The sequence below is a fragment of the Brassica rapa genome, chromosome A01, assembly GCF_000309985.2.
Source record: "Brassica rapa cultivar Chiifu-401-42 chromosome A01, CAAS_Brap_v3.01, whole genome shotgun sequence".
In the NCBI taxonomy this organism is placed as follows: domain Eukaryota; kingdom Viridiplantae; phylum Streptophyta; class Magnoliopsida; order Brassicales; family Brassicaceae; genus Brassica; species Brassica rapa.
The window spans coordinates 21,578,697-21,630,218 of NC_024795.2; the positions used below are offsets into that span (position 1 = coordinate 21,578,697).

The 51,522-nt window shown below is 34.7% G+C and overlaps 7 protein-coding genes, 2 long non-coding RNA genes and 1 other non-coding gene across 30 annotated transcripts; 5 read left to right on the top strand and 5 right to left on the bottom strand.

The window, feature by feature from the left end:
• Positions 1–217: 217 nt before the first annotated feature.
• LOC103834681 (OVARIAN TUMOR DOMAIN-containing deubiquitinating enzyme 11) lies at positions 218–2,547 on the bottom strand. 4 transcript variants are annotated; one of them, XM_033287012.1, is made up of 10 exons: positions 2,334–2,547; positions 1,782–2,015; positions 1,604–1,677; positions 1,458–1,512; positions 1,287–1,361; positions 1,100–1,173; positions 975–1,023; positions 728–823; positions 582–638; positions 218–446 (listed from the first exon to the last, which is right to left on the bottom strand). In XM_033287012.1, exons 2-10 carry the CDS (start codon positions 1,980–1,982, stop codon positions 381–383), a joined length of 747 nt encoding a protein of 248 aa, XP_033142903.1. In that variant the 5' UTR covers positions 1,983–2,015; positions 2,334–2,547; the 3' UTR covers positions 218–380. The 4 variants fall into 4 exon arrangements, with proteins under 4 accessions (XP_033142903.1, XP_009108998.1, XP_033142913.1 ...); XM_009110750.3 differs by having other exon boundaries at positions 728–812; positions 2,334–2,543; XM_033287022.1 differs by having other exon boundaries at positions 1,782–1,947; positions 2,334–2,531.
• LOC103836380 (UDP-glycosyltransferase 82A1) lies at positions 2,120–14,767 on the bottom strand. The gene is made up of 3 exons (XM_009112634.3): positions 5,634–14,767; positions 3,398–4,014; positions 2,120–3,058 (listed from the first exon to the last, which is right to left on the bottom strand). Exons 1-3 carry the CDS (start codon positions 6,097–6,099, stop codon positions 2,795–2,797), a joined length of 1,347 nt encoding a protein of 448 aa, XP_009110882.1. The 5' UTR covers positions 6,100–14,767; the 3' UTR covers positions 2,120–2,794.
• Positions 14,768–15,099: 332 nt separating this feature from the next.
• LOC117132532 lies at positions 15,100–16,362 on the top strand. The gene is made up of 2 exons (XR_004456149.1): positions 15,100–15,359; positions 15,443–16,362. It is a non-coding gene; the product is annotated as an uncharacterized LOC117132532 (long non-coding RNA).
• Positions 16,363–17,532: 1,170 nt separating this feature from the next.
• Positions 17,533–20,074, top strand: LOC103834697. 9 transcript variants are annotated; one of them, XR_004456135.1, is made up of 5 exons: positions 17,533–17,989; positions 18,105–18,168; positions 18,584–19,380; positions 19,501–19,642; positions 19,876–20,074. It is a non-coding gene; the product is annotated as an uncharacterized LOC103834697 (transcript). The 9 variants fall into 9 exon arrangements; XR_004456141.1 differs by having other exon boundaries at positions 17,533–18,851; positions 19,333–19,380; XR_004456142.1 differs by having other exon boundaries at positions 17,533–18,851; positions 19,333–19,380; positions 19,510–19,642.
• A 5,399-nt stretch (positions 20,075–25,473) lies between these two features.
• On the top strand, positions 25,474–26,057 carry LOC103834749 (60S ribosomal protein L27-3). The gene has a single exon (XM_009110833.3). The coding sequence runs from the start codon at positions 25,525–25,527 to the stop codon at positions 25,930–25,932; it is 408 nt and encodes a 135-aa protein (XP_009109081.1). The 5' UTR covers positions 25,474–25,524; the 3' UTR covers positions 25,933–26,057.
• A 371-nt stretch (positions 26,058–26,428) lies between these two features.
• On the bottom strand, positions 26,429–33,684 carry LOC103834757 (cysteine-rich receptor-like protein kinase 10). Of its 4 annotated transcripts, none has more exons than XM_009110859.3 (7): positions 31,688–33,684; positions 28,097–28,237; positions 27,891–28,006; positions 27,582–27,792; positions 27,254–27,491; positions 27,027–27,177; positions 26,429–26,944 (listed from the first exon to the last, which is right to left on the bottom strand). In XM_009110859.3, exons 1-7 carry the CDS (start codon positions 32,517–32,519, stop codon positions 26,657–26,659), a joined length of 1,977 nt encoding a protein of 658 aa, XP_009109107.2. In that variant the 5' UTR covers positions 32,520–33,684; the 3' UTR covers positions 26,429–26,656. The 4 variants fall into 4 exon arrangements, with proteins under 4 accessions (XP_009109107.2, XP_033142772.1, XP_009109092.2 ...); XM_033286881.1 differs by having other exon boundaries at positions 28,097–28,234; positions 31,688–33,559; XM_009110844.3 differs by having other exon boundaries at positions 27,891–28,009; positions 31,688–33,547.
• A 1,101-nt stretch (positions 33,685–34,785) lies between these two features.
• LOC103834779 (gamma-aminobutyrate transaminase POP2, mitochondrial) lies at positions 34,786–38,731 on the bottom strand. The gene is made up of 19 exons (XM_009110870.2): positions 38,488–38,731; positions 37,879–37,970; positions 37,713–37,797; positions 37,544–37,616; positions 37,364–37,461; positions 37,138–37,230; positions 36,964–37,037; positions 36,835–36,873; positions 36,662–36,750; positions 36,512–36,588; positions 36,354–36,428; positions 36,205–36,252; positions 36,033–36,116; positions 35,858–35,945; positions 35,695–35,773; positions 35,461–35,554; positions 35,296–35,374; positions 35,094–35,209; positions 34,786–34,990 (listed from the first exon to the last, which is right to left on the bottom strand). The coding sequence occupies exons 1-19, from the start codon at positions 38,530–38,532 to the stop codon at positions 34,913–34,915; spliced, it is 1,506 nt and encodes a 501-aa protein (XP_009109118.1). The 5' UTR covers positions 38,533–38,731; the 3' UTR covers positions 34,786–34,912.
• A 203-nt stretch (positions 38,732–38,934) lies between these two features.
• Positions 38,935–41,840, top strand: LOC103834789. Its single transcript, XR_626561.3, has 7 exons — positions 38,935–39,306; positions 39,545–39,629; positions 39,705–40,047; positions 40,155–40,245; positions 40,332–40,948; positions 41,197–41,441; positions 41,523–41,840. It is a non-coding gene; the product is annotated as an uncharacterized LOC103834789 (long non-coding RNA).
• Positions 41,841–43,274: 1,434 nt separating this feature from the next.
• On the top strand, positions 43,275–45,843 carry LOC103834815 (protein IQ-DOMAIN 1). 6 transcript variants are annotated; one of them, XM_009110901.3, is made up of 7 exons: positions 43,275–43,716; positions 43,851–43,934; positions 44,038–44,247; positions 44,317–44,541; positions 44,620–44,733; positions 44,831–45,248; positions 45,328–45,843. In XM_009110901.3, exons 2-7 carry the CDS (start codon positions 43,902–43,904, stop codon positions 45,456–45,458), a joined length of 1,131 nt encoding a protein of 376 aa, XP_009109149.1. In that variant the 5' UTR covers positions 43,275–43,716; positions 43,851–43,901; the 3' UTR covers positions 45,459–45,843. The 6 variants fall into 6 exon arrangements, with proteins under 6 accessions (XP_009109149.1, XP_033142825.1, XP_033142836.1 ...); XM_033286934.1 differs by having other exon boundaries at positions 43,276–43,716; positions 43,851–43,981; positions 44,038–44,194; XM_033286945.1 differs by having other exon boundaries at positions 43,276–43,716; positions 43,851–43,954; positions 44,038–44,194.
• LOC103834803 (probable protein S-acyltransferase 20) lies at positions 45,823–49,277 on the bottom strand. 2 transcript variants are annotated; one of them, XM_009110891.3, is made up of 9 exons: positions 48,643–49,277; positions 48,436–48,549; positions 47,971–48,327; positions 47,714–47,782; positions 47,569–47,640; positions 47,352–47,480; positions 47,186–47,266; positions 46,883–47,074; positions 45,823–46,788 (listed from the first exon to the last, which is right to left on the bottom strand). In XM_009110891.3, exons 1-9 carry the CDS (start codon positions 48,685–48,687, stop codon positions 45,955–45,957), a joined length of 1,893 nt encoding a protein of 630 aa, XP_009109139.1. In that variant the 5' UTR covers positions 48,688–49,277; the 3' UTR covers positions 45,823–45,954. The 2 variants fall into 2 exon arrangements, with proteins under 2 accessions (XP_009109139.1, XP_033142761.1); XM_033286870.1 differs by having other exon boundaries at positions 47,971–48,549; positions 48,643–48,808.
• Positions 49,278–51,522: the final 2,245 nt, after the last annotated feature.

Sequence of the window (51,522 nt, forward strand, 5' to 3'; positions counted from 1 at the left end):
CTTTAATTACTTGTTTGAAACTCAACCAAATATAAAAATTTTAAAAATCAAGAATATACATCACACGTTATTTGGTCCATGACTCCATGTGAATGCACTTCATCCGGTCCGTTCAAATTGATCTCATCGTGGTCCCCCTTCTTTAATCTTATTTGCTGTTACTTAGTTGTCTTTCGTTAAATGATCAAGAATTTTCAATTTAACTTAGGGAAAAAAATATGTCAAAGATTAAATAAATAACAAACACACTACCTTTACTTGTTCTTTTTACAATGAAAGTGATGAGTGGGAACCAATGATAAAACATGTTAACATAGAGTGATGTAAATACAAAGTTTACACAACAATCTGAAGAAAGAATACATACATGCATGTATGGATTATACGAATCTGGATCCAGTCCTAGAAGAGCCAGTGCTTCCTCCTAGGTTTTCTTGTGGGAACATCTGCAACACCAAGAGCTACTAGTTTAGGAAAATATGAGATTGAGATTCTGGGAAGCTGTTTGGAGATAAATTACTTTAAAAAAAAAAAAGCAGATGCTATCTATGGAAGAGACTTGAGTCTTTTGTTTTGTTTACCTCCACTAGAGTATAGAGAATTGTAATGCACTTCGCTCCAGAAGCTAAGCCAAGCCTCTGCAGAAGAGGAAAAAGATTCATTTAAGAAGGACCGAGTAAGGCAAACGAAGAGAGCTTCAAGGCAGACACAAAGAGAGAGTTTGTACCACGAAGAGGGTTCTTGTTATGAGGAAGTATCTCGATGTAGGATTGTTCCCGAAATGATGTGAGTAAGCAGATCTTGGCTTCGAACTACAGTAATGCTCGAGTCAGTCATTCAAGTAAAAAGGTGTGAAATTTGCAAGATGCAAGTTGCTCAAGAGAAGACATAAAGTCTGGTATGTATTTATAAAAGTGATCTAGTCTTGCAGTAAACTCAAAACATGATATTTTTTTTTTAAGAAAAAAACTTACACGATCAGCAGCAGCTTGAAGAGTGACGTGATCTCCCCATTCACCCGGTCTATTCCCATTCCAAAATTCATTGGCAACAAAAAAAATAAAAGAATGAATCAAAAGCAAAGACAAAGATGACTCACTTTTTCATCTTCCTGGTGTAGTGTCTGTATTTCATCGGCACATATCCTTCGTATAACTTTCGTTGCTGTTTCAACTGTAAGAGTGCACATGCCAAGTCAGAATAATGGAAGTATTAACAACTAAGTAGTAGTATGTGGCCAATTAAGTTAGAGAGAAATCAAGTTCAGAGGAGTTCTCGGACAGTACCTGCTTTACAATATGCTTCCTTACATGCTTATGGTAATCTGGATTGCCAAAAAGCTGGTCTGCCAGAGCTCGGAACTGGCAATCAAGAATATAACACAACACATATGATGAATATTCTTTTGAAGAGTCCAAACAAGTTCTATATAGATGTTCATTCAGAATCAGGCGTACCTGGCAATTTCCATCCCCCTCCATCTGTAGTTCAGCTAACCCATATGTGGCCAACCTGATGAAAACAAAAGGAGAGATGCCTAATGAATAATCTAAGAAAGTAAAAGACATAAAAGCAAGCAAATGTTGATAAGAAGAACAAGAACCTCACAGAGAGGAGGTCATGGTCTAATGTTGCATCATTTATATCTGGTATTTTAGTGTTAATCCGAGGAGTGTGCTGCCAAATACAAAGTAAAAGCTCATCAACAGATTCATTCAAGCTTATTTTTATGAAGTATTATTAGTGGATAAAAAAAAAGAAGAAGCTTTTTATTATCATACAGGGATAGAATCTAAATGAGAGAGTCTCTTCCCAAGCATGCCCTCTCTTCTTAAGCTCTCGTCTTCAGCTAACATACGCGCAATGGTTTGGTCATCATCTGTATCCGCCACGCCGCTACTAAAACTGGAGCTGGAACTCGCACTTGCACTTCCACTTCCACTTGCCCTCGCAAATGGATTCGTATTGTGTTCATAATCCATGGTAGATTGGATTCTACACTAAAACACACAAACCTAGGAAAGCAAGACACAGAGAGAGTATATATGCTTAAGAGCTTTCTTGAGGAGTGTAACAAAAAAACTATATCTTTAAGAGCTCAAAAGCTTGCGAATGGATCTAAACCCAAAACCCACCAACCAAATCATGTTAAGATTCAACCTTAAATGTTTACAATCCGTAACAAAGGATGATACTTTCCCACTCAATCGCACGTAATTAGATGAACCCAAAGCGAAGATCACACTCATTCAACTACCCAAATCCAAATTAGCACCAAAGCAGCGATCTTGATTGAAACCCCTAAAACAGTGAACGAAAATTCAGATAGTTACCAAAAAAAGAGAAACCTAGGCGGACAGATATATACTCAGCTCAATTTCACCCAAATCAAGAGGGAAGAGAAAGAGAGAGAAGCAGAGGAAGAAGCTAAAATGAAGATTCTGTGCAGAAGAAACAAAAAAGGATTCGTTTTTCTTCGTGATTTTGTCAATTCGTCTTCTTTGGCGGTCAAAGAAAATGTCAAAACTTTTGTTTATACTAGAGTTTGTGAGGTGGCAGCTGGTTAAATAAAATAAAAACTAATGATATTTACAAAACGAAATGAACTGTTTAATTAAATACCAAATAAGAAGACCAATTATATAAGCTAAGAACTGGATGTTAAGATTAGTATAGGACAAATACTATATAATATCATTAATGAAGTTTTTTATGCTTAGTTTAAATTTTGAGTGACAATTTTTATAACATTTCATATAATGGCAAAAAAGACATTAGATTAAATTGAAACATGTCACTTTATCTCATCCTTAAATAGAGTAAACATTTTGTCCGAATATAAACGTGCTTCATTCCCCATTGCTTTATCTCTCAGCTTCTTCAATCTGTCACCTATCTCTTCATCCTCCATAACTTTCCTCAGTCCATCTCCAACCTCCCTCTCTCCGAAACCACTCATTCTCACCCCGATCTTCCACACATCCACGATGTATTTACAGTTCACAAACTGGTCTCCCGCTACTGGATAACACACTAGCCTCCGATAACTAGCCACCGCCTATTATATTTTTTCAAGCAATGGCGCACAAAGAAACACAATGTTATAATTAATATACGCATTAATCATTAATGTCGAGTTTATGGAGATAATTAATGTAACGTGGTATATGTCTATAACTATATGTAAGGTAGTATATGTCTATAATGAAACACAATATCACTATATGTCTCGGAGATAAACTATACGCAAGACGTAGTATATGTGATCTATAAAACACAATTTAACTATGTCTCAGCTCGAAAAAAAAAACTATAATGTCTCGGAGATAACTATACATGTAATGTAGTAGTAGTATATGGGACATTCATGGACATTTAATTAGGTTTTCTTATGTACCTCCATGGTCGAGTTCCAGCCACAATGAGTTACGAAACAACCCACTGAGTCGTTTTTAAGAACTTCGGTCTGCGGGGCCCACGGCACAATCCTTCCTTGGTTCTTCGCTATGGTAACTCTGTGCACGAACCCTGGTGGCAGTCCCTCCTGCCACACCCGGTTTAGTGCCCAAAGAAAAGGTCTTCCTGACGCTTCCAATGCCAATGCCAACGTACGAATCTTTGATTCTCCTATTGGAGAAACCCAGCTTCCAAATGAGATATAGATTACTGAGTTTGGCCTCTGTTCTTGGAGCCAACCAAGGCAAGATCTGTCTTCTTCCCAGAAAGTAGGGCTTTTGGTTAAAGTTTTAACACTCGTTGCTGCTTGGTCATGCAATGGACCAACGTAAAGGATTTGAGGGTTTCGATCTTGATTAAAGATTTCACTTTCATATTCGTTTTTGAAGGAGTTTACCAAGATCCACCGGAGACTTTTTGCTCGTTCTAGCGTTCTTTGCCAGAACTTGAATCGTCCTTTTTGAGCTGTGGGAGTTCCGATCAGCCATAATAGGTCTCCGGCGGATAGGAGCGGTTGTTCAGGTAGGAGTAATGGTTTTCCTGGCTGCCGAGGAAACCCTGCATAAAATGTTACAGCAATAAATCATATACCATCATTTAGTAACCAAGAACAAATGAAACAAAAGGTACAAATTGTATTCACGTATGCGTGATTCAATATACACTAATAATTAATTAAAATAATCTTTCTCGTATATATAAAGTTACATACTCGCATGTAATGTACGTAGTTACCGTCATTATTTATTTGATATTGCCTAATCTAGATTAAAAAAAAAAGATCGACATAAGTTTCGGGGAACCACCAATATATTAACAGAACACGTAGGATTATATATTGATATCTTTGTTTTGAAAGAACATCTACAATTTAGCGCTTAAACTGAAATTTCTAAAAACATACTATATATTAATTTTTTTTGTCATCAACATACAAACTCAACTAAGACTATGTCAATCAACTTGGTAATTCTGCATCTATGTGATTTTTTTTTAATATTTAACAATATATATTAATGAAGTCCTATATTAATATATTGGTGGAGTTCTTAAATAGAATTGCAATATACATAATATTAATATGTTATTATATTTTAGTTATTTATTTAAATTTAATATTTAACTAAAATAAAAATATTATCGCTAACCATGCATGTGTCAAGAAAATATAATCTGTCTCCATCTTTCCTACATCTTCTAATTAAAATACTTATAGAATGTTTAGCAGTGGAAATGTTGTTTCTTCTTAAAATATATTTTGAAACACGTTATATCCAACAAGATATAATAACGTCCATCTGCATATACAAGGATTAATAACGTCCATCTGCAGATTGTGATTCAATCAACATGGCAATGCCACATGAAAACATTAATTGATTGGTGCACTGGTGGGAATATTTAATTCGAAATATTAGGAATATAATATATTACATCAACTATAGATACTATATATATTTATAAGAAAATAAGAAACTATATGCATGTTTTACGTAGTTGATTTGTATGCGGAAAATTCAATTCAAAATATTAGGAATATAATATAGTATTGTTTATGCGATACGTACATTCTTCATTTTTTTTTTTTTTAAACTGATACATTCTTCATCTTCACTGGAACGTACCTATGCATAACCTACAACATGTGCTATTACTTAAACGCATTTATATATTCAGGTTGTGTTTGTGTATGTTTCCTTTTGGTAAAAAGACGTTACCTAACGTGTTCTACAAATTCATTTGGCTCCTGAATCCTTATATATGCAGAAGGACGTTATTACTCGACAACGATGCGTCTTGGGCGCTTATAAATATCATGTGATTTTGTGGAGTAATAATTATAAAAAAAAAACAAATTCGTATGACTTTCACTTTACTTTGTTGGGTTTTTCGCATTAATGATTGCATTTCTAGGTAATCATATATATATAAGCAAACCTATATTGAACGTCAACAATAGTGGACAACCAATGACCATGATATCATTCTTTATAACGAGTTCATAATAAAATTTGGTTTACTATACCATATGGTCCCAATATCGAAACACATATAAAATAGTATATGTATATCAGTGTATATATATAAGTGATTAACTATCATTTATTTGGCATGTCTCAAAAAGGAATATATGTGAGTTAGCTGTTGTATTAAGAAAATATAACAATTCAAATTACCTTTTCGGGAAACTATGCCTGTCCGTACGAGCTCCGGTATGGCTTCAATCATACGGTAAGCAGCGAACATCACCGGCCAGAACCCGGCGACAGGAACACCACACCGATCAGCCACTCTTATAGCCCACGAAGCCAATAAATCGACTACAACACAAGCAACACCCACGTCTTCTTGTAGTAGGATCCGTTCGAGTTGAGACGGCATGATGTTCTCCATAGACCTCTCTATGGAGAAGAAGTCCGAGGGAGGTGCATCCGGACGTTCTTGACCGTCAGATATGGCCAGGAACGTGATTCCAAGATCATCGTTAGTCGTCGAGATCCGACGGTGAATAGACTCGGGAGTCATAACCACAGGGGAGAAGCCACGGCTGAGGAAGGCCGATGCGAGGTGGAGCATCGGGGTGACATGGCCTTGCGCCGGGTAAGGGATGAATATTATCTTTGGCTTTTGTGTTTCTTTCATATCTTTTTCTTTCTTTCTTTCCTTCGAATTTTGATCTTTTCTTCATATATTTTTGGAGTTTTGATAATTGATATATAGTGCCTAAGTTATTTGAATTCGGGTTATTATAAAAAGGAAGATGAAATGCGATTTAGAAGATTATTAATTTAGTTTTATTGCACACCATGCATGTGTTAGTTGACTGGACCAATCTGTACATTTGCATGCAAAACATATCAGTCGACTTCCCATAAAATGAGGTGTGTTCTCATAGTTTTAGTATAATATATATGTAATTATTTAGAAAGGAAGACTCGTAAACAATAGTTTCTAAAGCTTTTGCAGTCCACTTATTCAAGAAAAATGTTTCTTTTTTTTTTAAAGAGTTTTTTTTTAAAGTTAGTATTCCAGTTGTTGGGCCTTCACTTGTACAGTGGTCATATTAGTTGAGCATATTATTAATAAATCTTTGTATCGACATGTTTCCCGTTTCCGGTTTGGACCACCGTTTATCTTTGTGTACGATATATACATATTCAAGAAAAATGTTTCTTTTCTTTTAAAAGAGTTATTTTTTTTTTTAAAGTTAGCATTGCAGTTGTTGGGCCTTCACTTGTACAGTGGTCATATTAGTTGAGCATATTATTAATAAATCTTTGTATCGACATGTTTCCCGTTTCCGGTGGCTGCATGCCGTAGCTGCCAATAGAAAAAAAAAGCGGTGCCTACATTGAAAATAAGTATTTGTATGAAATGGAATTCATGCACTAAATCGATATAAAACATTAAGTGAAATCAATATATCAGACGCATGAGGTCATCAATGCTCTATAAACATAGATCGTAGAAGGCATGTTGATACCAGCGATCCAAAAAGATCTCAAACTATATATCGAATCTTCCTAATTATTTTGATTTACAAAACTATTTAATCAAATATCAAAGAAAATATAAAGTTGTACTGTGCATGTATTTACATAATATGAAATGAAAGTTGAGGATTTAGTCTCACATTATTTGTATGCTCGAATTGTTTAACAAAAATATGTTTGATGTGTTAACAAATCTTTAAAAATAGCTAGTTAGATATGTTCAATTTAATATACGTATTTAAAATATCAAAGGATTAAGTTTTATCATTTATGACTTCAATTGTAAATTAATAATGAGTGGATGATGACTACACTAGCCATTTATGTTGACAAGATCTCACATTATAATCAATTCGAAATCTAATTTGCTGGATCAGTTTTAGATTATATTTTCTTGATAATCCTATCAACTATCCAGACGGTTAACAAAGAACACAAAGTGTTTTAAAGTGGATTAACCTGAAAATGTACCATCATGTCTGACTCAAGTTTGAGTATTTTCCGTTCAATATCAGAGGTAAACTGGCCGCATGTTACAAATATTAGCCATCTAAGCTGCAATGTCTAAATTCAGAATGACTAAGTAACCATAATTTAATTCTCAGAATCGAACTGAGGATTGATACGGATATACGCCGAGTCCCAAAAGATTTTCACCGAACTACCACTGGTTGGATTATATTGAATAACATGTGTTTTGATTCTGTTACTTTCTTAAATTTAGTAGATATCCGAGTTTTAAAACCAAATTTCTGGATCTCATTTCATTCCTGATTCCTGACATACATATTTTGAATGAAAATCGTGAATTCTTTAATTGCACATGATAAAAGACAGCCGTGCATGGGATGTGATTACGTACTCATGAATTATAACATGCCATGACTTAAAGGCAGATGTTAGGTCAATAACCAAAACTTGTGAGAACAACAAGCAAAACTAGTTAATGTTCTGCATATTAATTGATAGAATATAGCTTATATTAATAATTAAAAGTACGAAGATTAAGAGTTGATTAGCTGGATTAAGAGTTGGAAATCCGTTGAAGAAGGAGATTCATTTTTTTGAAACAAGAAGGAGATTCATATATAGTAGAAGATTGATCTGCTTGCCCCTGTTGATTCCCGATTTCTGAATTCTTTAAAGGACCGTTCCATCTCGATTTATATTCATATGAATCTGCTCGTATATTCGATGAGAAAAACATGAAGTATTATGTGCAAAGTAAATGTTGTACCCAAAATTAAGAAATGGTTTTCACTGTTAACATATATATATATATATATCGTGGTTGTATCTCTATATATAATTTCTTTTGCTTAAATCTATATATAATTTTTACATCTGAACGAATCAAAGTGTTAGGTACGTAGCGGTAGCACGAAACTAATATGTTTTGAAAGAGTCCGATATTGGAACAAACTCAATCCTATATCCTGGTGTTTCCTTACAAAGTCTATACCGATATCTAGTGTAAGAACCCGATCATGTATTCAATTTAAAAGATCGGAATTTCGTCCATCCAAACTGTCCGAACGCTATTGGTAGAGATTATCATATCTTCTTTTATAATCGTATTCACAAACACTACAACATGTATCCCAAAGTATTAGTATTGTGGTAAAGAAAATAGATAATTTATTCTATGCCTGGTTGACCACACTGTTACTTAATCTACTTTTGAAACTCTCGACTTTTTTTCTTTCACATATGCCATTAATTAGTTTTTTTTGTTCCATTTAGTTTTAAATTTTAACAGTCTAAAAGGGGTACATGCGTCGATCGAATTTCAAAAGTAAACATTTACATATGACTCATAATCATATATTAATGTGTAGCCACCAAAAAAGATAAAAGGGTTCTGTAGTTAGGAGCCATCGAATTTAGTTTTAAAATTTTGTTCCATTTAGTTTTAAATTTTAAGGACATTTTCACGAAAGAGATTCTCATTTGGATATTTCACATATATAAGAAAGTAAAATATAATATCTTATTAGATGGATATCTTAAATTGTTGAGGATTCTGAAATATGGAAAATAAAATAGTTTGATATAAAGCCTTTAAAAACAGTAAGAGATATATAATTAGGTGAAGTTCTCAATAATTTGAAATATCCCAGTGAAAACTCTTCCTTCTAACTCAAGTTCCACAAAGAATGTTATTATAGATTTCCAATACATTTTATACATATTTAAATTTAATATTTAATTACAAAATGGTTTGATCTTAAATTAATTTTATTTATCTAAAAGAAACATTAGTTAAATAAATGTATTTATTACTAACATAAATATATTTTAATTAATTTTTTAATCAGTGTGAAAATAGTTAATGAAACGAAGGGACATATTTAAAAAAAGCAAGAAAGTCATCGATTAGTGTCTCAACTTTCGACGAATCCATCAGAAATAGATGATGCGTCTGTTTGTTGTTTTCTCTACAAATTTCTTATCCCTATAGATTAAAAGAGAAGTCATTTTAGTAATTTCTGATAACGTGACAATCATATAAAGTTTTTCAAAAAAAAATTTATAATTCTATTGGTCAATTTTTTAAAATTTTATTTTTTATTTTTTTATTCAATTGCGTACGAAAATTGGAAAACGCTGCCGTATTTTTTAGAATTTTCTTTTTCTTTTTTCTTTTTTAATCGCGTATCAATTAAAGGGGGATATGGTTTGAAACCGATAAAGATGATCCGAGCAGATGAGTTTACTTCTTGACACTCTGAAGACTCAATCAGATCCATGGCGGCAAGAAGCGACGAGCAGATGAGTTTCCTTCTCTCCACCATCGATCAAATCGACGAGGTAAAATTTGTCGATACTCTCGGAATATACAAAGTTTTTGGTTTCTCTGATTGTATTCGATAGCGATTATCGTCAGCTGAGATTGAATCGAGATTTACTCTCGAACCAATTTAAATTGTGAGCTAGAAACTACGATCTGCTTATTAACATTTTGATTCTTTGTATCTAATTGAGTGATTAACCTGCAGAGATCGAAAGGTTGAAGAAGCTACATACATAATCGTTAAACAACTTCGTTGACCAGGTATTATTAACTTTTGAAGTTTTTTTAGCTATCTGTTTCTTGCTGTTGAGTTATTGATTCTCTTAAATTGGTTTAACATTCAGCTTGAGCATCGAACTAATTGCCACGTGAAGAGAAGTATTTCGCGGACTGTCTCTTGATGGAACAAGAAGAGAAAACTGATATTTACAACAAACTTGGATTCGACTTCAGTCTCTGAAGAAGGAATGTAAGATTCTCTTCTCCTTACTAACTCAACAAGCATTTAGACAGTGATAGATTGGTTTGTGATTCAGTCTGTGGAAAATTACTGAGACTTTCAAGTTTGGTTTTCGGTTTCATTAGCAAGATTAAGAGCTTCACATTACTTATTTAGTCAGTCTGTTGCAAACCTAATTGTAGGTCCCTTTATATTCTTTGCACTGGTTATAAATAGCCAGGCGCTTGAAGATTCTGTATGTAACTTCGGTTCCCACATTTTCACTAGCTGAGATAAAGCTAAGCATGAGTTAATATTTCGGTTATATCTTCTTAATTAGCTTTAATTATCTTAGGAGAGAAAATATGTCTTTAGCCTATTTAGAAAAGCCCAAAACTATTGTCGATTTAGTTAAGCCCATATATATAAGTAGGGAGATAATAATTAGATATTTAGTTTAGACTTGTGCAAGATTGTTAACTAATACAAATATTAATAACTTTTTTTATTATTCAAACTGTAAACTTGCAACGGTTGATATCATATTTATTACATTACTTGCGCAAGTTAAAATCATATCATATGCAAATCACTTTTTGACAATACATATTTAATATCTTTCTTTAAACGATTTCATTATTTATTAGGGATCATTAATATGAGAAATAAATCGCCTTTATATATATAGGAGACACCCAAGGTCTTAAAATGCAAACATTCTGCTCTTACAAGAACAATAGCAATGGTGCGAGCCTCCAAAAACATTGTTTCTTATGTTAGAGAATTAAAACCCCATAAAGATACATCGCGTATTGAAGTTAGGATTGTTCGCTTGTGGAGAAACTATAACAAAGAATCAGAAAACACCATTGAAATGGTTTTTGTTGATAAAGAAGTAAGTATAAATCACACAAATGCATTTTTTTGGAGGCATGGTTTATTATTCATTTCGAGATATATACTTATTCTACGTTTATAAAACTCTTATCATTTATAGAGTACTGTCGCATAAATTTTATATGAACAATCAGGGGACAAGAATTCATGCTTCAGTTGGTGAACAACTCATCAAAAAATTTGATGACAAGCTACGTGAGGAAGATGCGATTGTCGTCCAGTTGTTCAAAGTGTATGATGCTATTGACATCCGTACAAAATTGGCTTCTTTCAAACAATATTTGTTGGAAAAGCTGATAATTTTCCAAGTGCATGGTTCCCGAATAGTATTTTGCGGACTTCTCCGATATTCTTGGTGGAAATCTTGATCATAGCTTTTTGGTTGGTGAGTCAGTTTCTTACACAGTTAAAAAGTCTGTCACTTTTGTTATACTTGTTCCTGATTTGACGCTTGTTTTTGTTATGTAGATGTGGTTGGCCAAATAGTTAACTTCGGGTCTCTGAAAAATAGAATAATAAAAGGAAAAGATAACATGAGGCTCTTGATTGAGTTGCGTGACCCAAAATAAGATTAAGTTCTTTATCTTTTCCTTAATTTGCTAGCTAAACATCTATAATCTATATTTTAACTTAAGTTTATATTATACAGTAATGTGAAGATGATGTGTACTCTGTGGGATTGTTATGCTAAACAAGTATACGATTACAGTATGAGTAACATGTCCACGATGATTATTTGTGTTATCAGGTTCTGTTCTGTTAAAGAATGGAAAGGTATATAATGTTGTTTCTATTTGTGTAAAATTATTACTCGCATAACATATTAATAAGATCAAAATAATTTGTAGGTGCTTACTCCATATCTAGCAGGTATAATTCAACCCATATTTTGCTCGACCCAACACTTGAATTTACTGAGGAGTTCAAAGCAAGGTACGTCTCCAGCTTCTTACGTTCCACAACTAGATCTTTTTTTTTTTGTGAACGTCATTTTTAACTGAAACGTTTTTAAATTATGTGTGATTATTTGATTTGGCAGTCTCCCTAATGATTCACTTGCTCTTACAAACAACGATAGTAGCCAATGGTCTGTTGGTACTGCTACATCTATTTATGCCAGGTTTTTTGTTCTTAATGAGAGGCTAACCATAAGTAATCCTAATAACTGGTAAAGAAGGGAAAACACAGACAATATCTGCCTCTTCATACTGAAGTTACGATAGTAGTCAATGGTTTGTTGGTACTGCTACATCTAGTCGATATCATGATTAAAAATCCTAATAACTGGTAAAGAAGGGAAAACGTAGACAAAAACATTGAATGTTGTCTACAAACAAGTTTTTCAGAATATTCCGTAGTCACGGTACGTAATTTTAATCTACTTTCTTTTCAAATACAATTTTTTTAGTATATAAACTATTACAATTATTTATTTTTTGTATTTGCCAGATGGGTAGTGATGAGTTAGGGGACCGATTCTATTCAGGAGCATCCATTTTTCTGACTATTTTGATGACTGTATGTCAATTTAATATTATTTCATGTTAACTTATATTTAGAAACTTAAAAATCTATCAAATAATATTAACCCGTCAAATTGCTTACAAAATTTATTTAATTTTTAACAGGTTTATAATTGATTTTGCTTTATTTTTCGAGAATTGTACTTCATAATTTATATTGTTTATGGATAATATTTTGATTTTGATTTTTATTATTAATGGAAAAATAATATTATTCACCTAAAATAAAGAATTACGATACATTATCAATACAATTCTAATTAATGATAATATAAAATCTGTTACTTCTAAAACTATACACTATTTATTCCATATTTTGAATGAAAGTATCTTCGTAAACACACAAATTATTTTGGGACATTGCAATTATACATACACACAATATCTGCCTCTTCATACTGAAGTTACTTTGTTCCCTCTCGTCCATCTCAAATATTGAGTACCAACTTTTTTCCATGGCTGATGAATTCTCATAAAGACGGTGGTATTATGTTATAAAATCCATTACTTCTAAAACTATATAAGATTTATTTCATATTTTGAATTTTCTTATGCCCGCGCAGGGTGCAGACCGGTCACCTAGTCAATACCATAAAATAAAATGTGAACTAAATTCAGGAACAGTTTGTCAGTTTTTAAAAGAACACAAAGAAAATAGGGGACAATATGAAGCAGTGGTACTGTTACATGTAGACTGTGCCGATCCTGATAATATATAGGCCACAAGCTATAAAAAATTGGGCCTATTAAATTTATAAAATTAAAAAAAAAAACAAGCAAATAAAGTAAAAGTGGAGAGGAGACTTCGAACCTCGTACCTCTTCCATATTAGAAAGCATGCAGAACCAAACTCGCTTAAGGATAACATGATACTAATTTAGCCGAAATTTTAGTTATAATATTGAAGTCGAAAACACCTGCTTGGTCTGCTTCTCCTCAGGACCGGCTCTGCATGTAGATCAATAATTACAGCACCAAAAATGTCAAGAAAAGCGCGAATCTTCAAGATAAGTGCCCTAGTGGTCCAATACTATATACACTTCTACACGTTCTCTTCAAAATGATATCACATCGTCTCCTTATTTTGAAATTGCGTCATTATCCTTTAAGCCTACGCCACCTTAGATTCTTAACTAATACGCACTTATTTAGAGGGCTTTCAAATAAATAAAAAATTTATTGAAAAAAGTTAAGTATACCTAACAGTGATATCTCAACCATCTCAATGAATGATAACCTATATATATTTTTCATAGTTTTCTGTCGCGAAATTAAAATTGAGCTCTAGTACGTAGCATTAAAGATTATAATGTTTTTTTCTTTTTGAGAAAATTAAAGATTATAATGTTTTAGAGAATATTCTTTCGTTTGACAAAAAAAAAAGAGAATATTCTTTCATTTTCAAAGACCTAATGCTCTAGTTAACGTATAACTTCAAATTTACAAGTGAAAACCGAATCTTTAATACTTTAGAAATTTCAAACAGTTTACGCGTAATTTTAAGGACCATAACAAAATTTGGTAAATTAATGAGTTAGGTGTTTATTGTTCAAACACGGCGTCGTTAGTACATAAATGTCAATATATACTAAGAGAATTATTCACATTTGATGAAAATATCAAATACAAGTATTAAAACACCATACTATTTCATAATTTGTGTAGAATAGTTTCGACGAAAGTATGTATAGTTATGAAATAATAACCACAAATCAAATAATCATAAACACAAACACATTAAATTTCATAACACATTAGTTTTCAAACATAGCATCATTTTCAGTCAAAAAAAAACATAGCATCATGTCTCCCGTTGGATCATATAATATAATACTAGAGTTTAATCCGCACCAAGCACACATATTTTTAATTTTATATATAACTTACCTTTTGTATTTTTATTATCAAAAACATTAAGTTTTGTTTCATTTTAACAAATTATGCACATTTTGTTTAAATTGATATTTTGTTAATGTATATGATAAGTAAATTACATACACACTGCTTTATTTTGCTAAACATTTTTATTTGTATATGAAAATTTAAATTTATTATTATTTAACACATTATGTAATTATATAGGCACAACTTCAGCAAATATAGGATTATCAAATAAATATATAAAAAAATAAATTAATTGTTAACAATAAATTTTGTAGATATTTATTTCTAATGAAATGTCAATAAGTCTAAAATTTAAATGACAACTTAAGTAGATAAAAAATAGGACTCTAATTTAATAGATTAGATTCATTAATTAAGAAACTATATTTGGATTAAAAAAAACTTGGAAGAACCTTCATAATATATATATAAATATATATATATATATACGTTGACAATTTTTTTTGTTTAAAAAAAAGTTTGCTCTCTCCTTAGAGAGACACCTTGAATGCCATGTCAGAAAGTCGAGCATCGACAGCACGACACGTGTTTGATGGGTTGCTAACGCCGCATTTCATTAAACGTTACCTTTGTGGGCTTTGTCTTCTGAGTTGAGCGTTGGGCTGTGAAGTTCGTTGTTCTGTCGAACCTGATTGAGTGATGTTCTCGCTAACCCTAATACGGCGGAGAAAAAACCAAGGTCCTCTTCCCCCTTCGAAGGGCGGTGACCTGATGCGTTTGCACTTCTTCACATCAGTCGAAACGGTATGAATGAAGGCTTCGTGATTAATCTCATTGATTCACTCCCCCCACTGCGTCGTCTTCAATGCTTCTTCGATCTAAAAGGCTGTGATTTCTTAGTATAAATATGTGTGAGTGCTGCTCTCCTTGATCTCATCTTATCTTTGTATCTCTTCTATTTCATACTAATAGATCGTGTTATGGCTAATTTCAGGGAGGCTAGCAAGCAATGGGGCAAGCGGCGGAGCAAGCACGGAGCAAGCGGCAGAGAGCTAATGGACCAAGTGACGGGCAGATCAAGATGGATAGCCATGGAACAAGTTACGGAGAGTGTGAAGAGAGAGATAGCATCGATTGCTGCAGTTCAAGCTCTCACATGGGAGCCGATAGGCTATCGGACATGGTGAGTTTATAAGAGCTGGAATTTTTTTTATTTTTTTGTACGATAAAGGGAATGAAGGATTAGTTTAAGGGAAATTAGGTGAGATGACGCTACAAAAAAGCATAATTGATTGAGTAGCCAATTACCCTAACTTTTCACTGTTTCACATGTCTTTTATATAATATTGCTGTATTACCCCTGCTTGAAACCGGAGAAACCTGCTAGAAAAAAATAAAATTAAAAATTACTATTTTGCAAAAATATGTCGTGTCTCTTCCAGATTCACACCCCTTTGAATAGTTTCACTCCAGATTCTCTCCACCGCGTTTTCTCTGATTACAATCCCTTGCTGATTCGCATTCACATTCCAATTTGTGTTGATCCTTGCCGAAAAGACCTGTGTAGTGGCGATCACCTCCATCTATGCAAACGGCACCATCTTCCGTCACCACCGTATGTTCTTCTCTTCTATTTACTGTATCAACAACAAAATCTGTCTCTCTGATACGGTTATATGTATTATCTCCATTGATGTTGCGAGATACAGTTACATTTTTTGGCAGTGGATGAAGTTGATCGGAGAAGATAAACAGTGTCTGTTTATTTTGTTCTATTCTATTCGCATATGGAATAGAAATGTAAAACAATATGTGTTATGTTTGTTCTATTCTATTCGCATATGGAATAGAAATGTAAAACAATATGTGTTATGTTTGTTCTATTCCTGTTATGAAATGCGATATATTCTGCTACTCTTCTATTTTATCATGTTCCATTCCATTTGATGATTACTAAAGAGTGTTTTATTTTGTTAAGAAATATAGTTTTTGAACAAGTAAATATCGTGCTATGATCTAGATTGTGTAGTTTAATATTACATAATATAATTTAATTTTACATAATATATGTAATTTTTAGACTTTGATATTTGGGTTTAGGATTTATATTTGGGTTTAGGGTTTATATTTTGGTTTAGGGTTTAGTGAATATAATTTAGGGTTTAGTATTTAGAAGGTGAGGGGATATGGTTGGGGGATCAGTATTAACTTCTTCCATGAAATCATAGATATTTCATCATTTTGTTCCATTCGGGTTTAGTTTATGAAAGATTGGGGCTGACATTGGATTAGGGTTTATATTTCCGTGTAGGGTTTATATTTAGGGTTTAGGGATTAAAGTTTAGGGTATAGTTGGGTACAGTTGGGTCACATTGACCTTTTCCATGAAATCATAGATATTTCATAATTTCACCAATATATACCATGCTATTTATTTTGTTACATTCTATTTGGGTTTATGGTTTATATTTGAGTTTAGTGATTAGTGAATATAGTTTAGGGTTTAGTATTTAGAAGATGAGGATGTATAGTTGGGATCAACATCAACTTCTTCTACGAAATTATAGACATTTCATAATTTTACCAATATATACCATATTATTTATTTTGTTTCATTCTATTTGGGTTTAGAATTTATATTTGGGTTTAGAGTTATGTATTTGAGTTTAGGGTTTATTGATTAAGGTTTAGGGTTCAGTATTAAGGGGTTGGGGTGGGATTTGGATAATGTTTAGTATATATGGGTTAGATTTGGGATAATGTTTAGTATTAGAGTATGTGAGTGAGGTTAGAAATCTGTTTTATTTCGATGATGTGGAATAGAACACTGAAACATATGTATGTGGTCATAAATATGTGACGTGGTTCCTTATATTCACTCAGATGTGATTTAAATATTAGCTATACCTCAATTTGTTTACGTCATCTAACTTTCTATCTTTTACCGGTTACTTGCACCAACCAAGGGTATTACCGGATCAAATGGGCCTTAAATGTTAGTTACCCAATTACGTCAAAATCAATGACATTCTCTTAATTTCACTTCAAATTTTGGCTATTTGGCTAATTGACCCTTAGTTTAAGGTGATTTATTTTTGCCAAAAATAGGTTTGTTCTTTTGTCTCCTTCACACTTTCCCCTTTCTCATATTTTCGTCTCTTTCTCAGTAAATTCCAAGTTGTTTCTTCTTCTTTTTTAATTGCGTCAATCAAACAGTTTGAACGTCACGCTCTCTCCAGTCTTCTTCTTTATTCATTTTATAAATATCAAGTGATGATCCAAATCGATTCTCAACTTTCCTCTCCCTTATAATTCTGATTTATGGAGCCTTCTGGTTTGATTGTTTTTGTTGGCTTATCCGAACCAATCGTCTCTCACTTCTGAGAAATCGACAAGGAGAGCGATGTAGTAAGAAACGGAGAGAACGAGATGGAGAGCAACATAGTAAGTGACAGAGGTATTGAGATGAAGAGCGTAACGGAGAAGTCGAGTATAGACACGAAGCAAGTGAATAAGATGGAGCACTTTTATATATCTTCTGGTCAGATCTGCTTAAATAAGTTTAGCTATGACCAAAACTAAGAAACAATACACATAAGTTTGATATTGTTTATGCTATTTTCCTAAATATTGTTTATCCTATTTTTCAATTTCAGACGAAGTGGTCTTGCTTGATGTTATTTGATCTCCAGATATTGACATCGTTCACGATTCTTAAAGGTAATCAAATATTTTCCATACATGGGTTTTTCACAAGGAAGAACCAAGAGAGACAATGAGATGTCAATGAACCGAATCTGGATGCTTTTGTCGTGAATTATGACTATACATTTCTTCTTCTTTTGAGCTTCTGAGCATCAAATATGTTTACACAAGAACGATATGAATCATGTGTTTATGACGAATGACTTCTGAGGCTTTCAGATGATTTGCAATGATATGCTCAATGACTTTGGTAGACATACATTGGGATTCCGTTAATAATTTGTTTGTATGAATTAGAGGATATAGTTATGCAACAATGGATCCAAATCAATCAGCTAAAAATTTGCATGTATTTCCTTCACTCTGTATATAGATATGAATTGTCAAAGATTAATCCCAACTTCAAGATTGTCCTTAATTTTTTTTAAAGTGACTGGAGAAGTACGAGGACTACTTGAAGCTCAAATCAAGAGTAGAGATCTTACAACATTCACAACAGTACATAGCGTTATTCATTACACATCTTGAAACGTGAATGCTTACTCCACGTCTCCAGCAACTTAACTCTTCTGACTTTAGGCATTTGCTAGGTGAAGAGATAGCCGGGATGGGAGTGGAAGAGCTTGAGCAGCTACAACGTCAAGTAGATACATATCACTAAGGCTCATATTAGACTTTTCTTCAATAGAATAATGCAGGTTACCGACTTTCATTTAATCCAAAAATATTTAATCAAAATAACAACATGATCTCCGAATTTTTTTTTTTTTTATAAATTGGCTAAATTCTATTTATTTTTTGTTTGTTTATATTATAATATCGTTTTCGATCTACAATTTTCTTAAAATGCTTCATAAATTATTATAAATTCATATAAAATAAATTTTTTAATAACTTTCCGCCCGTAGGGCGGGCCGACCATAGTATATATATATATATATATAACTACTATTAACACATATAAGATTCTAAAATATATAAATTGAATTCAACCACTCCAATAATGTTACCAAGTCCATACCTGCTTTTCTCGTCCGCGTCTTTATAACCTCTAGCTATTTTATATATACATCACCAACCCTTGATAACTATTTTCTTATAAGACTTCATAATATTCGTCTACTTTATATTAAGACCACAACACTCGATCTCCTCTTCATAATCTTCAGCTCCTGTCAGGTTATCATTAAGGTAGAATGATCCAAACCGATCACAACCAATCTTCTGGTAATCCTCTTCTTCAGTCAATTTTTTAACTGAAGATCGATATCGATATCCGTATTAATTTTGCAAGAGTTAGTCCATAAACATTAATTAGTTATGTAACTTAATTACTAATCTTTTTAGCTGCTGTAGTGGAAAAACCTCCACAGGGGCCGTACACAAGCCCCCCGCCGATAGGCTATCCGACAAGGGATGCGATGTTGAGTGATCCTCCTCCGCCCGCAGTGGAGACGAAGTCCAAGGGCGATGGGTTTTGGAAAGGATGGTATATACGTATTCTTTCAATTTACTTTTATAAGATTAATACGTTGATCAATTTACTGCTAAATACTCAAAATTAAACCATTGACTGTTACGTACATTGCTAAAAGAAATGTTGTGTGTTTTAGGTTTTCGAAAACTGTTGCTATTTTTAAATAAACTCATGCATCTCTACATAATAATTGTAAAGATAAAAAATGGACAACTAATCTAATAAGTGGTCTTGTCTTTTGGCAGTTGTGCTGCCATATGCTGCTGTTGTGTTCTGGACGCATGCTTCTGAGACTTCGGAGTTTACAATTTTACGAAAATTATTGCTGTAATAAAAATAAGTTTATGTTTGATGATAGTTGTTTTACTTAATTACTCTCTATGTGGAATATACTCTGAGGATTGTTATGTTTCGGGTTATTAAGTGAACGTATTATACACTAAAGTGAATTAGGGTTGCCGAACTGTATCCATAAAACAAGTCAATTAGTACCAAATGGATGTGATAGGGTTCATCACGCGCAGTTGTTAATGACCTAAACGAGAGGATTGGCTCTGGTTAACCCAAATTGAATAATTAAGTGAGAAAATGTTTGATTTTCTTTTTTTGTTTTTCCTTAAAAAAAAATTCAATCCAACACTTATCTAATCACACAAAGACCTCATAGAAAAAAGGGAAATTTGGCTGTATAACCTTCAAACAAATTATAATTCATTCTATGTCTAAATACCCTAATACACCAATACACCATGCATCTTTTATATAATAATACTACTATGCCCTCTTACACAACCGGTAAAACCTGTAAACTAAAAAAAACTAAATTAATAATACTTACCTTACACACATACAACGTGGCCTTTGGAGAATCACATACCTTGTAGAACGTGGGTTGTTTCTTCTCCATTTTTGATCCACTGTGTAACCACCAAAACCATTTCTGGAGTAGCTTTGCCTATGAGATGCCCATCTGCAATGACTCGCTTCGCTACTGACAAAAAGCTTTGCGCATCTAAAATCTATGGAGTCGCCGACAACGTAAACGGCACCGCCGCAAGGTTCGTCAACTCTTCCTTCAATCACCTTAATCTTTTTGGTTTACGAGGCGGTTACATGTACTATTCTCACGGATGTTGCCAGTTACACATATCTTTCTCGCTGTGAATATCCTTGAATTGATCGGAGAAGATGAACAGTTTTTGTAACATTGTGTTCTATTCTATTTTATGCGTATAGAATAGAAATGTAAAACAATATGTATTATGAATGTTTTATTCATGTTATGTAATGTAAAATAGTCTGTTACTATATGTATTTATCATGTATCGTTCCAGTTGATGATTAATAAAGAAGGTGTTATTTTCTTCACCAAGTACTATACTATGTATTTTTTTACATTCTATTTGGGTTTAGAGTTTATATTTGGGTTTAGGGTTTATTGATTAAGATTTAGGGTTTAGTATTTGGAAGGTGGGGTTGAGGTTTGATGGTGACCCTATCATGTATCGTTCCATTTGACGATTAATAAAGAGTGTTCTGTTTTGTTCACCAATATGTACTATACTATGTATTTTGTTTCATTCTATTTGGGTTTAGGGTTTATACTTGGGTTTAGGGTTTATACTTGGGTTTAGGGTTTAGTGATTTAAATTTAGGGTTTAGTATTTGGAAGGTAGGGGTTGAGGTTTGGGTTTAGTGATAGCCATAGTATTTAGGAGTTGGGATAGTGTTTAGTATTTAAAGATTATGGATGTGGTTTTAGTATTTCTATAATACTTAGTGATTAGGGTGATTAGTGACTAGAATTTAGGGTTTAGTATTTAGAAGGTGAGGGGGTATGGTTGGGGTCAGCGTTAACTTCTTTCATGCAATCATAGACATTTTATAGTTTCACCAATATGTACTATGTTATTTATTTTGTTCCATTCTATGGGTTTTGTGTTTATATTTGAATTTTGGTTTATAGGTTCTTGCCTAGGGTTTAGATTTACTAAGTAAATGTTTGGGTATAGTAAACCATATTATATACATTCTATTTGGGTTTATACTTCCTTGATTAGGGTTTAGCTTAATCTATTTATTTAGGTTTAGCGTTTAGGGTATATTTAGATTAAGGTTTAGTGACTGGAATTTAGGGATTAGTATTTAGAAGGTGAGGGGTATGGTTGGGTCAACACTAACTTCTTTCATGCAATCATAGACATTTTATAGTTTCACCAATATGTACTATGTTATTTATTTTGTTCCATTCTATTTGGGTTTTGTGTTTATATTTGGGTTTAGGGTTTATATTTGAGTTAGGGTTTAGTGATTAGAGTTTAGGATTTAATATTTGGAAATTTATGTTTTTTTGGGTTTAGGGTTTATACACTTTTTATTTTTTTAAAAAATTATGTTTCTATCTGCTCATTCTACTTCATATAGTAAATAAATATGTTATAAGTAAATTTGTGACATGAGTTCTGTTACCTGATGTGTTTGTAAATAATAGTGATTCATTATTGACCAGCAATAAGAAAATTTTGGGTGGATTAAATTGGTACGTGGCTGCATGTGTTTCTATCAAATAAAGTAGTATTTAATTTAATCTTTACCCTACGTTATTTTGACCAAGTCATATCTAGCAATACAATATTACCGGATGATTAATGGAAGAATGGGCAGAACCGGATAACAATTGGCATAAATGATAGATATTATATTACGTCAAAATCAATGCTACTCACTTAATTTTGATGCCAAAGTTGGTTATTCAGCAAATTGACCCAAGAAAAAAACATGCACAAACACATGTCACGTTCAAGTGCGGATCACCGTTGTGTATATATATATATAGGGATGTATCATAAGATATATAATTTGTTATTACTGTTAAAATTATAACAGTTACCGAGTTTATTCAACAAGACAAGTATAAGTAAAACTTAAAAATCACATGTTCAAACGAAATTTAAAATAAAAAAAATTAAAGATTACATTAATAAAATAATTTTTCTCGAAACTTTATCGAATCACAATTCATGTGGAGCTAGTATTTGCAAATTCATCAATCTTGAAAATCACTCGATCAACGTTAAAAAAAAATGTTTGAAACAGAATTAATTGAAAGCTTGTATTTACTCACTTGATTACAAACATACATGGAGGATCCTATATAAACTAATTACAGTTTGTAGATCCTCAAAGAGAGGAGGGAATATAGGAAACAGAGTATATACGATAAGCATAAACGTAACAAGAATATTTGACATATTCTTTCACCCTCCCGCAGTGAGATCGTTGGCGCAGCGAACGCTTAAGCTGGATCGGAAGTCTGTGAACAGCGACGTTGGAAGGCCCTTCGTGAAGATGTCTGCGTATTGGAGTGAGGATGGAACATGAATGACTTTGACTTGCCCAAGTGCAACCTTCTCCCGAACAAAGTGAAGGTCGATCTCTATATGTTTTGTTCGTTGATGCTTCACCGGATTAGAGGACAAGTAGACAGAGCTGATGTTGTCGCAGAAGACCAAGGTAGCTGTGCGTAGTGGGCAGTGTAGCTCCAGTAGAAGATTACGTAAGAAGCAAGTCTCAGCTACTGCGTTTGCTATGCCTTTGTACTCGGCCTCCGCACTCGATCTTGACACCGTTTGTTGTCTTTTTGAAGACCAAGAGATCAGGTTTTCTCCAAGATAGACAGCATAGCCAGATGTGGAGCGTCTTGTGTCAGGTCATCCAGCCCAATCGGCGTCTGAGTATGCTGTGAGTGTGGTAAGCTTGGACTTGTAAATTTGAAGGCCATGGGCGCTGGTTCCTTGAATGTACCTTATAATTCGTCGAAGCTCTGTTGCTCGCGAGGATCGTGCATGAACAGACAGATCTGTTGGACGGCGTAGGCGATGTCTGGCCTGGTGAAGGTGAGGTATTGCAGAGCCCCGGCGAGGCTGCGGTACTCAGTGGGATTTTTGATACGATCACCAATGTTAGCAGACAGCTTGGAGTTGACATCGACTGGGGTAGAGACTGGTTTGCACTCAGACATTCCAGCCCGCGAAATGATCTCTGTCGCATATTGTTTTTGAGTTAGGAGGACTCCCATCTTGTTGTACTCGACTTTGATCCCAAGAAAATAGTGTAGTTTTCCCATGTCTGTAATAGGAAACTCCTGTTTCAGCTTCAATATTATTCCTGAAATCAATTCTTGTGATGAACCTGTTATCACAATGTCATCTACATAAAGTAGGAGATAAGCAAGATGTTGTCCTTGACGTAGAACAAACAGGGAGTGGTCACTTTTGCTCGTAACAAAACCAAGGCGAGAGAGAGATGATGAGAACCGAGCATTCCAAGCACGCGGGGCTTGTTTAAGCCGTAAAGGGCTTTGTGCAGCTTGCATACATAATGCGGTTTTGTTTTATCAACAAATCCTGGAGGTTGGTGCATATAGATTGTCTCATTGATGGAGCCATGAAGGAAGGCGTTTTTGACGTCTAGTTGCCGCATTTCCCAACCATTGGAGACTGCTAGGTTCAGCACCATTCTTATCGTCGCAGGCTTTACAACAGGACTGAATGTCTCGTCGAAGTCAACTCCTTCTTGTTGTGATTTGCCATTTGCCACAAGGCGGGCTTTGTGTCGTTTAGGATTTCCATCTGCATCACATTTAAGCTTGTACAACCACAATGAGTTAATAATGTTAGCTCCATAAGGCCTAGGTACTAAGCTCCAAGTCTTATTTTTAATTTGAGCATCGTACTCATCCGTCATAGCTGGGTTCCAGTTCGGATCATCTAAAGCTTTTTGATGGCTTGTAGGAATCCTAGACACAGAAGAGGTATATAGAGAATAAACTTTCTTTGGCTTGTGAATTCCAGCCTGGCTTCTCGTCACCATACGCTGCACTGGAACTGTAGGAGGTTGAGCGCGAGTTGTATTCGACGTGGTGGTAGACGAGGCTGGCTGGAGAGGAGATGAAACTGACTGAGGTTGAGGAGCTTGAAGGATCTCTTTAAAGATAGGTGAAGGAGTTTCTGTTTCAAGGAAATCAAAAACTTGAGAATTTTGTGAGGCTTTTTCTGCTTTGGGAAAAGTATGTTCATCAAAAACGACATGTCTAGATATAATGATACGATTGGTTTTAAGATCTAGACATCTATATCCACGATGATGAAGTGGATATCCAAGAAACAAACACGGGGTTGACCGAGGAGAGAGTTTGTTTGTAGAGGCTGTATGTAAGTTTGGAAAACAAAGACAGCCGAATATACGAAGGTGATTATAACTTAGTTTTTGATTGAACAGTTTGAAGTGAGGTGTTAGATTACCATAAGCTCTCTCGGTCGAGGTGGTTGGAGCCGCCATCGAAGATGTAGAAGAACAGAGGAGAGATCACGAAACAAGAAAAAAATAATAAGAGAGGATCAGAGAGTAGACTCTGATACCATGAAAGCTTGTATTTACTCACTTGATTACAAATGTACATGGAAGATCCTATATAAACTAATTACAGTTTGTAGATCCTCAAAGAGAGGAGGGAATATAGGAAACAGAGTATATACGATAAGCATAAACGTAACAAGAATATTTGACATATTCTTTCATTAATATCTTAATATTACTTTTTTTTCTTGGGTTCAAATCTTAATATTAAACTCTGAAATGAAGTTTTGAACTTATTAGTTTTCGTAAACCAAAAAATAGGTCAAACGTAAAATTGCGTTAAGATTTTGACCTTAATTCTGTAAACCCAAACTTGTTAATAGTGATATCTTTAGGCCCAGCACATGTTATATGGGCCGAATCAGATGCATTTCACGCCTTTAGGGTTTGCTCATAGCACAGAGTATATATACCAAAAAACCTAATCCCTTCCGTCGTTTCTCTCAGCAACTTAGCATTTCGCCGGAAGAGGAGCCATGGTTAAGTTTCTTAAGCAGAACAAAGCGGTGATCCTCCTTCAAGGCCGTTACGCCGGCAAGAAGGCTGTGATCATCCGTTCCTTCGACGACGGAAACCGCGAGCGTCCTTACGGACACTGCCTCGTCGCCGGACTCAAGAAGTACCCTAGCAAGGTCATCCGCAAGGACTCGGCCAAGAAGACGGCGAAGAAGTCGAGGGTCAAGTGTTTCATCAAGGTGGTGAATTACCAGCATCTGATGCCTACTCGTTACACGCTTGACGTGGATCTGAAGGAAGTGGCCACTCTCGAAGCTCTGTCTTCGAAGGATAAGAAGGTGGCGGCTCTTAAGGAGGCCAAGGCTAAGCTCGAGGAGAGGTTCAAGACTGGAAAGAACAGGTGGTTCTTCACCAAGCTCAGGTTTTGAGAACGTTTTTATCTTTTGTATTGGAATCTAGAATGAATGTGGAACATGTTTTGGATGATTTAAGACTTTGGTTTGGAATTTAATTCTGGAAGTTTTCTTTTTAATTATACTGGTGCCTTTATTTATATATCATCACAGGTTAAATAGTTGAATTAGGTTTGTGTGTGAAAAGCCAAATGATTAAATATGGTTTCCATGGATTGTTATTGAAATTCTCTGTATTCGTTTTTTTTTCAAATGGTATGAGTTAAGGTCTAGGCTTTTGTTACACTCGATTTGGAATAAGTAGTGTTACTCAAGTATTGCCATTATAGTGTCTGCCATTGATTGTATGAAAGCATGCTTAAGTTGTCATTGTAGTCTGTCATGATTCTATTAGAGATAGAAGTTGATCACCAACTGCATTATGATAAATAATTTGTACAAAAAACAAAAACTCAAATACCAAAGAAACTAACAATAAATTTTCAAAAATATATTTTGAAGATCTTTGGCATTGGCGGAAAACGCAATAAACTTATAAATAGTATTACATCAGTTACAGTGGTTACAATTACAATACGTACAGCTATAACAAAACAACTTTTCCACTTATTGTCAGTAACGATTCATTTAGAAAATAAGCATAAAGGTAAACAAATATTCGTCTTTAACGAGGATACAAATCTGTGACTGAGGGGCATCATCAACTGAATCAAGCATGAAGGTAAACAAACATTCGTCTTCAATAAGGATATAGATCTGTGACAGAGGTATTATCAACAGAATCAATCGGGTCTTTTCTGGGTATACTCTGAAAGAAAGTACCTGGCTTCCTAGGCACGGGCAAGGTCACAGTATTACTAGTGAGCATCAGTATAATGTTTGACAACGTAGGACGATCTACAGGATCTTCTTGAACACACAAAAGACTGATATGGATACACCGAACAACTTCACTCCTTTGGCAATTATCTACAATAACTGGATCCACAAGGTCCAGAGGTGCTCCATTAGTCCAAAGTCTCCACGCCTATAAATTAGTAATCAATCAATTAATCAGTATATGCGATCATGGTCAGGTAACTATAGAACTCGATTAGCTCAAAGCTTACATAAGAGACAAAGTTATGTATGCCGTCTGTTGGGTTGAAGCTGCTATTCTGCTTGCCGCTTATAATCTCAAGAACTAACACACCAAAGCTATAGACATCTGATTTCATTGAGTACTGACCATGCATTGCATACTCGGGAGACATGTAACCACTGAAACTCGCAACAAAAACAATGTCAACAGAAAAGCAAAACCTCTAATGTATGAGAAGTTAAGAGGAAGACTTACTAGGTACCAACTATTCTGTTAGTGTTTTGTTGGGTTTGGTCTAATCCAAAGATCCTAGCCATTCCAAAATCTGCAATTTTTGGATTCATATCCGTATCCAAGAGAATGTTACTCGCTTTGAGGTCACGGTGTATGATTGTGAGTCGTGAATCTTGATGAAGGTACAGAATCCCTCGAGCAACTCCACTTATAATGTTGTATCGTCGTGTCCAATGAAGCTGGCCTTGCTTTGCAGGGTCTGTTCACATCCATTTATTACAGTTATTTGTAACGATTTGCATCCCCCAGTCTCAAGAATCATTGAAACAAAGCACTAAATGCAACTAACCAAAGAGAACGTAATCAAGGCTTTTGTTGGGCACATACTCGTAGACTAGTACTCTTTCTTCTCCTTGTAGACAAAATCCGAGAAGTTTAACCAAATTTCTGTGCTGTAGCTTTGCAACAAGGACAACCTCGTTCTTGAATTCTGATTCGCCTTGTCCTGATGACTTTGACAGTTTCTTCACTGCAATTTCAGTCCCATCCAATAATGTACCCTGCCGTTTTCATCAGCATCATCCCATTATCTAAAACGTGTTGGCACAAAAATTTGAAGACAAAACACAAACTAGGACAGTTAAGGAAGCACTATTACCTTGTAAACCTCACCAAATCCACCTTGACCAATCATATTACCCTCTGAAAAATCAGCTGTAGCAGTTTGAATTGATCTATAGTCAATCTGTAATGAGTCTGCGGTTGTTATATTATCTCCTGTTGCACCATGAAACCCTTAGATGCTAGGATTGATACAACTCAAAGTTCAAACCCAAAAAGAATGGTAATAAATGTAATTTTTACCATCAAATGCATTTGATTTTGGATAAGCCTTCTTTGCCACCTTTGCAAGGAAACAATAACCAGCTATGAAAAGCAGAACAACCACTATAATAGCCACAACAATGGCTACCACTAACACAGTTGATTTTCCACCTTTCCCTGCTTTCCAAACATCATTTGCATAAGATCAGGTAATGGGAGATCAATAACAAATCAAAATTGTGTAAGAAGGTGGAATCTTTCTATCTTGGTACTGTTTTCGAGAAATTAGGGTCAAAAGTAGAGGCAGAAGACGGATGAGAAATCTTTAATTGACGTGAGATTAAAACATAAGCACAATATGAAGTTAATCTTTAATTGACTTGAGATTTTTAATTTGTGTCATTGAATTTGTTTTCTTTTTGTATTTTAAAATTTGCACTAAAGTAAAATATCAAATTAATTTATAACTAAACTATTCAATTTCTAATTTAAAAAAAAATATATATATATATATATATATATATATATATATATATCTATATGTATATATTTCCTATTCTAAAATAACAAAAGCTAATAATTTTTAATAATTATTTTATAACTAATAAATTAAATTTGAATGTAATATTTAATTATAAATTATAAATTATTATTATTCAATTTAAATTTAAATAAAAATAAAAATATCAGAATATTTTATTTATATTATAAGTATCATTTATAATTAAATTAAATAATAAATATAAAAAAAATTAATTATTTTTATAGAGTATATATTTAATATTATAGAGTATACACATAAATCAACAAAATAATATTTTTAAATTAACTAAATAAAGTGATATATTTATTTTTCTGGTAGATTCTAGAATTTTATTAAGTAAGTGTGCACATCAGACAACATATATTTATGTTCTTAAATAACCATAATTATTAAGTAAATATTATAAAATCAGATATTTAAATTAGTATTAGTTAACCACTAATTCATTAAATGTAATTTGTTAGTTAAAATATTACAATTTAGAAAAATATGTATATTCAACTTGATAAATAAAAATTTAAAAATTATTAAAAATTATATTATTTCTGCAATCATATGAATCAAGTTATAATTGATATTCATATGATTGGTGATTTGTAGGGGTTTTATATAAGATACAAGATGTTTAAATCAATATGTAACAAGTTAAAAAAAGGGTAAGAATTATTTTATTTTGATTACAAAATTTAAATAAAAATTGACAAAGACAATTTTTTAAAATATGAACGCATTTTAGTTAAAAACATCAAAAAATTAAAAAATAATAAGAAATAATTAAATAGATGGATTGCCTTTTTTAAAAAAATCTTTTATTTAATTATAATACTTAGATATTACAATAAAATAAATATAATTATTTTTAGCTTAATACTTTTAAAATCCAAAACTTTTTTTTTAAATTGCAACTATCCAACACTTTTTCTCAAACGAAATAAATGATAAAAAAAACAAAAAAACGGTTCAGAAATATAAGTATCTGAATTCACTGTCCATTTATCTTAGAAGTTTTCTTTATCTTGATTTTGAACTCTTTCCATTTCATCTTAATTGTCATTTTATACACACAAATTAAGAAAATATTTATTTTTTAAATATTTTCTAAATAAAAACATCATTACTTAACACCTAACCACATTTTAACCACTAACAAAAAAAAGCACATTTCAACCAATAGAAGAACAGACTGAATAATATAAAAAATTATATTGTATATAAAATTAATAAATTTATATTAAAATCCTAAAATAACATTTATTTTGAAACAATTTTTTTACCTAAAACAATAATTAAATAAAACGGAGGGAGTTTACTCTTAAGCTTTATTGCAATCATCCAATAGAAATAGAATCACCATCTTTTTTCCGATGTTCCATTTGTAAACAATTAAGAATATGAGTGAAACATGTTGTGTTTAGAAAGAAAGATGTCATTCTAGTGTTGCAAATATTTCTCATTGTAATTCTTTATTGGGATTCTTGAATTAAGGTTGCCGTCAAAACTCTGTGTTTTTATTGGTTTTATAAGACTATGGGGGTGATTGGTTGAGCTGTAGGAAGTGGTTTTAGATTTAATTTTCATTTACAACCTTAAATACTACCAATTATACTTTATTTTAGTTTTTAAACCTATAACCAAAAAATTAAAGCTACAGCAAAAACACAAAAAAATGGTTGTAAAAATCTTATTTTCTAAAGCCCCATTTTTTTAGCTGTAGGAAATTTTAAAGCTACATTATTTAAAGCTAAATCAAAAATTCTAGAGACAAAATGCTAAAGTAAATTTTCTACAGTTACAACCCAACCAATCACCCCCTATATATATACGATGAAGGTGTTGAAAATTTTATTCAACTATTGAATCTATATAATAGAAGTGTTGAAAAACTTAAAACAAAAATGTGGATTCATTTGTGTTGAAAGTAAGAAAAATGGGATCCACTTTGATAATGTGGTATAGTTTTATACATCATAATTTTAAATATAAAATATTGTATAACAAATATTTTTTTCGAATAAAGATATTTATACCAAAATTTATATTTTTATGATCTAAAAATAAAAACTTGGTTTAGTTGATATGAAAACAATTTTTTTATTATTAAATGAATAATTATGTGGAAAAATAAATGATGTGGAATAATAAATGTAAAAAGACGGTGTTGAATAAGAAAACCATTCTACATGGTATAAAACGTTAAAATGTTTGTGACACATGTTAGCATCGTTCAGAATTTCATTTTGGATAGGTAAGTGCATTTAATCCGGATCTGAAATCTCGAATCAGAACTAATCGAAAATATTTGTCACCGAACCGAAAATTTACAAGTATTTAGTTGGGTCCAAAATTAGTTTATTCAAAGAACAAGAACCGAAAAGAGATCCCGCAATCTGACTGACTTAAAATTAATAGTCGTTTTATCTGATGATATGAATAAATCTGAACCCGGAAAACCCGACTCCATAAGAACCGATTTATACCCGATTTAACAACATGAATATTCAAGACTATGACTCCATGTATTTTATTTTTTATTTTTTATATTTTTATTTATGATTTAGTTTTTATATCTTTTTATTACCATATTTATTATTATTTTTAGTATTTTTAAGTAATTGGAAACTTTAAATGTCAAATTTAAGGTCTAAATTTGTTTAATTCCAGTTATTAGTAGTTAAATTTTGGTTATTTTGGTAGAACTTTAGATAAATGTGAAATTTTGCCTAAATTTCGATGAGGTTTACATTTTTGGATTTTTTGGGTCCTGAATATCTGAACCAATTAGAACCCGTTACATATCTAAAAGATCATAGATATTCTACATGTATTTTATTTATAGAGACAAACCGATCCGGATTTGAAAGAAACCAATCCGAACTAAAACAGTTCAGGTATCTAATTTGGTCTAGTGGTATAAGACAATAAGACTCTGATCCGTATGGAAGTGGCCTGAACTTGATCCGAAGACCCAAGCCAAATATCGGGTTTTACATGTCCTAATTTTTTTTTACACTGGTATTGTTAATATCGAGAAATTATGGCAATTTCTGAAACATGAATAAGATAGCGGAAGAAGATAGAGCTCTAACCAGGTCGCGGAGGGGTAGAAACCTCCGGTGGTGGTGGCGGCTTAGTTGTGGCGGATTCGTTGTAAAATAGGTAAAGCTCGTATCTTGAAGAACAGCTAGGCACAACAAATCTCGCCCCACTTTGGTCAGTGGCTAACTGATTGATGCTCTGTTGAAGGCAGCTCAAACAGTCTTCTCTTGTCAGATCTGGAGTGCACTGAACCAACCCGTACAAAGTCTGTGCTGCGGTCCAATTGGCTTTACTCACTGCGAATTTTCTCGAACTGCTCGCGGCTTCGGTGGCGGCTGGGTTCAGCGTCGACAAGACCAATTCTCTGAACCTGTCTTTTTCGCTAATCGAAACGTTTTTGGTGTTCGTCTGCTCGAAAACTCCACCGGTGCTCAGGCTCGAGAGGATATTCTTGTTAGAGTATCTGACCATGCACTGATCGTAATAAAGCACGACCTCTTTCTCCTCGGGACACCTATTTAACGTATCTTCCACGACATAGCCTACGCAGTTACGGCAAACCTCCGCCGAGACATCTCCACGGCAGAGGAAAAGGCCGGTGACCATGTCCGGGTCTTCCCCGGCGGTGGCGTTTTGGAATCCGGTGGAGTAAGAGGTGTCGGGGGAAGAGAGTGAAGACAAAACGGTTTCAAGATTGGTGAAGTAAGTGCTGTCGTTGGTATAAGTTGGCGTGCTTGGACAGATGTATCCTAGGTAAGTAGGATCCTGAGCGGAAGCTGTGAAGCAGCCAGTGATAAACGGGAAAAGAAAAAGGAAGATGAAAGAAGACATAACTGAGTTTCCTTGATTTGCGTTTCTCTTCAAGCGTTGTGGGTAATTCATATATACTTGCGAAGTAAAAGTTGATTTTTGATTTTCTCTGTCGATATTGGCGCGAAACTGATAATGCTTTTGTGGCCACTGGCGATTGGCGAGTGACGACGCATTGACGATGACGACCAAAAGTCAAGCTCTAAAAGTAAACGCGCCAACTTGTCTTGAGCTACTTTATTGAGAAACTATTATTATTAAAAAAGTTAAAATTAGTAAAAAAAGTAGAAAAAATATTGTCATACATCGATCTGTGAAGAAAGATGTGATAATATGGTGTAAAATGGATGAGTTTTTTCTTTCTTTGCGCGTTACCGTTTGTAGTGCGACTCTTACACAATACTATATATATGTTAAATAGATACACTACAAAATTATCGATGCATGGAAAAGATGAAGAAGAGGAAGAGCAAGAAAATGAGGAGAAAGAGAGAGGGAGAAGAGAAAAAAAGAAAGATAGAGAACCATAGGAACCATTGTCTCTCTTCCACTAATCATAGGAAAGAACAGAACGCAAGGACTTAGCTAAACAATTTCGTAGGGTCGATCTAGTATACAAATTAATCAAGTGTAGAACTTGATCTTTCTAATTTCAATAACCACGTGCCTTTGGTATTTTGTGGCATTTGTAAACAACACCACTACGTACTATAGATTTGTATGGAACTTTATCTTCGCATCTCAAGGCTTGGCAATAATCACTTTCAGTCACAGAGAGTTGAACATAGTAAAATAAGAAATTGAAAGATTTCGTTGAAATTGTTCGTTTGAAAATTTCTTGAAAAACTAATCATAGGTTATTCTCTCCGTCGAAACAAGAGGGCCGTTATGCTCATTACGAAACTTGTTGACGAGATAAAATATAACCAAGGTATAGCTTTTTGATCAGAGGTTGAATCGATCTCAGTATGAATTTGATCTAGCAGTGTAAACCTGAGATTTTCAAGAGTTGGCTTCTGCTGATTTTGATTATTAAGCGTAACGAGACTAAAAGAGTCGTGAAGCGAGTCAGAAAGACTGCCAAACATTTATCAACAGCAGCAGTTTAAGGGTCTATGCTACCATCCGCAAACGCAGTTTTGGCGATCGGTAGCGGTTGACAGCGTTTCGAAACAATCATACAACCCGCCACAAATCGTTTTAAAACGTTCTGAACCTCCTAAAATTAAAAATTGGTTTCAGCTAGCGTTTGCGGTTGTGGACGAATAAATAGATATAAATTTATTTTAAAAAATATTTTAAAATTTAAAATAAGGATATTATAATATATATATATACACATTTTATTTATTAATTTAAATTCACAAACAGTATCATAAATAAACATAATATTATTATAAATCATATTATATTAATAATCATTATATTTTATCACAATAGTATGTTTTTATATTTTTATAATGTTATAATATGTTAATATTGGTAATTTATTATTAAATCACTGCAATATCTCATAATCAACGAATCACAAATATTCTGCAAGCGCAACAATTTTCAAACGCAACAAAACACTTAGTAATGCTTGGAATCGCAACCATCTACGGCAAACTCTCACACCCGCAACCGCAACTGCTGAGTTTGAACCAGTCGGGTTCTTATCCGACTGGTACCCGTAGTTACTTCGGATAAAATAGTTACTTCTGAACTCTGTCAAAATAGTTACACATAGAATAACTCTCTATTCTGGATAAAGTAGTTACTTATAAAATTTTGAGTTTTATAAAATAGTATTCTCTCTGTTATTTTGAGTTTTGAAATCGAAGTAACTATTTTGATAAAAATAGGGGTTATTTCGGATAAAATAGTTACTTCTGAACTCTGTCACATAGCTCTTCTTTTAAGGTTGGATTCTTGCAAAATCCACAAGTTGACCGACTTATCGTATAATGCCTTTACGGGAACCTTATTACACGTCAGTTGTCTTCGCGTGTATGGCACTCATAGAGATCTTCTGAACTGAAGTATAATGGAAGACAATACCTATTACCAAGACTGAATGGCCTTCATCTTTGGCGGATCTGGTCAAGCTCCAGTCGCTAGGATTAATGGATTATCGCATAACACAGTTGTCAGGCCATATTCCTCCTGGTCTCGCGCACCTAACCAGTCATATATCATAAGGGTTCAAAACTTCTCAGATCTCCCATTGTTGGTTTATTCATCACAGAATGCACTAATTCAGACTTGCGTGATAAGAGATACTTTGCATTGTTTATGATTTTGTCATCACTAAACCCTTAACGCCATTTTGCATTCATGTGGTGAAAAGCTCGAGAAAAATGGAATCAAACTTGGATGCTTTATTATGCATATAACTGAACTGTGAATTGTGTAAAGCAAATGGCAAACAGTCCAAGGAGAGAGATGAGAGATTCTAAACAACTTTGTTTTGGTAACTTTGCTTCTCACTTCTTTTGCTGAGTCTTGAGTTCTTTTACCCTCTCTTCCGTAGCTTTCAATGCTTCCCCGTAGATAGTTATTAACTGCCAAAAATAATAACACCACACCCAATGAGGGAGAAGAATAAAAAGAAGGGAACCGGTCACAAAATTTGTCAGACGAATGACTCAAGAATCGTAAATTCACCTCATCGATCTCTTCAGGTGAGATGATGAGCGGTGGAGACATCATTATGCTATCACCTGCAACGCGGACTAACATCCCACGCTTCTGGCACTCGGCTCCAAAGTATGCGCCAACACCTGGTAACATCAGTTGAGAATGGTGTAAGAATCTTAGTAAGGTAATAATGAGTTTAGGAGACTCTTTTTGTTTTTGTGTTTTTTACCCCATTCTGGTGGAAATAGTTCGTTTGGTGACTTGTTGTCAGTAAACTCAGTCCCAAGAATCAAACCCGTTCCTCTTATCTGAAAATTATCACAAAAATGCCCAACTGTTCAATCAAATACATGAAAAGAAAAGCTGGTGAGTAATCAATCAAGAGAAACTATACCTCTCCAATAATAGGACTAGTCTTGGCAAAAGCTTTAAGACCATCTTGAAACCTTGGGGCAACTTTGGCCACATGCTCTGGTGTGTTCCTCTCTCTGTAATATGAATATCAACGTCAGAAAATGCTGATAAATAAAAGAGAAAATTACTCACTATGAGACAGATTTTGAGCTTTTGGCAAATTACAGTTTTAAACTCAGCACACTTGAATGAACTAGCAAAGTGACAAACTTACTTGTATATCTTTAACGCTTCAATCGCTACAGCACATGAAACTGGATGACCAGAATAAGTAAATCCATGCGAGAAAGCACCTGAAATACCAAAAAAAAAAAAAAGTGGTTTTTAAGATGAGAACATTGGAGTCTTACCAACGTTGAGCAAAACTAAAAACGTACCTAGCTTGTTGCTTTGAGAATAAATGACATCTGCTACTTCTTGACTCATAAGAATGGCTCCAATCGGCATATATGCTGAAGAAAGTGCCTGCATATGTATTTGAACATTTACCAATCGTCCGGGGAAATTTTCCAACAAGGATAAAAGGCTACTAATCGGTCTGCAAGATCTCACCTTAGCTAATGATACAAGATCTGGCTTGATGTTGTATTTGTCACAGCCAAACATTGTTCCAAGCCTTCCAAATGCACATATCACCTTAAAGGCCAAACAAAATACAAATGGTCAATAACATCTTTTTTCTTGATCCATTTTGGAGTCATGGTTCAGTTAGATATGCACATACTTCATCAGCAATGAACAGGATATCATACTTCTTAACAACAGCTTGAATCTGCAATACAGAAAGAGACCAATGTACTTGGTACTTAGTACCAAGAAATAGCATAATCATTGCTAAATGTACTTAGTACCAACAAAGTTTATGAAAATGACCTTCTCAAAGTAAGTAGCAGGTGGAGGTATCACACCACCAGCACCCATGACTGGTTCAGCAATAAAAGCACCAATCTAGTAAGAAGACATTTATGTTAGATTGAGATGCCAACATTATCTTCAATGCATAAGGATGGCAATTTCAGTTGAATGTTTACTGTTTCTGGTCCCTCCTTAATGATGAGATCCTCTAAATTCTTGGCTAATCTGGTTGAGAACTCCTCTTCCGTCTCACCTGGACAAACAATTCCGAGGTTAGAATCAAAGATTACTTTTACTTGTAAAGTGGAAGCGAGAGCCACTCATACCTGGAAGATGAAAACGCCAGTAGTGAGGGCAATCTGTGTGTAGCACAAACGGTGCAGGTAAATCAAAGTTTTGGTGCAGTGCTGGAAGGCTGAAAAAAATGGATTACATTTGTTAATAAGAAAAAAGAAAATATTTGGCACTTCTTCTAAAGAGGTACTATGTTTTATCTTACCCGGACAGACTTGCTGATATTAGAGTGGAGCCATGATACCTGAAGACCATAGCACCGCACTTATAAGCACATTATAAAACACAGTCAAGCACACAAAACAAAATGACAAAGGATATATCTTTTTCTCACGATTTCTTTCTTGCGATAAACTTTTTCTTCTCAGGCCTTCCAAGTGCGTTATTGTAGTACCAGACGAGCTTGACCTGCATATACATAACATGAGATTTATGAGCAAAAATCTTAAAGGTCAACTGCTTAACATGAAAATAGGGGGATAAAGGTACGGGGTGTAGTTATGGAAACCTGGGTATCATTGGCCTCTGATCCACTGTTTGTAAAAAAAGCTTTGGCCATTTTGTTAGCCGTGAACATGGCTAGAAGATCCTTAGCAAGATCCTGTTAAGCAGGGAAAAACATCACAGTGATCAAATTCTCTTTGATTACCCATCAAGTATACCACACTGAAAGCAGCAGCATACTGTAGAAAACACATAATAATAATGATAACAGAAGGAAAAGTGTTGAGTACCAGAGAAGGCTTAGTAGTACGGTTCCAGAATGAGTGATAAAACGGCAAAGTTTTCAACTGCTCCACGGCAGCAGAAACAAGCCGTGCCTCATTTCCTCCTACAAGAATTTTGGATACCAGTCAAATTCCATGCATGTACAAAGAGAAAGTGATAGAAGGAATGTGAGGAATAATAAATACCTAAGGCAGTACACCATAGACCAGCGAGAGAATCAAGATACTTTTTGCCATGGTCATCATACACATAACTTCCCTGTAAGAATAATGAAAGTTTTTAAGAAAAATTTTAACACTCAAACACTGATGAAAGTAGTAATGGTGTATCCAAAAAGAAAAGAAGAAGGATCACCTCAGATTTGGCAATGATCAAAGGATGTAAATCAGCACTCTGCCACCCAGCTGTAAAAGGTGCCAGCATATCATGCCCTTTAGACCTGCTTAGAAAAATATAGCCCATTTCCACTATTCATAACAAGCTCATTAAGCCTTTGGTAATTTACAGAAATCAAACTGACCCAACTATGGTTTGCTTCTGGGGTGAAGCCTCTGTAGTAAAGATCCTCGAACCAGAAGAAGAAGAAGCAGCATACCTGCTCTGCAAAGTAACCTGCGCATGTGAGAGAGAGGAGAGATGTATATTATCATTAAGAGGTTTGAGCTAAGAAAGATGAATCAAAATCAATTTTTTGAGTTAGTCTATAAAAGTACAATTCCTTCAAAATCACTATTTGGAATATTTATTATAAAATAAATTAAAAAAGGTTCCCTGATTACTGGAGAATCCCAAAAAAAAAAGAAAATAATACTCCTTTTTTTCATCAAGATCCATGTCAATGATGGGAATATCAATTTGGTTATTCCCAAAAAAAAAACACAGTTCAACAATTCATCTGACTCCTGAACTATTAAAGCACTAATTTTACCAAAAAAAAAAAAAAAAAACTACTAAAGCACTAAGTGTGACGAGTGCTGCCTACGAGAGAACACATGATTTATTGGTTCAATTCGTGAAAAATATCTCTAGGTAAAAGAAAAACAATTGAAGATCATCTATCTAGAGATCCTAAGAGAAGATCATCGAACGGAGCGAGTGAAGAGAAAGTGGATGGTATCGAGGAGAGAACCTGAGAGGAACGAGCCATCCGTCGGAGGCTGTTGATCATTGTCATTTCTCCGTAAGACAGAAGCTCCAAGAAACAGAGAGATGTAATCTGTTGAATGAGAGTGAGCGTTTTTTTTTAAGATTGGTTTTTGATTAACAGAGGAGGAGTAACATCATCATCGTCTTATTATAATAATCTCTCTGCTCTGAGAGTTCCCTTTGATTTTGAACTATGACGTGTCATTGAGTCACTATTATTATTTGGAAAACATTATTTTAGTGTTTTAACTTTTATTCACACAACCCAAATTTTAATTTGGCAGCCATCATAAAACGCACCAACTAGGCCAACTGGTAGATAAAAGAAATATACACATTTCAAATTTGGTTGCATAAAGAACTAAAGTTAGCACGACAAAATTAATTATGATTTATTATGTAAGATTTATTAGCATAATAACATATCTATCCTATACTAAAAGGTGAATATGAAGAGCATACAGCATGCCACGTCAGACAATAAAATCATTCAATCATAAAGCTTTAAATCGCCACGTCATTTTCACTTATGTCGAGTGAAGCCCGAAACTGGCCCAATACAAGCCGTGTCTAGCCTAAGCCCTAATTTGTCTGAAGCGTAAAGAGTTCTTCCGACTCTTCCACTTCGTCTACCTGATTTCTCTGTACCTCTGTTACGGCTTGCTCCTCTCTTCTTTATTGTTTTGTCCTGCCTCCCTCTTCAGACAACACTCGACTCTTCCACTTCGTCTCCACCGTCTCGGTTGATCTGTAATCTTCGTCTTCACCTGAATGCTTTGAAATCTCTTCCTTGGATATGATGGTATATCGTTATTTGGAGATTCGATTTTTAAATATGAGAAATTTAGTTTTCACCGCCGGTATGCTTGGTTGCTGTGAAAGTGAAATTTCCCACTGCTTGGACCTAACTAAAATGAATAGCAAATCTCTATGGCTGCATCCTACCTTTTACACTTTTTTTTGATTCAATTATTTTGTCATCCTTCTTTGGTGAGTATAAGATGACTTATTAATGCTTTATTACAATTTTTTGTTCACAGCAACAGCCGAGCATCTTTCCATCCTATATGTGCAAGGGAGGTAGGGAATAGGCTAGAAATCTGGGGAAAACATGGGTGTGACACTGTAAGTTTCATCAGTTACAGAACGGAATCATAGACATTAGTGCTGTTTTTTCTTTAACAATATAATACATTTTAGGTTGAACTGCGAGCGTTCTGCTCGAAGCATTCAGATATTCAAGATAGTGGAAGGCCTATAAATGGTGGAAATATTAATGCAGCTGATCCCCCTGTATGTCATCTTCCAACAGAATCTATAAGAGTTCGCCTAATTAATTAATGATGAGACGGGAGTTTAAGTAGGAGCACAAGGTACAGGTTCTGATATTTCGAGAAACAGTGAGTTGCAAGAACTGGAATCACCGCGTTCAGAATTTGACAGATCTGCAACAAACATTGTTGAATCAGGGATGACTGAGAGGAGCACCGATAATGAAAAAAATCGATCCGAGTCTCTTAGTTTTGTACTGATTCTGAAAAAGGTGTGTATAGCTATTAACTTAGATTTTTGTTCAAAAAATAAAAAGCTATTAACTTAGATTATCTGTACCTGTTGACTCTCTTGCTTATTGAATAACATTTTTTTCAGTTGATCAACCTGGGGAAAGTAGATGTGAAGGATGTGGTTGCAGAGATTGGGGCCAATCCTGATGCTTTGAATGCCAAACTTATGGTAACACGTAATACTTCTCATACCTGCTTAAAACGTCTGTGTTTTCATTGTGGCTTTCTGTAAATTGATTCATATATTAATAATTTGTTACAGTTAGGATTGAGCCTAGGGTAAGAAGCATAGTCAGAGGAGTGAGGAGCCTTGGTCTCTGATGCGGTGGAGGTAGAGATCCGGCTGCCATTGTGATTCTCTTGCTCACTCATGATTAAAGACCCAATCTTATGTTACGATTCCGCGATTCTTCCTCACCTTCTTCGATACGATCTCATGTTAATTGTGCCTCGACACAAAAAAAATATTATTTTCTTTTCTTTTTCTTTTTGGTTTAGAATAACTAAATGAATTAAAAATATTTGGCAGGGTTACACTGGCATTATTAATTTGTTTGTATAATCTTTTTTGTAGTTTCTTTGTTACTCGATCTATGATGTATCCTGCTGTCAACGCAGGGGCACGCCCACCGTGGCGAGAAAAAGGCAGGAGCCTCAGGCCTGCACTTCAATAAAAAAATTTAAGGCTCCACTGACTGTACTGAAGTGTCGGGCAGCTAACTGTACTGAAGGCATTGTGATGTTAGATTCTGACATTGTAGATCCTGCTGAAATTTGCACTGGTAATGGTTTTGTAGTTGATGAAGCTAAAGCTAATAAGCCAGTTTTGAAAAAGAATTCACTGGGAATTTGCCATCTGATCATTCTCCACAAGAATAGGTAATCTCACATGGTTAGCATACACAAATAGTTGCTACTTATTAACTATCAAATACTGGTTAGTTATGTTACCAAAGTTGAAACGTAACTGCTTCGGTATTATTTTTATGCGCAAGTATCTCCTGATGAGATTCTGGATTTTGTGTGTTGTTCTTATATACAGAAACCAGTAGTGCTTTATTAATGCATATTTATGTTACTTTAATTATTTCTTTCAAAACCAGATTTATATTGATGTACTATTACAGACCGAACTGGACCACAACCAAACGCATGGCTCCATCCTACTGCCACACAGTCAGCAGCAGCGTTTCTGCATCTCCCTGTCGAGGATGAGATATGGGGAAGAAATGGTGGTGGTCAAAGAAGTGATGGAAGATGTGATTTGGTTCCGTGGGCCAACAAATTTGTCACTATCGCATCTATGCACTGCAAGCTCCTTATGTGAGAAGACTAGAAGTGACACAGCTTCTTATATGAGAAGCCTACCAATGTAAGTGTTATTGACTGAGCTCACTTTCGTATGAACATGGTAGTGGTTTTAATCGTCTAACTATGTCATACTTAGTGGCAGCCAAAACCAACATGGAGGTGTTGTGAGAGGTGGTTACTTAAGGCAGAGGCCAAGCTGGTGATGGCCAAGGGAATAAAGGTGGTCAAACTAGAGATTGTGGTGCCTAAAATTGGGATTGAAAAATGGAATAAAAAGCTCTGACATGGTATTAGGAAGATCATGTAGATAACAATAGCTGAAGGTTTCTACAGTTGTGGATCATCAGGTAAACACAGTCCTATCTCTCTAGGAGCACCCGGAGCTAAAGCCTTTCTTGCTCAGACTTGTGCAGTGATCTTTTTCGTAATTCAGTGGCTTATTGGCTACATGACAATTGTTTCTACGTAGAGTCTAGAGTCTGCACCGAGTGTACGATAGCTGAAGACGGACCGGTTTTTTTCATATGCAAGGAAGATGGGAATGTTTCAATCTCCATCAGTAGCTTAACCCTCTTCACATTCAAGATGGTGTGGTTACAGTTCTCTCTCATCTCGACTCTGACTGAGTTGTTAGTTGTTTATCTAATGAATAAGCAAACCAAATCCAAGTGAAATACATGTTCCAGAATATGGTTTTTAAAAAGTGATATAAGATATGTATCATTTTTATCAAAAAAAAAGATATGTATCATTATGTTTGTGGAAATATGTTTTGTTTTGATATAAATTTGGCTGACTAAATAAAATTTTGTGAATCACATTACTTTTAAAATTGGTATTTATACAAAATTTAATTTCCAATTTTATAAATCAGACGAAAAATTATTATGCAACTTTAAGTAAATATAAGAACCAATTCCACATTTCATAGGAAAAATGGTTGTCAATAAAAAAAAAATATTTTTTCCATCTAATCTTTCTAAATTAATATGTATACATTTTCATGTCATTTGTATTTAACATATAAGTTCACATCACCTACCTTTCTGGTAAAAATTTCCCCAATTTACCCAAACAAAAAAGGTTAATTAATCATGTAAGCCAAAGCATATGTAGTTTTAAAAATACACATGATGCAAAGAATTATTAATCATAATCCAGAAGCTACAAAAAAGTTCATAGTTGATCTGCTTTAAAACATATACAAGCAAAACATAACTTTTATATCTCTAACATTTGTTCCATCTTATTTAAAATTATATTATATGTCAACGACTGTAAAGTTTTCACTATGGGAACCAATCATCATCTATGTTCAAAGAGCTGTTTTAAAACATAAATAACTGGAAATATAAATTTATCGTGATGAAAAATATTATTCATTGAATAGATAAAGACAACAAAATATAATACATATGATTAAAAAAAATTATGTATAAGGACGATGATGCTCGCTTTACCATTGATAATACAGTTTTACTTTGTCACCATAATAATTAAAAACCATCAAAGACTTATGAACCAGGATAAGAGTCAAGTTTAATGCATGATTTTGAGCAAAATAACACAAATACAATTCCGAGCATGATTTTTACGAAAACCTAACTTAAAGCAACATTTTAACGTCTTCCAAACTATCTATGTATTCTAAACTCAGTTTTGGTATTTTGGAAAACTAGAAAACACAATCTTATTACAATTTAGAAAAAGTCAAAATTAATTAACATGCTATATTTAAACAACCAAAATCAGAGCATGTCATCCTCCTTCTTTATATATTTGTTAGACGATAAAGTGTTTGCAAAATTTAAAGACAAATTATCCGCGCGTAGCGCGGAAAACGACCTAGTGGTGGTAATGGTGAGATAAAGAATGAAATTATTTTTATTACTGATATAAACTGTAGTCATTGGTTCCCTTCTTTAACATATGCACCCAAAAGATTACGGATGGAACCATAATTACTACTTTCATTATAAATCAGTCACATTCATATCATAGATGACAACAACACGTCACATCAGATAAACACTTTTGTCGTTCAATTATTATTATTTGTTTATATAGTATAAAAATGCATGCGTTAAACATATAAAATATCTGAAAAGTAAACCACTTGCCGTTTTACAGCTCAATAAACGCTGACAAGTTCAAGTTACCACGGCGCAATGTAGCACCTGACGCCGGCTTGCAATCATTCGTTCGTATCTGTGGAGAGGGGAGGGAAAACGATAAAAAAAAAAGAATCAAATTTTAACAAGTCAAGTCCTATCTCCTAATAATCCTTCACAACTCACTCACTCACTCACTCACCACCGATCTTTCCTTCGCCGACTGTAAAGTCTCAATTGTCCTCTTTTGATTACAAAGTTTGCTTATTTCTTGCTATAAATAGTTGTTGATTTGCTTTACTGATCAAACCCAGAAAGAAAGTTTGTTTCTTTTTGAGTAATTCAGTTGTTAAATGCAGTCCTGCAGGTTGTTGTTCTCATCTTGGTGATCGTTGAAAGTTTTTGATACTATGGGTGCTTCAGGGAGATGGATTAAAACATTGGTTAGTTTCAATAAGTCAAGGTCTTCAAACATTGACATGATGACTATGTTGGTTAACGATTGTATACAATTTCATTTTATTAATGTTTGTACAATTGGTTAAGGCCAAGGTTGCTACCAAGAGCCGGTTTAGGAAAAAACATTCAGTTGATTTAGACGCTGAGAAACTTCAAGATTCATATGCGCATAGTGTAATAGATACTGGAGTCTCTACTTCAACTTCACTACAATCCTACTGTGGTGCACCTTATGAAGAGCAAAGTAAGGAACATTATGCTGCAACACGCATCCAAACAGCTTTTCGAGCCTTTCTCGTATGTGTTTTCGCCTTTTGTCATTTGCTATTGTGACCGGACTGAGAAAAAGATGATACGTTCTCTCAGGCTAGAAGGGCTTTACGAGCGTTGAAGGGACTGGTTAGACTTCAAGCACTCGTTAGAGGACACTCTGTGAGGAAACAAGCAGCTGTGACGCTTCGGTGCATGCAAGCGTTAGTGAGAGTGCAGGCTCGTGTACGGGCTAGACGTGTTCGCCTCGCCTTGGAGAGTGAAACGCGTCAGCAACTACAGCAACAGCTAGCAGATGAAGCCCGAGTTCGAGAAATAGAGGTGATATGTCACTCACTTGTCTCAGTTATTTATAATCTTCATACACTAATTTGTCAACTATGTGCTATTATCTCTCAGGAAGGTTGGTGCGATAGCATTGGTTCTGTTGAACAGATCCAAGAAAAGCTGATAAAGAGGCAGGAAGCTGCAGCTAAGCGTGAGAGAGCTATGGCATATGCTTTGACTCACCAGGTTACTCACAACCTCTATGTTCTAGTTAAGAAGTCTTTGTTGTTTCTTTGTGGCTTTAAAAATATTTTTATTTTACATTTAAAATGCTCTCTTGAAGTGGCAAGCAGAGACTAGGCAGTTATCTGCGCACAATGGATTTCAACCTGAGGAAAAAAACTGGGGACGGAACCGGTTTCTTGATAGTTACCTAGTGGAAGATGCAAAATTAGGTGAAAACAACATAGAGCAGGCTGAGAATGTGCATAAAACGCAGATGAAAAGTGCAAGCAAGATGCAAAACACTTCAAATCTTGTGTCCGGTGTTTCAAGTCAGAAGGCAACATGGCCACCATCTCTGTCTGATGGTGATTCGTCTTCTCCTGTAATATCTTCAAGCATGCCAGTGGTGTCCAAGGCTAGGTCTAAGCCAACTAAAGACGATCTTGCTGTAGAAGTTAACTCAAGACCTGTAGCTGGTTTAAGATCAAGAAAGCCAGATAGATCTTCAAGAGGACGGTTGTCTCTGCCAAACAGTGGTCAGATCTCTTTCTTTCCCCTTTTTATGATTTGAGTGAATAGCCCTTTTAAGTCAAGATTGTGAATGTTCTTGAGCAGGAAAGTCCTTAGGATCTCAGTCTGCTAAAGCCAAACGAGCAGGAACACTCACGCCAACATCTCAAAAAGTAGCAGTTGAAGACAACTCTGCCCAAAACCAGAGAAGACGCAACTCTGAGCCAACAAAATAGAGGCTTGCATAGAGCCCTTGCTAGAGTCTCTGAGAATCGTCAGTCCAAACGCCTCTCCCATTGTCCCTGTACATACGCAGCTTCTGATAAAGAGAAACACAAAAACATGGGAGAACACATTGGTTTTCAGACTCTAGAGCTTCTTGGTTCACCGACCAAGAAGAGAACAACGTGGTATTGGCGTCTCCTGCCTTCATTGTTGTTATCCATGTAGCCATCCTTTTCTCTCCATGATTCTCTGTGCGTAGTATTATAATATAAGGTGTTTAGAGTCTATTTGTGAAATAGTTTTCGTCGGAAGAACAAACTCATGCTTCAGGCTCTTCCCCTATGTATATAGTACGTTGTATTGTATAAGTTCTAGTTTTAAAGAGTGATTATATTACACTATCAGCTATCATAAGAATTTATTACATAGCTTATGATCTCTCTTTGAAAGGACAAAGTGGTTTAATTCAAGTGTAGGGACGAATATTTTAGCAAGTGGAAAGATACGTCAAAGTGGAGGGGCAAACACTGGAAGCTGGTGTGAGGTTGAATCTCTTCTATATCTTGCATCTTGATGAAGTGTTGATGCCAATCTCTCTTGTCCCTCTCTTACTTCACTCCTCGGGTTATTTCTAGTCTGGATATTAACGAGAGGTCCTCCGAAGAAGATAGAGTCGCCGGTATATATCAGTCTTCTCTCGGCTTGCTGCAGAGGAAGATGAGCCTTTAGCGTTGATGAACCTTGAGGTGGAAGAATGGCTCTTTGATTCCTATTGCGGACTTGAGGCATTGTCGTTACAGGAGCTGATGATACGTATCTCCCAGCTTCAGCATCCCAAACAACTGATGTCTTCCTCACATCTCTCAGAAGAGAAGTTGAAGGAGCAGAGAGAAACAGTGGATCAGCGCTGTTTCCTCTGTGCGTGTGATCGGTTGTTGTAGGGAAGCGATGGCCATTTACTGTAGAATATTGAGGGAGAGGAGCAAGTGTGACTGACTCGTCGTCATACTCATCCCGGCTACTTTGGCTTGGTGCAGCAAAGGAGTTTCTAGAGTGAGATGGCTTTAAACCATTGTTCCGCATCTCTTTCCTTGCAGCCACATTTGCATCTGTGCTTACACTACTAAGTTCATGATCAGGTAAATGGGGATGATTGTGTATTGGTCTCATGACAGATGAAGATGCTCTGGCTCTGGCAGCTGCTCTCGCAGCTTCATTTGCGTCCAGCTTCGCTAGCTTCCATGCACTGCGTTTGACGGATCTTTTGGGAGCCTTGATGCCTCTCTCTGGATCTACGGTAGACGGGACCATGTGAGAGCCTAGTTGGGGAATCACTTCATCCTGCAACAGAAATAAACATCATCTCTATCTAAAACATGCATGCAAACAATTAGATGATATGTATGAGTTATAGAACACAAGTATTTGGAGTTACCTGATTATCAAACACTCTAGGTGGAGTGCACCAGACCCCCTTTCTGTATGATGGCCCGAGAGAGCTTCCACCACTAATGCCAGATCCGGTTGGAGAATAGAGCACACTCTGAATCTCCTCGTCAACAGATGCTCCAGCTGGTGTCTCGCTCATGGCTCTTATTGCCAGTAAATAATCATATGTTGTAAGTCCCTACCCATAAGAATAAGACAAAGCTCACGTTGATTATATTGGAACATCCCATCAGCAAACTTTTTTAAAAAAAAAGTGTAGACATAAACGTAGGAAGAGCTTCTTACTGACCTTTTTAATGAGCAACGTGTGGAAAAAGAGAAGTTGGGCCAGATGATAACATGCCGGAGTGGTAACAACAGTGCAAACACCCTAACATAACTTGCCAGAGACAAACATTAGGAACACTGGAGCTTTATTATTATTATTATCAAATGCCAAAGCAACGAATGCTTACAACAACTGCCGCAAGAGGTGCTCGAGAGAAGCTGCTTCCGAGTCTATTGACAATTTCTGTCTCCATTCTCTTCTTATCAGAAAATACACGCACAATCACTGCTACTCCCACTGCTGCTTCAATAATGAGCTGATGAGGTAGAAAAAGTGTAACCTATCTATTATTAGCGGTTTAAGTGAAAAACAAAATAAGTTCATTAGGAAAGCATATTACATACCCAGAGAAGGCTGGCAGTAATCAGAGATACAAAAGTCATGTAGTTTTTGCGGCCGACACAATTGTTAAGCCACTGTATCATCCATTTACTTCCCAGTCAAAATATCCCATACAAGAGTAACCTAGTTGCAAGAAAAAATATTTACCTTGCAATGGTGATCGAAACCAACAACACATTTGTCACAGCTCTTACAATGCTTGCTAGAGTTATGTACCTGTGAATACATCCTTAACTCAGAACAACAAGGCTTACAACATCTAAAGTCTAAAGAGCATACGTGTGTTTGTGTACACTTGACATACACAACAATTGGGACTTTAGAAAAACAAAAACAAAAAACAAAAACAATAGGGACTTATTAGTAGCTTTCTGAATCTTGGAACCATGTTATCATTATTATACCTCACAATTGCAAAACATGCAATATAGACCCACCCTGCTATTTCCCTGTTCTTCTTCCTGTTTCCAGCAGTCATCAAGAACAAACACACAACAGAAGATAGCCAGAGGGTTATAGCAAGATTTTCTAGTAACAGAGTCCTCCACTCTTTCATCATCTCCTACAGAACCTCTGACTACACTAGAGTTTGCTGCAAAGGTAGAACTCATTGAGACACCTGAAGGACAAGACTGCAACTGACTGCCAGATTCATTAAAACTCCTGGAGATATCTCTGGCCGATAAAGGATGAGTCATGATTCTTGGATCCGCAGGATTAATAGCAGTACACCGAACATACAGAACGAATACAAGAAGAGCCTGAAAACACACATCATCCATCAACACACAAGAAGAGGTTTTATCAAAAAAAAAAGAAAAAAAAACACACAAGAAGAGCCTTATGGAAGTATAAAGCATTGAACATACCACCGGAGAGTAAACACCGATCAAAACGTATTCCCAGAACCGTCCTCCGGCAAAAGGAGCGAAGAAAGCAAAGTAAGCGACCACCAACAAGCAAAACACCGTCACCGCAATCATCTGACAACCAAAACATCACCAAACTAGTAAGTAGTAACTGTTGTCGATTGAAACATGCAGAACTGAGTTCGATTCATCACAATGGAGTACTACCTGAAGAATGTCAGCGGGAAGTTGCCAGCCGTGTCTCCTCACCATAGCTTCTGTAGCAGCGAGAAGAACCAGAGATGAACCAAAACTCTTTATCACGTCACGACCGAGAAGATAGCAGTCTTTCTCTGACTGTGGCAGGTTTAAGTCATTATTAAGTCTGACACAATTCTATTAGTATGTGAAGAGTTGAGGACTAATCTCGTGGACTAATTATATTATACAAAATGACTCTATGTCATTTTAATATTTTTGTATCTTAAATTAGTTACTTTTTCAAATTTTTCTTTTTAACTTTTGTGAGTGGAATCTGTCGAGAAATTTTAGCGGTAAAATTTTGACATTAAAATGTAGAAATTATAAAAAGAAAATTTTAGTGGATAATTTATAAGAAACAAAAAAAACTCGCCACTATTAGACATTTTTTTTGGTTTTCTCGATATTATAAGAAATGACGGAAACAACTAAAAATCTAATTCCGTTAATTTAATTAAAAGTCATTAATGATTTTGTTTCTGAAGGTTTTGGGTTTGAGTTCTACAATTGACATTTCACCAAAAAATTATGCATATAAATAGAAAAAAAATTATATTAGTTTTTAGCATGAGTACAACAGTACAGTGTAATTTTTTATTAAAGGATTTAGAATGGAAAAATAAAAGGGCTTTTTGCAGAATTGACCTATAACTTAAAGTCAAACACAAAACTAACCTCCATTTTTTTTGAAAATTGGTTTTGCCCTATTCACCCCACAGGTTCATATAATTTACGAAAATGCCATCAATTTTTTTTTTTTTTCGAAAATGACATTTTTACTCTCTCACCCTCATCATCTTCAAGTAATTACAAGATTGTCATTGTCATCAATACCACAACCACCATGAACAACCAATTTGAAGCTCTTAATGCTCCCAAAATCGATTTACTTTTCTTCCTTTTTCATTCTTGTGAACTAAACACAACATATCTCTCACTTTCTCTCCACAATCAAATCTCGGAAAAAAATCCTGGACGACTTACAAGTAAGTCGTCTCGTGGACGACTGAATTATAAGTCGTCTGTGTATAATTAAATCTTGAAGTTTTTTTTTTCAATTGCAAAACTAACCTATGACGACTTAACTGTAAGTCGTCTACTTTTAAAAAATATTATTATTTTAATTTTCACTAGACGACTGAAATGTAAGTCGTCAAGAAAAGTCAAACTTCCGAAATAATCCAGTCAAATGCAAAACTAACCTATGACGACTGAAATGTAAGTCGTCTAGGTTCTTTGGAAATTTTTTTGAAACCAAACAATAGTAGACGACTTAACTTTCAGTCGTCTCAGGTTACAGATTTCAAAGTCAATTGCAAAAATAACTTCTGCGTTGACCAGACGACGTATAGTTTAGTCGTCTGGACAACTTAGATTGAAGTCGTCCGCGTCTTCTCCGCTAGTTTTTAAGTCTTCTACGTTAGTTTTTGAATAACTTGTATTTTTAAGAGTGATAAGTAACTTCAAGATATGTAAAACTCATATTTACAAAATATGTTCTCTCCCTTAGTTTTACTAAATTTGACTAAGTTTTTCAATGCAAACTTATAAAAAATATGATATGCTTTGACTAGTTACTATTGTTTGTTTCCATCTCTTAAGTATTATTGTTATAGACAATAATGATGACTATTGTTATGAGTTGGAAGAAGGGTTAAAATGCTTCTTAAATCATTGTATCAATATGAAGCTACCAACATTCTTGTTTATTAAGATGAGAAAAAGTCCATTGGAGTTTATTATTGCATATGAGAGATCCAAAGATAAAAAAAAGGCTACTGAAATCTATTATTTCATTGATTTGTAAATGTGTAAACACATTGTTAGCACATTTAATACATCTTGGAAAACATTATTACTGATTTTACAAAAAATTCACAACTAAAAGAGTAGACATGCAATTCACAAAACAGACCACAAACAAAACAATTATAGATCATTCTTCTACAAAGACAAGCTTGGACTCCACTTGATATGAAAAAAAACTTTGTCATAAGACTTCCAGGAAGTCCAGACGACTTTTAAGAAGTCCAGACGACTTCCAGGAAGTTTAGACGACTTTGTCAGAAGACTTTTAGGAAGTTCAGACGACTTTACAGGAAGTCCAGACGACTTTTAGGAAGTCCAGACGACTTTGTCAGAAGACTTCCAAGAAGTCCAGACGACTTCCAGATGACTTCCAGACGACTAACAGGTAAGTCGTCCCAGAAGTCTTCCAGATCTGAAAAACCTGCATATTAAATCCAGATCTGAAAAACCTGCATATCCAAAAACGTTCAAATGGCTTAAAAACAAAAAAAAATGAGTGGAAGATTAAATAAATCTACCTTTACAGAACACACAAAAATACATATCTAAAAATAATAGATCTACCTTTAAATTAGTGGAAGATGAGTACCATCTAATTAAAAACCTGCAAAAAAGATAGATTAGTAAGAAAGACATGAGACAAAACTGAAATATTCATATAAAATTTGTTGTTTTCAAGTCAAAGAGATTAGAGTGGGATTGGAGAGTTTTAGTTTGGGAAAAAAATAAGAACTTTATACAACAAGAAGTTACCAAATGAAGAAAAATCAGACATAAGAACTTACCAAAACGCTCAGATCTATTATGAAAGGGAGACTTCGTCAGAAGACTTCCATGAAGTCCAGATGACTTCCAGGAAGTCCAGACGACTTCCTGGAAGTCCAGACGACTTCCTGGAAGTCCAGACGACTTCCTGGAAGTCCAGACGACTTTGTCAGAAGACTTCCAAGAAGTCCAGACGACTTCCAGACGACTAACAGGTAAGTCGTCCCAGAAGTCTTCCAGATCTGAAAAACCTGCATGTCAAATCCATATCTG

Excerpts from the sequence above, each read along its gene's own strand:
- LOC103834815 (XM_009110901.3), top strand. The coding sequence starts at position 43,902 with ATGGGTGCTTCAGGGAGATGGATTAAAACATTG. Across the intron at positions 43,935-44,037 it reads GGAGATGGATTAAAACATTG|GCCAAGGTTGCTACCAAGAG; the intron begins GTTAGTTTCAAT and ends CAATTGGTTAAG. Across the intron at positions 44,542-44,619 it reads CCCGAGTTCGAGAAATAGAG|GAAGGTTGGTGCGATAGCAT; the intron begins GTGATATGTCAC and ends ATTATCTCTCAG.
- LOC103836380 (XM_009112634.3), bottom strand. The coding sequence starts at position 6,099 with ATGAAAGAAACACAAAAGCCAAAGATAATATTCATCCCTTACCCGGCG. Across the intron at positions 4,015-5,633 it reads AGGCATAGTTTCCCGAAAAG|GGTTTCCTCGGCAGCCAGGA; the intron begins GTAATTTGAATT and ends CATTTTATGCAG. Across the intron at positions 3,059-3,397 it reads GCTGGAACTCGACCATGGAG|GCGGTGGCTAGTTATCGGAG; the intron begins GTACATAAGAAA and ends AAAATATAATAG.
- LOC103834681 (XM_033287012.1), bottom strand. The coding sequence starts at position 1,982 with ATGGATTATGAACACAATACGAATCCATTTGCGAGGGCAAGTGGAAGT. Across the intron at positions 824-974 it reads TTCAAGCTGCTGCTGATCGT|CATTACTGTAGTTCGAAGCC; the intron begins GTAAGTTTTTTT and ends GACTGACTCGAG. Across the intron at positions 639-727 it reads TAACAAGAACCCTCTTCGTG|AGGCTTGGCTTAGCTTCTGG; the intron begins GTACAAACTCTC and ends CCTCTTCTGCAG.
- LOC103834803 (XM_033286870.1), bottom strand. The coding sequence starts at position 48,687 with ATGGTGAGGAGACACGGCTGGCAACTTCCCGCTGACATTCTTCAG. Across the intron at positions 47,641-47,713 it reads GTTTCGATCACCATTGCAAG|TGGCTTAACAATTGTGTCGG; the intron begins GTAAATATTTTT and ends TGGATGATACAG. Across the intron at positions 47,267-47,351 it reads CACCTCTTGCGGCAGTTGTT|GGTGTTTGCACTGTTGTTAC; the intron begins GTAAGCATTCGT and ends AAGTTATGTTAG.
- LOC103834749 (XM_009110833.3), top strand. The coding sequence starts at position 25,525 with ATGGTTAAGTTTCTTAAGCAGAACAAAGCGGTGATCCTCCTTCAAGGC.
- LOC103834779 (XM_009110870.2), bottom strand. The coding sequence starts at position 38,532 with ATGACAATGATCAACAGCCTCCGACGGATGGCTCGTTCCTCTCAG. Across the intron at positions 35,555-35,694 it reads GAAGCGTTAAAGATATACAA|AGAGAGGAACACACCAGAGC; the intron begins GTAAGTTTGTCA and ends TTCATATTACAG. Across the intron at positions 35,375-35,460 it reads CTAGTCCTATTATTGGAGAG|ATAAGAGGAACGGGTTTGAT; the intron begins GTATAGTTTCTC and ends GATAATTTTCAG.
- LOC103834757 (XM_009110844.3), bottom strand. The coding sequence starts at position 32,519 with ATGAATTACCCACAACGCTTGAAGAGAAACGCAAATCAAGGAAACTCA. Across the intron at positions 27,492-27,581 it reads CCTTGATTACGTTCTCTTTG|ACCCTGCAAAGCAAGGCCAG; the intron begins GTTAGTTGCATT and ends GGATGTGAACAG. Across the intron at positions 27,178-27,253 it reads AACAGAATAGTTGGTACCTA|TGGTTACATGTCTCCCGAGT; the intron begins GTAAGTCTTCCT and ends TGCGAGTTTCAG.